The following is a 72,089-nucleotide window of genomic DNA, read 5'->3' on the forward strand; positions in this document are numbered from 1 at the left end:
TGACGTCGTCCACGGGTTTCTGAGTCGTCCTGAAGCCTCTTCTTCTCCTACGGCATACCACCGTGTTGTAAACGGTCGGATCCAACAGATCTGGACCAGACTCACCTCTCGTCAACGTTATCCGTTAGTCCGGTTTGTTTCGGCCGGTTGGATGAACCACGATTATTATGATCCTTTTTATATTATATATTATAATAATTGGCGAGCCAGCCAGGAGTTAAAACTGCAGCATAGACTGTTTAACTGATGATCAGCTGACCCTGTTACTCTAAAATAAACCACCAATTAGACTTGAATGAATGAATGAATGAATGAATGACTGAATGAATGAATGAATGAATGAATGAATGAATGAATGAATGAATGAATGAATGAATGAATGAATGAATGAATGAATGAATGAATGAATGAATGAATATTTAATCGAAAGGGTGTAGGTAGAAGCAAGGCTTACATAAACATCCCCCTTTTACTGGTACCTTACATCGGTTACAGCAAATACAAAAGAGCAAAGCTCAAGACATTGAAATGAATAATCAGTAAACTCAAATGTCCTATCATAGCAAAATAAAGACAGGCACAGAGCTCAAAAACCCCAAATAAACTTAAATTTCCCATCATAGCAAAAATAAAAAGTAGTGCATTGCTCAAAACACAAAATATAACAGTACAGAAGTTGGCAAACTTAATTTTCCATACCATAACGAGAAATGACGTACTTAAGTTGCTGGTTAAAGTGGAAATGTCAATAATAATAATAATAATAATAATAATACATTTTATTTATAACGCACTTTATATTTGAATCAATCTTAAAGTGCTACAAAAGAAACAAGTTAAAAAAAGCAGTTAAACAACAATATATATATATCCAAACACATTCACCCCTCCACAAATACATCAACATACGGACATTACAAGAACTTTCATCAACATACAATAATGTTTTTGTTATTGCACATTAGCTCCTGTTTTTGTTGAGAGTGGTTGTTGCTGTTGGATAAAAGCTGTGTTTGATTCTGTTTGTCGTGGTTTTCATGAGTCTGTATCGTGTATCGGCCGGTTGGAGGAACCACGATAAAATAATTGGCGAGCCAGCCAGGAGCTCGTGTTGAAGCTGCAGCATAGACGGTTTAACTGATGATCAGCTGACCCTGTTACTCTAAAATAACTCACCACTTGGACTTAAGTTGCTGGTTAAAGGGGAAATGTCCTGCTCTAGGTGTTTAAATACTGTCCCATGTGACCTGCAGGATGACTTTTTGATGGAGACTCAGACGAGGCTTCAGGCAGAGATCACTCAGCGCTGCCTGGACAACGCCCGACTCTTCGACAACGCCCGACTCCTCGACAACGCCCGACGCCTCGACAACGCCACACCCCTCGATGTGGAAACATCAGAGAACTGAACCAATAGCTTTACAGTGAGCACACATGAACAGAAAAATGGTGACACTTGTTCAGATTGGTTAAAACAGACCCAGATAATCACCGTAGAGCAAACACTGATGAAACTCCCGGTCTGGTAAATAAACCGGAGCCAGGCTCCTGCCGAGCAGCGTCTGCCCTGCTGCTCTCAGACCGACGCTCCTGCCGAGCGGCTCCATGCCGTCCATCAAGCAGTTCTGCAGGAGTGAAGACGGGAATCACCTGGAAGTGAAGAGACACCTGGAAATGCACCGCCCCCCATCAACCCCCCACTGGACCCCCCACCCCCAAGAAGAAAACAAAGAATCCAAATCAAATATTACATTCAAAAGAACAATTAAAGCCAGTATGTTAAGGAAATATAATGAAATAAGTTAAGTTTGATTGAAATACCCAGTGTCATGAAAGGTATAGACATTGTTTGTTGTTGTTGAATGGTATTAACTGAATTAGCGTCTTTTTATATTGTCTCACCCAGTTTTTGTCTTTTAGCCCTTTTCTTTTCTTATGCAGCATCTGAAAAACGTCCCTTTTTATGTCTTCACTTTTAGCATTTAAGCACTTTCTGTGAAGCACTTTGGTTGCGGCTCAGCCGTTTGTATATGTGCTATACCAGGGGTCGGCAACCCGCAGAGTTTAGCGCCGCCCTAGTGGCTCCTGGAGCTTTTTCAAAAATGTTTGACCTTTTTTTAATTCTTTTTTTTCTCTTTTTTTCCTTTTTTTCTCTTCTTTTTTCTTTTTTTAATTCTTTTTTTCCTTTTTTTCTCTTTTTTCTTTTCCTTTTTAATCTCGACATTTCGACTTTTTTCTCGAAATTTTGACTTTTTTCTCGAAATTTTGACTTTTTTCTGAACATTTCGACATTTTTTTCGACATTTCGACTTTTTCCTCGAGATTGTACTTTAACATTAATCTCGACATTTCGACTTTTTTCTCGACATTTCGACTTTTTTCTCGACATTTCTACTTTTTTCTTGAAATTTTGACTTTTTTCTCGACATTTTGACTTTCGCCATTTGCCTATATTCTAAGGCTGATGCAAGACTTTTCATTTTTTGAGGCTCCAGACATATTTGTTTTTTGTGTTTTTGGTCCAATATGGCTCTAAAACATTTTGGGTTGCCGACCCCGGTGCTATACAAATAACATTTGACTTGACTTGAAATGTAACTTGGGAACTAAAAGGGAATGTTTGTGTCTGTGTCGGCCGGCAGATATTTCATTTTAGTTTTTAGTTTACTTTGTTGTTGCTTTTTAATTTACATTCTTTGTAAATAATACTGGTGCATTCTGGGCCGTGGCAGGACTTCAGTTTGAACCAGAGTTCAGAGTTATTGATTACTGGTGATTTCTGGTTGTTGTTTGTGAACTGATGAAAGTATATCGTACTTTCAGGAATGTTCTTTTCCTCACTTTAATTACGTCACAGAGTCACATGACCCTGTAACTGACATTAATAAAGATATCTCTGCAGCTGTTTCATATCGTCTTATTTGGCTGAAAACGTGCAACTGTTGGGGTTTCTGGACCGATCAGATAGATAGATAGATAGATAGATAGATAAATAGATAGATAGATAGATAGATAGATAGATAGATAGATAGATAGATAGATAGATAGATAGATAGATAGATAGATAGATAGATAGATAGATAGATAGATAGATAGATAGATAGATCTTTATTGTCATTATCACTATGTACAACAAAATTAAAAGTGCTCTCCAGTCAGCGCATCATATAAAAATAAAATAACTGAAAAATAAATCAATAAAATGAAATAAAAACAAATAAAATAAATATATATATCCAAACACATTCACCCCTCCACACATTAGCTCCTGTTTTTGTTGAGAGTGGTTTTTGCTGTTGGATAAAAGCTGTTTGAGTCTGTTTGTCGTGGTTTTCATGAGTCTGTATCGGCCAGTTGGACGAACCACGATAAAATAATTGGCGAGCCAGCCAGGAGCTAATGTTGAAACTGCAGCATGGACGGTTTAACTGATGATCCGCTGACCCTGTTACTCTAAAATAACTCACCACTTGGACTTAAGTTGCTGGTTAAAGGGGAAATGTCCTGCTTTAGGTGTTTAAATACTGTCCCATGAGTTTTTGATGGAGACTCAGGCCCCGTTTCCACATAGCCGGGTATTTACAAAAACGGATATTTCCCCCTCTACGTTTTGAAAAATTCCATCGTTTACACGAGATCGTTTTCAAAATCTCTTCGTTTACACGAATCCGCATAAATAAGCTGTTAACGTCATGCTAGCCAATCAGAATCCTGGAAAAAACATCAACAAATGACACGTGTAACTTCCAGTTAAGGCTGATTTATAGTTCCGCGTTACACCAACGCAGCTACGGCGTAGGGTACGCGGCGATTTAACGCGGGACCATAATTCAGGCTTTACTTCCAAGACGGAACGAGAGTCTTTGGTTTGGACTGACAGAGAAGTTGAGTTACTTTTAAGTGTGACGTTAGAATATAAAACAGGTAAAATACAAGAAAATATTGACGGTTACAAACTAATTGTAAACACAGGTCGCACTCATGACGCTGGTGACGTTTCTGTCTCATAATGTGACGTTCTGAAGCCTAAATGTCCGTTTTCCTCTGTTTAGACGCAAACGTGAAAACTGAGTTTTTGAAAATCTACACTTTGGCCGGAGTTTTCAGAAATTATGGTTTTTGGAGACTTTGAGCTTCGTTTTCGTGTAAACGAACGGCAAAAACGCATGAAAACACCAGCGTTTCTGCTCCGTGTAAACGAGGCCTCAGACGAGGCTTCAGTCAGTCACTCAGCGCTGCCTCACCAACGCCAGACGCCTCCTGGACCTGACTGCAGCTCCAGAGGGGATGATGGGAAGTTTGTTCTGGTCGTCCCTCATCCCACCGGACAGGCTGGTTGTTCAACAGAAACTAACCTCCACCCGGGATCCATCCATCTCTCTCCCAGCTGGAGGATGAGCTGCTGCTGGGCCGGTGGAGGAGTTCCCAGCTCTGACTGGATCCTGGCCGCCTCCCTGGACCTCCTGCTGGATGAAGCAGCTCCTTCTCCTCCTCCTCCTTCCTCCCTGTCAACTCCATCCCTCCATCCATCCGTCGTGAGGCTCCGCCCCCTCGCTGCGTCCTCTGGGTGCTCTCTGAAACCTCTGATTGATCACTGCCCTCCTCTAAACTCTGCTGGGAACTTTGTTCTCCCTCAAAACTTCAGCTGAAGTGTCGGAAAGTCGTTACCGCCTCGGTGGAAACGACTTTCATCACCGGTGGAGCCGAGACATGAATGTCCTGAGACACGATGAACGTCCTGAGACACGATGAACATCCTGAGACACGATGAACATCCTGAGACACGATGAACATCCTGAGACACGATGAACGTCCTGAGACACGATGAACGTCCTGAGACACGATGAACGTCCTGAGACACGATGAACGTCCTGAGACACGATGAACGTCCTGAGACACGATGAACATCCTGAGACACGATGGACGTCCTGAGACACGAGGCCTCGAGGGGACGAACGTCCTGAGACACAATGAACGTCCTGAGACACGATGAACGTCCTGAGACACGATGAACGTCCTGAGACACGATGAACGTCCTCAGGCCCGGTTCTACGAGGGTGCATAAGCATTGCACCCTCAGTTTATGTGTTTGCATGCTCAGTTGAAAAGACGAAAAGAACTGACGAATGCGCGCGCGTCAGCCTGATTTATAGTTCCGCGTTAAATCGACAGCGTAGGATACACTGCGACGCGCACCGTACGTTCGTGTCCCCGCGTATTCTACGCCGTAAGCTCTGCGTTGGTGCAACGCGGAACCATAAATCAGCCAGAGTCCGTCATTGATCTGCGTCCAGAGGTTTCCTGCACCAGCAAGACGCTGCTCTCTGCTGCTCCGTTAACACAAAGTAACGATGGATATTCAGAAGTGGTTCAAGCACAACCACGCCAGCAAGTTTACAGGACTGTCTCAGAAAATTAGAATATTGTGATAAAGTCCTTTATTTTTCTGTAATGCTATTAAAAAAAATGTTGTACATTCTGGATTCATTACAAATCAACTGAAATATTACAAGCCTTTTATTATTTTAATATTGCTGATTATGGTTTACAGTTTAAGATTAAGATTCCCAGATTATTCAAATTTTTTGAGATAGAATATTTGAGTTTTCTTAAACTGTAAACCATGATCAGCAATATTAAAATAATAAAAGGCTTGTAATATTTCAGTTGATTTGTAATGAATCCAGAATGTATGACATTTTTGCATTACAGAAAATAAAGGACTTTATCACAATATTCAAATTTTCTGAGACAGTCCTGTATATTTATGGTTACATTTATTTTTGTTGCTATGTTTTATTTTCTGTTGCTAGATTGTCTGATGGGTGAGGTAGCCCAGACTAAATGTAGCATTTTCTTTGTTCTGCAGCAAATATTGCTGCAATAAAGCATTTGAAATACACTTTAAATATTCTTGTTTTGCTATTATCATTCCGCTTGAAATTATTTGAAAATGCATAATTTAGTGTTGAATAACGTGCCAGGTAATGTGCACCCCCTCTGATCTGAAATGCACCGTAGTCATCACTTTATAGAACCGGCCCTGAAGGTCCTGAGACACGATTAAATTCAATTCAATTCAACTTTATTTATATAGCGTCAAATACAACAAAAGTAGTCTCTAGACGCTTTCCAGAGACCCAGAACATGAACATAAACCCCCGAGCAGTTATTACATAAACAATGGCAGGTAAAAACTCCCCTAGTGGGAGAAAAACCTTAAGCCAAACAGTGGCAAGAAAAACTCCCCTTTAGGAGGAAGAAACCTGGACCAGGACCTGGATCATAAGGGGGGACCCTCCTGCCGAGGGCCAGACTGGTGGGTCAGGGACGGCAACAGCACAGCAGGCAGGTGGAAGCAGCAACGGGATGACCAGGGGTGGGGACAGCAGGCCAGCACACAGCTCCCGAAGCTCCGGCCCAATCATCAAGCCCCAGGTTGGGGTGCAGGGTCGGGGAAAGGTTGAGAAGGGGCAGGGCCAAGGAGAGGAGTCTTGACGGACACTACCTAGAGATTTACCAACACCAGCTAGAGGTTTACTAAACACTAACTATAGGCTTTACTAAACAGAAAGGTTTTAAGTTTAGTTTTAAAGGTGGAGGTGGTGTCAGCCTCCTTAACCCAGATTGGAAGTTGGTTCCATAGTAATGGTGCCTGATAGCAGAACGCCCGCCCTCCAAATCTACATTTGGATACTCTAGGAACTACGAGTAAACCTGCACTCTGAGAACGGAGAGCTCTGCCAGGAACATAAGGCACTATCAGGTCTTGTAAATAATGCAGAGCTAAGACATTTTGGGCTTTATATGCAAGTAATAAAATTTTAAATTGGATTCTGAATTTTAGGGGTGACCAATGGAGCGACGCTAACACTGGAGAGACGTGGTCTCTCCTGCTGATTCCTGTCAGTACTCACGATGAACGTCCTGAGACACGAGGCCTCGAGGGGACGAACGTCCTGAGGGACGATCATCTGCAGATCTCTAAAAGACGATGTTCTGTCAGTCAACGCCAACAGGGAAAGACGTCAGCGATGGTCTTACTGAAGAACAACTAGAAAAGGTTATAAAACCATTTCCAAACTTCTGGGTTTCAATAGAGGGAATGTGCATGACGTCGAGAGTCTTTGGTTTGGAGTGACAGAGAAGTGGAGTTACTTTTAAGTGTGACGTTAGAATATAAAACAGGTAAAATACAAGAAAATATTGACGGTTACAAACTAATTGTAACCACAGGTGTCACTCATGAAGCTGGTGACGTTTCTGTCTCATAATGTGACGTTCTGAAGCCTAAATGTCAGTTTCTCTCCGTTTACAAGCAAACGTGAAGACGGAGGTTTGAAAAATCTACACTTTGGCCGTTTTTTTGGCCGGTTTTCAGGAATGATGGTTTTTGGAGACTTTGAGCTTCGTTTTCGTGTAAACGAACGGCCAAAACGCATGAAAACACCAGCGTTTTTTATACGTGGAAACGGGGCCTGAGTGGCAGAAAGAATGATTATCAGCGTAAACTTTCAGTTTGAGCAACTGGAAAACATCTAAAATGGGAAAGAGCTGTTGTGCGATCGACTGTACTCATAGATTTAGCAAGAAATCAGAGTTATCGTTTTACAGACTGATGAAAAATAAGCTTAAGAGACAAATGGATCGCTGCAATTCTCAGAAACAACTGGATTCCAGCGAAACGTGGATTTGCAGTTACAGACCAGTTACAGACCAGTTAATCTTCTCTGACTGAGTGAGGGTTTCAGATGGTCTGAGGGCGACACCTGCTGGTGGAACATTAACCTGCTGAAACTGGTTCATCACAAACTGTTTCCACGTTCACCTGAGTCTCCACACTGCAAAAACTCAAAATCTTAACAACAATATTGGTCTTATTTCTAGTTAAAATGTCTCATTTTTAGTCTAAAATCTCATTACACTTAAAACAAGACACATCACTGGAAAAAACAACAATTTTCACCTGTTTCAAGTAGATTTTCACTTAAATAAGTAGAAAAATCTGCCAGTGGAACAAGATTTTTTTGCCTGTAATGAGTAAAGATAAATCTGGCAGATTTTTCTACTTATTTCAAGTGAAGATTTACTCGAAACAGGTGAACATTTGGCAAATAACAAGTTATTTTTCTGGTAATGACTCTTGTTTTAAGTGTAATGAGATTTTCTGAGTGTTGGTAAATCTCTAGGTAGTGTAAACTCTAGTGTGTTAGCGTCAGTAGTCATAGTTGCAGCTATAGAACAAGACTATAATAGTTAGTGTTTAGTAAAGCCTATAGTTAGTGTTTAGTAAACCTCTAGCTGGTGTTGGTAAATCTCACAAGAAGACCTGATAGTGCCTTATGTTCCTGGCAGAGCTCTCCGCTCCCAGAGTGCAGGTTTACTCGTAGTTCCTAGAGTATCTAAATGTAGATTTGGAGGGCGGGCGTTCTGCTATCAGGCACCATTACTATGGAACCAACTTCCAATCTGGGTTAAGGAGGCTGACACCACCTCCACCTTTAAAACTAAACTTAAAACCTTTCTGTTTAGTAAAGCCTATAGTTAGTGTTTAGTAAACCTCTAGCTGGTGTTGGTAAATCTCTAGGTAGTGTAAACTCTAGTCTGTTAGAGTCAGTAGTCATAGTTGCAGCTATAGAACAAGACTATAATAGTTAGTCTCAAATATAGCTTGGTGGTAGATATGCTGCTATAGGCTTATGCTGCAGGGGGGCACCAACATGATCCGCTGGGCGGTGCCTCTCACCCTTCTTCTCCTCTCCTCTTCCCTTCCTCTCTTCTCCATTTCCATTTTTATTTATTATAAATATCTCATAGCTATCATTTTTGTCCATTGTTCCTGTAGTTTCTTGTGCCGGTGTCGGTGCTTTTTTTCCCCACCTGCTTTTTTTTACCGGCTCCCCGTACGTGATGACGTTCTGTCTTGTTGTAATATGTTGTAAATGTAATAAAGCAAATCGATAATTTAAAATGTCTATTAAGATCAAAATATTTAACTGCTTACTGCTATGCAGCAAGCAAAAGATTGTTTCCCCTATACTGTATACAGTAGGCTATTATTGTTCCAGCTCACTGATGAATCTCCAATTGTCTAATGAAAATAGTCCCTAATAAATATTTTAACTAATATATTTTTTAGCCTATGTCAGTAAGATCACTGATAATTCTGATACTTCCTTGTACATGTTTCTTCTCCCTTTTACCTCCACTATGATCTGCTGCTTCTGACTTTACAGAAGTGTATGTCTCTATATGTTCTCATTGTTGAATCTGTAAATGTCTAAGCAAAATAGTCATAATACATTATATAAATATAATTAAAAAAATGTAACGTCAACTACAAAAAAATACCATTGCGGGGAAAAAATGCACACTTCCGGGGAAAATATTGCAGCCCGATACAATCTGGTACCCACACCGGCCCCCCTTTTTTCTCTTTTGTGCATGTTTGCAGGCCGGAGCCTCGGGAGCTGCGTTCTGGCCTGTGTCTCCGGTCCCCCCCCCCTCTGGTCATCCCGCTGCTGCTTCCACCTGCCTGCTGTGCTGCTGACGTCCCTGACTCCCCCAGTCTGGCCCTCGGCAGGAGGGTCCCCCCTTATGATCCTGGTCCTGCTCAAGGTTTCTTCCCTCCTAAAGGGGAGTTTTTCTTGCCACTGTTTGGCTTAAGGTTTTTCTCCCACTAGGGGAGTTTTTACCTGCCATTGTTTATATAATAATTGCTCGGGAGTTTATGTTTATGTTCATGTTCTGGAAACATCCTGGAGACAACTATGTTGTATTAGACGCTATAGAAATAAAATTGAATTGAATTGAATTGAAGTTGGTACGAGTTGAAAAACTGTTGAAATCACAACGGAAAGCAATGGAACCCCGACTGATGCTCCGAAGCCGAGGATGCAGGAACTGAGCAGCTAACACCGCTAATGCTAACATGGAGACCACTAATACTAATATGGACACTGCTAACGCTAACATGACACAGCTAACGCTAAAATGGACACCGCTAACGCTAACGCAGGGGAAGCTCCATCACAGCTAAATAACCACCCAACATTTATTTATTTAGTTATTTATTTCATGAAATTGTTTTAAATACAATACAGTTTTATTGAGACAAAAACAAACTAATGTGAGATATAATGTTGACCAAAATATAACTTTTAATGATTTAACTTTATAACTTTATAACTTCGGTCCAGGATCCAGGTGAGCGTGTGGAGCAGGGGGCGGGGCCACCTCGGGGGCGTGGTCTCATCAGGGGGCGTGGTCTCATCAGGGGGCGTGGTCACCTCAGGGGGTGTGGTCACACCAGGGGGCGTGGTCTCATCAGGGGGCGTGGCTCCGAGGGTGGAGGAGCTCGTCCTGCAGCAGGAACTCCGCCTGAAACAGGAAGTGGTCGTGAACCTCCAGCAGAACCTGGACCTGGACCAGGACCTGGACTAGGACCAGGACCTGGACCTGGACCAGGACTCACCAGGAAGTCCACGGGGTCGGCGGGCCGGGTCCTGCAGACCTCCAGCAGACCCCGGACCAGGACCAGGACCAGGACCAGGACCTGGACCTGGACCAGGACTCACCAGGAAGTGGACCGGGTCGGGGGGCCGGGTCCTGCAGACCTCCAGCAGACCCCGGACCAGCGGGGGGACGACCTGCTCCATCAGGTACTTCCTGGTCTGGGACGACTGGACCTGCAGGAGCTGGTCCTCCTGATGCCGGACCTGGTCCAGAACCCAAGTCTGGTGAGCAGACACGTGGAACCAGGTTTAAATGGGTTTAATGTTCATAAACCAGGTTTAACAGGTTTAACATTCATAAACCAGGTTTAAACACTCATAAACCAGGTTTAACATTCATAAACCAGGTTTAAACCAGGATTAAACCTGGTATAACGTTTCCTTAACCCGGCTCCACACCAGCAGGGTTTATCCAGGTTTTCGGGGGTAAACATCACCTCCACCTACCCAGTCTTCCCAGCGCGCCGCCCGGCTCCTCTCGTCCTCCTCCTCCTGTTCCTGCTCTTCCTCCCTCTCCCTCTCCTCCCTCTCCCTCTCCTCCCTCCTCCTGGTCTCCTCAGCCTTCCTCCTCTCCTCCTCCTCCTCCTCCTCCTCCTCCCTGGGGGGTCTGAGGGTCCTGGGGGGTCCCAGGGCCTCCCAGACCTGCTGCATCAGCTGATCGTTGTCCTGGGAGACGTCTGGAGGGAGAACAAGCAACGTTAGCCTCGATTCACACTGGAATCGTCACGGCTGACATTCATTCTCTATGTGTAGAGAGGTGTAGAGAGGTGTAGAGAGACGTAGAGAGGTGTAGAGAGGTGTAGAGAGACGTAGAGAGGTGTAGTGAGACGTAGAGAGACGTAGAGAGGTGTAGAGAGACGTAGAGAGGTGTAGAGAGGTGTAGAGAGGTGTAGAGAGGTGTAGAGAGATGTAGAGAGACGTAGAGAGGTGTAGAGAGGTGTAGAGAGGTGTAGAGAGACGTAGAGAGGTGTAGAGAGGTGTAGAGAGGTGTAGAGAGACGTAGAGAAGTGTAGAGAGGTGTAGAGAGGTGTAGAGAGACATATAGAGGTGTAGAGAGATGCAGAGAGGTGTAGAGAGACGTAGAGAAGTGTAGAGAGGTGTAGAGAGACGTAGAGAAGTGTAGAGAGGTGTAGAGAGGTGTAGAGAGGTGTAGAGAGACGTAGAGAAGTGTAGAGAGGTGTAGAGAGGTGTAGAGAGGTGTAGAGAGGTGTAGAGAGACGTAGAGAGGTGCAGAGAGGTGTAGAGAGATGTAGAGAGGTGTAGAGAGGTGTAGAGAGACCTAGAGAGGTGTAGAGAGGTGTAGAGAGACGTAGAGAGGTGTAGAGAGATGTAGAGAGACCTAGAGAGATGTAGAGAGGTGTAGAGAGGTGTAGAGAGGTGTAGAGAGACGTAGAGAGGTGTAGAGAGGTGTAGAGAGACCTAGAGAGGTGTAGAGAGGTGTAGAGAGGCGTAGAGAGGTGTAGAGAGGTGTAGAGAGACGTAGAGAGGAGTAGAGAGGTGTAGAGAGGAGTAGAGAGGTGTAGAGAGGAGTAGAGAGGAGTAGAGAGGTGTAGAGAGGTGTAGAGAGGAGTAGAGAGATGTAGAGAGACGTAGAGAAGTGTAGAGAGGTGTAGAGAGACGTAGAGAGGTGTAGAGAGGTGTAGAGAGACATAGAGAGGTGTAGAGAGATGTAGAGAGACGTAGAGAGGTGTAGAGAGGTGTAGAGAGGTGTAGAGAGATGTAGAGAGACGTAGAGAGGTGTAGAGAGGTGTAGAGAGGTGTAGAGAGACGTAGAGAGGTGTAGAGAGACGTAGAGAGACGTAGAGAGGTGTAGAGAGGTGTAGAGAGGTGTAGAGAGATGTAGAGAGACGTAGAGAGGTGTAGAGAGGTGTAGAGAGGTGTAGAGAGACGTAGAGAGGTGTAGAGAGGTGTAGAGAGACGTAGAGAGGTGTAGAGAGGTGTAGAGAGATGTAGAGAGGTGTAGAGAGGTGTAGAGAGACGTAGAGAGGAGTAGAGAGGTGTAGAGAGATGTAGAGAGGAGTAGAGAAGTGTAGAGAGGTGTAGAGAGGTGTAGAGAGGTGTAGAGAGATGTAGAGAGGTGTAGAGAGCTGTAGAGAGGTGTAGAGAGGTGTAGAGATGAGTAGAGAGGTGTAGAGAGGTGTAGAGAGGTGTAGAGAGGTGTAGAGAGGTGTAGAGAGGAGTAGAGAGGTGTAGAGAGGTGTAGAGAGGAGTAGAGAAGTGTAGAGAGGTGTAGAGAGATGTAGAGAGGTGTAGAGAGCTGTAGAGAGGTGTAGAGAGGTGTAGAGATGAGTAGAGAGGTGTAGAGAGAAGTAGAGAGGAGTAGAGAGACGTAGAGAGGAGTAGAGAAGTGTAGAGAGGTGTAGAGAGAGGTAGAGAGGTGTAGAGAGCTGTAGAGAGGTGTAGAGAGGTGTAGAGATGAGTAGAGAGGTGTAGAGAGGTGTAGAGAGGTGTAGAGAGGTGTAGAGAGGAGTAGAGAGGTGTAGAGAGGTGTAGAGAGGTGTAGAGAGGAGTAGAGAGGAGTAGAGAGGTGTAGAGAGGTGTAGAGAGACGTAGAGAGGAGTAGAGAGGTGTAGAGAGGTGTAGAGAGACGTAGAGAAGTGTAGAGAGGTGTAGAGAGGTGTAGAGAGAAGTAGAGAGGAGTAGAGAGACGTAGAGAGGAGTAGAGAAGTGTAGAGAGGTGTAGAGAGAGGTAGAGAGGTGTAGAGAGGTGTAGAGAGACATAGAGAGGAGTAGAGAAGTGTAGAGAGGTGTAGAGAGGTGTAGAGAGGTGTAGAGAGGAGTAGAGAGGAGTAGAGAGGAGTAGAGAAGTGTAGAGAGGTGTAGAGAGGTGTAGAGAGGTGTAGAGAGGAGTAGAGAGGAGTAGAGAGGTGTAGAGAGGTGTAGAGAGGTGTAGAGAGACGTAGAGAAGTGTAGAGAGGTGTAGAGAGGTGTAGAGAGAAGTAGAGAGGAGTAGAGAGACGTAGAGAGGAGTAGAGAAGTGTAGAGAAGTGTAGAGAGATGTAGAGAGGTGTAGAGAGACGTAGAGAGGTGTAGAGAGACGTAGAGAGACGTAGAGAGGTGTAGAGAGGTGCAGAGAGGTGTAGAGAGACGTAGAGAGGTGTAGAGAGGTGTAGAGAGATGTAGAGAGGTGTAGAGAGGTGTAGAGAGACGTAGAGAGGAGTAGAGAGGTGTAGAGAGATGTAGAGAGGAGTAGAGAAGTGTAGAGAGGTGTAGAGAGGTGTAGAGAGGTGTAGAGAGGTGTAGAGAGGAGTAGAGAGGTGTAGAGAGGTGTAGAGAGGAGTAGAGAAGTGTAGAGAGGTGTAGAGAGATGTAGAGAGGTGTAGAGAGCTGTAGAGAGGTGTAGAGAGGTGTAGAGAGGTGTAGAGAGGAGTAGAGAGGTGTAGAGAGGTGTAGAGAGGTGTAGAGAGGAGTAGAGAGGTGTAGAGAGGTGTAGAGAGGAGTAGAGAGGTGTAGAGAGGAGTAGAGCGGTGTAGAGAGGTGTAGAGAGGAGTAGAGAGGTGTAGAGAGGTGTAGAGAGGTGTAGAGAGGTGTAGAGAGGTGTAGAGAGATGTAGAGAGGAGTATAGAGGTGTAGAGAGATGTAGAGAGGCGTAGAGAGACGTAGAGAGGTGTAGAGAGGAGTAGAGAGGTGTAGAGAGATGTAGAGAGATGTAGAGAGGAGTAGAGAGGTGTAGAGAGGTGTAGAGAGGTGTAGAGAGGTGTAGAGAGATGTAGAGAGGTGTAGAGAGGTGTAGAGAGGAGTAGAGAGGTGTAGAGAGGTGTAGAGAGGAGTAGAGAGGTGTAGAGAGGTGTAGAGAGGTGTAGAGAGGTGTAGAGAGGAGTAGAGAGGTGTAGAGAGGAGTAGAGCGGTGTAGAGAGGTGTAGAGAGGAGTAGAGAGGTGTAGAGAGGTGTAGAGAGATGTAGAGAGGTGTAAAGAGGTGTAGAGAGGTGTAGAGAGACGTAGAGAGGTGTAGAGAGGCGTAGAGAGGAGTAGAGAGATGTAGAGAGGTGTAGAGAGGAGTAGAGACGAGTAGAGAGGTGTAGAGAGACGTAGAGAGGTGTAGAGAGGTGTAGAGAGGTGTAGAGAGACGTAGAGAGGTGTAGAGAGGAGTAGAGAGGTGTAGAGAGGTCTAGAGAGGAGTAGAGAGGTGTAGAGAGGTCTAGAGAGGAGTAGAGAGGTGTAGAGAGGTGTAGAGAGATGTAGAGAGGTGTAGAGAGGTGTAGAGAGACGTAGAGAGGTGTAGAGAGGTGTAGAGAGATGTTGAGAGGTGTAGAGAGGTGTAGTGAGACGTAGAGAGACGTAGAGAGGTGTAGAGAGGTGTAGAGAGACGTAGAGAGGTGTAGAGAGGTGTAGAGAGACGTAGAGAGGTGTAGAGAGATGTAGAGAGGTGTAGAGAGGTGTAGAGAGACGTAGAGAGGTGTAGAGAGGTGTAGAGAGACGTAGAGAGGTGTAGAGAGATGTAGAGAGGTGTAGAGAGACGTAGAGAGGTGTAGAGAGATGTAGAGAGACGTAGAGAGGTGTAGAGAGGTGTAGAGAGGTGTAGAGAGGAGTAGAGAGGTGTAGAGAGACGTAGAGAGGTGTAGAGAGATGTAGAGAGGTGTAGAGAGATGTAGAGAGACGTAGAGAGGTGTAGAGAGGTGTAGAGAGGTGTAGAGAGGAGTAGAGAGGTGTAGAGAGAAGTAGAGAGGTGTAGAGAGGTGTAGAGAGACGTAGAGAGACGTAGAGAGACCCCTGGTACCCCCCCCCCCCCAGATTACCCAGGTTCAGGGTCTTTACGTCCTTCTCCAGGAAGAACCCGGCGGCCCCTCCATCGTCCTGGTTCTTGGTTCTGAAGGTTTCCAGTTCCTCCTGGAAACTCTCGGGGTCGTAGTTCAATTCCTCCATCTGCTGCTCCGGCAGGTCCAGGACTCGCTCCAGCAGGAACTCGTCTGGGGCGTCCAGCAGAACCAGCAACCCTGCAGACACACGGACCCATGAGCAACCAGCAGAACCAGCAACCCTGCAGAGACACGGACCCATGAGCAACCAGGAGAACCAGCAACCCTGCAGAGACACGGACCCATGAGCAACCAGGAGAACCAGCAACCCTGCAGAGACATGGACCCATGAGCAACCAGGAGAACCAGCAACCCTGACATGAACCCATGAGCAACCAGGAGAACCAGCAACCCTGCAGAGACACTGACCCATGAGCAACCAGGAGAACCAGCAACCCTGCAGAGACACGGACCCATGAGCAACCAGGAGAACCAGCAACCCTGCAGAGACACGGACCCATGAGCAACCAGGAGAACCAGCAACCCTGCAGAGACATGAACCCATGAGCAACCAGGAGAACCAGCAACCCTGCAGACACACGAGCCCATGAGCAACCAGGAGAACCAGCAACCCTGCAGAAACATGGACCCATGAGCAACCAGCAGAACCAGCAACCCTGCAGAGACACGGACCCATGAGCAACCAGGAGAACCAGCAACCCTGCAGAGACACGGACCCATGAGCAACCAGGAGAACCAGCAACCCTGACATGAACCCATGAGCAACCAGCAGAACCAGCAACCCTGACATGAACCCATGAGCAACCAGGAGAACCAGCAACCCTGCAGAGACACGGACCCATGAGCAACCAGGAGAACCAGCAACCCTGCAGAGACATGAACCCATGAGCAACCAGGAGAACCAGCAACCCTGCAGAGACATGAACCCATGAGCAACCAGGAGAACCAGCAACCCTGACATGAACCCATGAGCAACCAGGAGAACCAGCAACCCTGCAGAGACATGAACCCATGAGCAACCAGGAGAACCAGCAACCCTGCAGAGACATGAACCCATGAGCAACCAGGAGAACCAGCAACCCTGCAGAAACATGGACCCATGAGCAACCAGCAGAACCAGCAACCCTGCAGAGACACGGACCCATGAGCAACCAGGAGAACCAGCAACCCTGCAGAAACATGGACCCATGAGCAACCAGCAGAACCAGCAACCCTGCAGAGACACGGACCCATGAGCAACCAGGAGAACCATCAACCCTGACATGAACCCATGAGCAACCAGGAGAACCAGCAACCCTGCAGAGACACGGACCCATGAGCAACCAGCAGAACCAGCAACCCTGACATGAACCCATGAGCAACCAGGAGAACCAGCAACCCTGCAGAGACACGGACCCATGAGCAACCAGGAGAACCAGCAACCCTGCAGAGACACGGACCCATGAGCAACCAGGAGAACCAGCAACCCTGCAGAGACATGAAACTTTCAGTTGGTTCCTCACCAGTAGCGGAGCGCATCAAACAACATTTATTCTCACTTTTATTTAGCCAAGTCTATAGGCCTATGTGTCAATCGATACTTGGCCCTCCCTCCTCCCTGTTTTTATGGCATTAATCACATGCACTCAACACAAGGGGCGGGAGGGGGTCCCACATCACCCGCGTTCCCTCACCGGCCTGGGCCTCGGACGGGTGGGTCGGGATACCCGGGCCTGGCGGGGCCCGCCGTGCAGCCTGGGGTGCCTTCTGGCGGTGCTGGACCCCCCCGGGGAGGGGGAAACGGTGCGTGATTGTATGTCTGTGTCGGTGAGAATGCGGTATGGAAGGGTCCTGCCATGGAGGATTTGAGCCTCCATTGGCAGGACATCAAAAACTTAATAATTTATCAATATTATATTATACAAAGATGGTTATTATTATTAATATTATTATTATTAGTATTATTATTATTATTATTATTATTATGTATAGTATATTATATTATTATTAGTATAGGTATCGGATAGGTGAATGGATGAATGAATGGGATGCCTGGGTCTGGGGCCCTCCGTTGTCGGGCCTGCGCGGGTGTCGCCTTGTTGGGGGGTTCCCTCTCTCCGGGCCCGTCTCCGGTCCCCCCCCGCTGCCTCTACGGCGGGGCGCCCCTCTGGTCTTGGAGGGCCACTTTCGTGGGGGACGGGTGCGCCTGCCCGCGTCGGCGGCCGGGGCGGCTCTGTCTCTCCGGGCAGGCTGGCCCTCTGCCGGGTGGGGGTCGTTGGCCTGAAGGGTGAGGGCCTCCTGGCCGCGTGTCCGGCCCGGACCGGGTGGCCGGGGATTGCCTGGGTCGCGGTCCGCCGCCGCGGGATCCCTGGCTGCTTCTTCCCGTGCCGTGGGGGCCCCGCCCGCGGGCCCCCTCGGCCGCCGCCGGGCGGGGGGGGGGCCTCGCAGGCGGTGGGTTGCCTCCCTCCTACTTCTCCCCTCTGTGGGGTTTGCCGGTGGCCTGGGTTCCGGGCTCTTCCTGGTCGGCCTCTGGTCTCGCGGGTGGCGGGGTCGCTCCCCCCCTCCCCCACTATAGATACACTTCAGGTGGAGCTTTGTTTGGTTTATTACACACACACACACACACACACACACACACACACACACACACACACACACACACACACACACACACACACACACACACACATACACACATATAGTCATTTAGTCACATGCACATACACACACACACACACACACACACACGCATGATCATATACATACACACACACACACATAGACATACACACTGGCTTGTTCACCTGCATGCTGGCTCTCTAGTTTTTGGGTTTAGGTAGCGGTAGCGATAGCTTAGCTCAGACTGCGATCAGATCTCAAGATTTAGGTCGATTGCTGTTCGTGTTTTGGTTGGCTCCGTGCCGGTTTCGTGCTTTGTTTGTGGTTTTTTGTTGCAGATTTCCAGTGCTTGACGTGTGTCTCCGTGTGTTCCTGCTTCCTGGATTGGCAGTGGATGTCGTCACCCCCCCCCCCACCCCCTCCCCCCCCAAAAAAAAAAAAAAAAAAAAAAAAAAAAAAAAAAAACACTGTGTATAATGTGTATATTTATGTATGTGTACGCATATGTGTGCGTATATATATGTATATATTACATATAGTAATAATGCACATATATACACTTTTGGTTTCTACCGTCATGGTATCAATCAATAATATGTGTGCAGACAAGGTAAAAAAAAAAAAAAAAAAAAAGTCTATAGGCCTATGCTTCTACCTCTCCTGGTCTAAAATTACACAATCTATTTAGATAGATATACTGTAGACACAGCGGTCTATAACATAATTTTTGAGCTCTATAATAGAGAATAGACTCTAGTCTAGTTGACAACAACACAAAGCTCATTCAGTAGGCAGGTGGTCAAGGCTACACAACATTCTGATAAAGACATTATTTAAGAAGGTTACACTGACTCACCAACGGCAGTCGACTCTTCCATAACCCAAAATGATCCAGGTAACGTGGAAAACAGGGTAACATTCAAAACTTTGTACATGCTTAGTCCTCTTTAAAGTTTAGCGCTCGTTTCCTTCACGGTAGCAAACTTGCCGAGTCTGCAAATTGGCTGAAACTGTTAAGGCTGATTTATGGTTCCGCGTTACACCAACGCAGAGCCTACCGCGTAGGATACGCGGCGACGCGCGTGTACGGTGCGCGTCGCCGCGTATCCTACCGCGTAGGCTCTGCGTCGATTTAATGCAGAACCATAAATCAGCCTTTACAGCCAATCAGCGTTGGCTCACAGCCCTGATGCGTTCAGGACAGTTGTAAAGTAAGAATTAGCTACACTGGCCGCACAATGCACATTTTTATCGTAATTATAGCCTACAATTTACGATTATAGATGAACGTATCACACAAAACGGGGCCCTATCATTGGACCCTATGAGCTTGTGGGCCCCGGGGCGACCGCCCCCTCGCCCCCTCGCCCCCTCGCCCCCTCGCCCCCTCGCCCCCTCGCCCCCTCGCCCCCTCTGGCTCCACTACTGTTCCTCACTGTTCCACTTACAGATGGAAACAGGACAGATCTGAGAACCTGCTGGCTTCCACCGGAAACTACCAGCAACTGGTTCTGTTTCAGAACTGAACTTTTTCTGAACTAAAATCTTTCTGAACTACAATTTTTCAAACTTAATATTTTCAAAAGTAACTTTGAAATAAGTGTTGGTTGGTGATCTGGGTGAGAATGTTTTTCTAGAGTTTGATCTTTCACTTTTTTTAAAATAAGAGTAGAAGGGACTTTTATAAGGTGGCCGTTGCCACTCTGGCGGCCCGTCCGCGGGCTATCAGTCCATAATTTACAAAACTAGGTCATTTACAGCTCATATGTTACGTGAGGTTCTCATGCGACGTATCTTTGGAAAGCTAAGATTCTTGTGATTCCACCAATATAAACCATTTCAGGATATAATCATAGCAGCTGGTACAAATCAATACCACAAACAAACACACAAAGATTTGAGCAGATGACGCAACTCACCGATGAAGCCTCATAGAACTCGTTCGGTCAAAAATATTCCCACAAAAATGGTCTGGTTACAGTCAGAAAGGTCCAGTCCATCCAATCCAGTAAAGTATTTAGTCCAAAATACATTATTATACCAGTAAATATCCACAAATACATTATTATACCAGTAAATATCCACAAACAGCCGCTGCTTCATTGGAAAAAAGCTAGATGTTCAACTGTTGTTGGCTGTAACTGCGCTGTGCACGTCTCCACACCAGAGATCTTTACTCAAAATAGAGTCTGCACCCCTTCCTTTTGATTGACAGCTCATCTGACCAATCAGGAGCTTCCCTGTCCTTTTGATTGACAGCTCATCTGACCAATCAGGAGCTTCCCTGTCCTTTTGATTGACAGCTCATCCGGCCATACAGGAGCTTCCCTGTCCCCTTCACCAACTACAATAGCCAATGAGCCTGTATGCAAATGTCCTGCTTTTGCCAATTGGAGCAATCGCGCTGATGACTGGCACATTTATAGCCAATGAAATGCTGAAAACAACAATGTGCCGCTTCAGGGGGTCGGGATAAATCCCACAGCTGGGAAGTCCATGCAATCCATGAAATCACTGCAGCGAATCAAACGTGCGTCCATATTTTGACTCTTTATATGTATTCATATATATTTCAGCAATATTGATAGTGAATCTGGATATAGGATAGAATACTTCTAAGTGTCAGCTTCCATTAGAGGCTAAAATTATGACTGTACGTTGAAAGGTTCAAGAGTTATGTCCATGGTGGGCCGCTCGGTGGTGCAGTGGGTTAAGCAGCGGCTCATATACTGAGGCTACAGTCCTCCTCCTGCAGCGGTCGCGGGTTCGAATCCAGCCCGCGCACCTTTGCTGCGTGTCTCCCCCGTTCTCTCTCTCTACCCCTTTCCAATCTGCATCTCAATAAAGGGCCACTAGAGCCCAAAAAAATCTTAAAAAAAAAAAAAAAAAAAAAAAAAAGAGTTATGTCCATGGTTATCCAAGTGTCTTTTTGGCGAAAGGTTTTGACATAATTTTACATAAACATGTGTAAAATACTCATTTTTTGTGGTATTGTTATCAAATTTGAACTTGCACTAGATAAGGCTTCAGGCTGTGTCTCATTGTGTTTTCCAGCTAATAAGTCACAGATTCATCTGTAGACATCTGGTTACAAAACAAATAAAAACCTTCTATTTCAGTGTGTTCAAACTTAGATTACTGAATTCAAGTAGCAGTTACAGATTCTGACAGTTGGGGGAAAACTCCAGAGTGTTACCTTTCAAAAGAGACCAGAACCATCCATGAACTTGAAACGGTTCAAGAACAGCTTTACATTTACTTTGGTAGAACTTGGACAGGCGTTTTAGGCGACTTTTACAGGAGTGGTAACTATGTTTGATGTCGGTCCTGCAGCGACGGCGGGTTGCAGATACCTGGCATGATGGAACTCTGGGACGATTCCTCCTCGTCTTCTGCAGATAAATGACAGAACAGTGTGAGTATCAGCTGCAGTACCGCCTCACGGCTGCTAGGGGGCAGCAGAGCGGCGTCTCACCGGTGAACAGCTCCGAGCCGTCCTCGTACGTGAGGGGGAATCCATCGAGGACGAAGCCCTGGTCCCTGCACGGCTGGGACTTCAGCTTGGTCTTCAACACCTGCAGATGCTGCTCCAGAACACCTGAGAGGAACCACAGTAGCACAGGCAGCACATGCATGAAGGGGAAAGGTCCGTTTCTCGTGTTCCTTCTTTAAATGTTCCAGACCAGATATAAGAACCACTCAAGGTGACCAAACTTGCTTATAATGTTTGAAAATATCCGTGTCTGTAGATGATATCCTGGTATAAAACCTTCCTGAGTGGCAGCTGATCAGAGTTATCAGCTCAGAAGTTCAGAAAATTACATTTTAGATGCTGCTGCATATCCTGGTTTAGACTCATGTTCAGGAAATCTGTCAATGTTTCACTATATTGTCTTTGGTATCATTTAAAGCATTCATTCAAGCTAAGATGTGAATCTTTCTGACCAACATCGAGGTCACTGCAGCTCTTTAAACTACAAACAACACACACAATTTTCACCTAAATGATATAGTATATTTTATCCCTGTGTCATCTAGGAACAATAGAGACACACAATACAAAAACTGGAATACTCACAGGACCATAAGGATTCAGGAAATGTATCACATCTTAGCTTGAATGAATGCTTTAAAGGTCTCCAATGATTCCAAAGACAATTAGACCCTCCAGGAATCCGCGATTCCGTGATCGCGGATTTCACGGCTGTCCGTGGATTTACAGACCTTCCGTGGATTTCAATGTCTGGTGCAGAAAAATCACTTTTACTGGGGTTAATATTGCATATGTCCGCTCTGAATATGCAAATTATGCGGGGCTCGCTTGATTTCACCGCATCATCGCCGACATTTTCGCATAAAGTTTGGAAAAAGGGGGGAGTGTTGTGAGGGACATGTCGGGACGCCCGGTCGCGACGTGCGGGACCCGCCCGGGGTGGAGAGGAGAGAGGTGGCCGGCCCCCGGGCCGGTCGCGTCTCTCCTCTCCACCCGCGCTCTCCTTTTTTTTTCTCTTACGACCTCAGATCAGACGATCTGAATTTATATAGGGAAGAGCTCAGCGCCGAATCCGCAACTTCCTGCATATTTCGCATATTTTGCAACTTTCCGCATATTCCGCAACTTACAGCATATTCCGCAATTTCACCGCATAAAAGCACATAAAAAACCCGCACATTTAATCTCATAATCAATGATTTTAGCCCGCAAAATCAAGGATTTTAGCCCGCGGAATCAAGGATTTTAGTCCGCGGAATCAAGGATTTTTGCCCGCGTTTTTCTGGAGGGTCTAGACAATATATTGAAACATTGACAGATTTCCTGAACATGAGTCTAAACCAGGATATGCAGCAGCATCTAAAATGTAATTTTCTGAACTTCATGAGCTGATAACTCTGATCCAGCTGCCACTCAGGAAGGTTTTATACCAGGATATCATCTACAGATAGGATCTTTTCAAAAATTATAAGCAAGTTTGGTCACCTTGAGTGGAACTGACCAGTGACATGTTGGGCTCTGGCCCCTGGACTAAAAGGTCCAAACGTCTGATCTGAAAGATTTTCTTCTTGCCATCGTCGACATTTTATTGTTGTTTGGTCGCGTTGCAGCCACCGTCCACAAAACGCCAATCATAAGAAAATGTAGCCCACAGCGCCCCCTCTGGCCAGGAGGGGAATCATTCAGAGACTTTGCTTGATCCATATTGAATTAGGACGGGGAGAATTGCGATGCATCAATTTTTTGATATTTTTACCCCCCCCCTAGTGGATAAAAACATGTTTTGGGTTACAGGAGTCATGTGACTCTCCCAGAGGTCATGTGACTCTCCAGAGGTCATGTGACTCTCCAGAGGTCATGTGACTCTCCAGAGCTCATGTGACTCTCCCAGAGGTCATGTGACTCTCCAGAGGTCATGTGACTCTCCCAGAGGTCATGTGACTCTCCAGAGGTCATGTGACTCTCCAGAGGTCATGTGACTCTCCAGAGGTCATGTGACAGTCCCAGAGGTCATGTGACTCTCCCAGAGGTCATGTGACTCTCCAGAGGTCATGTGACAGTCCCAGAGGTCATGTGACTCTCCCAGAGGTCATGTGACTCTCCAGAGGTCATGTGACTCTCCCAGAGGTCATGTGACTCTCCCAGAGGTCATGTGACTCTCCGGAGGTCATGTGACTCTCCAGAGGTCATGTGACTCTCCCAGAGGTCATGTGACTCTCCAGAGGTCATGTGACTCTCCCAGAGGTCATGTGACTCTCCCAGAGGTCATGTGACTCTCCCAGAGGTCATGTGACTCTCCCAGAGGTCACGTGACTCTCCAGAGGTCATGTGACTCTCCAGAGGTCATGTGACTCTCCAGAGGTCATGTGACTCTCCAGAGGTCATGTGACTCTCCCAGAGGTCATGTGACTCTCCCAGAGGTCATGTGACACTCCCAGAGGTCATGTGACTCTCCAGAGGTCATGTGACACTCCCAGAGGTCATGTGACACTCCCAGAGGTCATGTGACTCTCCCAGAGGTCATGTGACTCTCCAGAGGTCATGTGACTCTCCAGAGGTCATGTGACACTCCCAGAGGTCATGTGACTCTCCAGAGGTCATGTGACTCTCCCAGAGGTCATGTGACTCTCCCAGAGGTCATGTGACTCTCCAGAGGTCATGTGACTCTCCCAGAGGTCATGTGACTCTCCAGAGGTCATGTGACTCTCCCAGAGGTCATGTGACACTCCCAGAGGTCATGTGACTCTCCCAGAGGTCATGTGACTCTCCAGAGGTCATGTGACTCTCCCAGAGGTCATGTGACACTCCCAGAGGTCATGTGACTCTCCAGAGGTCATGTGACTCTCCCAGAGGTCATGTGACTCTCCCAGAGGTCATGTGACACTCCCAGAGGTCATGTGACTCTCCAGAGGTCATGTGACTCTCCGGAGGTCATGTGACTCTCAGACCTGACTGGCCCCCGTCGTCCTTCAGACCCCTGAGCAGCTCCTGCAGTTCTGCTGGGGAGACCCCAGATCCTGGAGTCTGCATCGCCGCTTCCTGCCAACGAGAAGGAGGACTGGTGAGGAGTGACATCATCATGATGGACGTGAGGACGGACGTCATCACGTCCATCGTGAGGACGGACGTCATCACGATGGACGTGAGGACGGACGTCATCACGATCGGCGTGAGGACGGACGTCATCACGTCCATCGTGAGGACGGACGTCATCACGATCGGCGTGAGGACGGACGTCATCACGTCCATCGTGAGGACGGACGTCATCACGATCGGCGTGAGGACGGACGTCATCACGATGGACGTGAGGACGGACGTCATCACGATGGACGTGAGGACAGACGTCCTCACGATGGGCGTGAGGACAGACGTCATCACGATGGACGTGAGGACGAACGTCATCACGATGGACGTGAGGACGAACGTCATCACGATGGACGTGAGGACGGACGTCATCACGATGGACGTGAGGACGGACGTCATCACGATGGACGTGAGGACGGACGTCATTACGATGGACGTGAGGACGGACGTCATCACGATGGACGTGAGGACGGACGTCATCACGATGGACGTGAGGACGGACGTCATCACGATGGACGTGAGGACGGACGTCATCACGATGGACGTGAGGACGAACGTCATCACGATGGACGTGAGGACGGACGTCATCACGATGGACCCGCGTCCTCACCAGCTGGTCCACGGCCTCGGCCACGGCCGTCTCCATGGTGACATGGTGCAGCTGGTAGCGCTCACAGATCTGCAGGGACACGGTGGTCTTTCCCACGGCGGGGGGGCCGAGGACACACACCCTGATGGGCTGCAGGGAGACAGAACCAGAACCAGAACCAGAACCAGAATCAGAACCAGCAGGGAGACACAGTCAGGGACCAGAACTGTATGGAGCTAGAACAGTCTCATAATTCGCAAATGCACAGGACAAAATTCACAAATGCACACACCGATTCGCAAATGCACAGAACAATTCACACGTGCGTAGGACAAATACCCAAGTGTATTTTTGATGCACACACAAATATAACCTGATTTACAAACGTTTTTTTGTCTGTGAGCTGCGCTGGATTTGCGTGTGACCTAAGACTCCCCTGACGTGATTCGATCCACAAGTACGTTTTTTTAACACGGAAGAATCTGCAACCAATCAGATGTCTTCCTTTGTTCCAGCCAATCATAACAGCGCACCCACGTGGGGGACGATTTATTCTAAACCAATCAGATTAAAGGGGCGGATACACCTGCTGTTTAAGCTGCGTTAGCGCCGTTCGCTAGAAAAGTGATTAATATTTGGAGTTGGTGGAATAAAGATACATAAACAGCAACACGGGATGGAGAGGAGATCACTGCTCTGCTTTTCTAGTGATCTCGGTGAAGAAAACAGCGCGATCGGAGATGGTTTGTCAGGCCGTTCAACCAGAGCCGTCGGGCCTGGTGACTCTTAGTCCTGCAGATGCAGAAACTGATGCTGAGAAACAGTCCTGTCCTGTGTCCTGTGCATTTGTGAAACGGTGTGTGCATTTGAAAATTATGAGACTGTTCTAGCTCAATATAGAACTGGACCAGAACCAGAACCAGGGGGGGGAACTAGACCCACCAGCAGGCCGCAGGTTCTCCGGAACTCCTCCACCACCAGATGGATGTTCTCCACCAGACCGGACCGACACCGCCAGCTGAAGGAGAACAGCTGGTTGATGAACACGGCTTCTATCTGCAGGTGGAGCAGCAGGGAGTCCACCTCTGTCACCTGAGAGGATGAACAGATGGAGGAGAGAGATGGATTAACCCCAACCCCAACCCCCAACCCCAACCCCTAACCCCTAACCCCTAACGCATCTGCAGGTGGAGCAGCAGGGAGTCCACCTCTGTCACCTGAGAGGATGAACAGATGGAGGAGAGAGATGGATTAACCCCAACCCCAACCCCCAACCCCAACCCCTAACCCCTAACCCCTAACGCATCTGCAGGTGGAGCAGCAGGGAGTCCACCTCTGTCACCTGAGAGGAACAGATGGAGGAGGGAGATGGATTAACCCCAACCCCCAACCCCAACCCCCAACCCCAACCCCAACCCCTAATCCCCATCCCTAACCCTAACCCCTAACCCCAGTTAGGGGTTAGGGTAAAGTTTGGTGTCATTTGGAGTCCTTCGGAAGATATTAGGGGTTTTGTGCGAGCCTCTTCTCCATATAACGGTAGCGGATGGGGCACAGCGGGACACAGACGATGCAGCGTCTAAATAACACATGATTGCCGCAAAACTCTTCATTTCTTTTATGAATCACTAGATCTGCTTCCAGGACCTGTTGTCTACATCCGGGGCTGTGTGTGTAACAAATAAATCAGTTTGTAAACAAGACCTCTGACCTGCATGACGTCATCTCTGTGCGTGCACTCTGTCCTCCGTTCAGTGAGCTCTTCAGCCGTATACTCTGGCTCAAAACGGTAAGGACGTCCATCATATTCAAAGTCGTCGTCCACAACCGCAGAATTTGACAAATATTCAGACATGTTTCAAATAACTAACAGTAAACTAACAGTAGGAACTCCAGCTGTACACAGAGCTGTGTCTGAGTTTCGTGGCAATAACGTGTTATTTAGACACTACATCGTCTGTGTCCCGCTGTGCCCCGTTCACTACCGTTATATGGAGAAGCGGCTCGCACAAAACTCCTAATATCTTCCGAAGGACTCCAAATGACACCAAACACCTCTGGGTGAGTATACGACCATAAAAAATGCCAGAAATAAGGTCCAGGTTGTAAAAAAATGAACTTTCCCTTTCACCCCCAAACTTAACCCCCAACCTTAACCCCCAACCTTAACCCCTAAACCCAACTTTAACCCTCAAACACAACCCCAACCCCAACCCAGCTCTGAAACTCAGAGGTACCACACCATACCCCACTGACAACGTACTTTAGTGCATACGGATCTCAAACAGGATGTACGATGGAGAGTGCAACACTACCTTCAGCAATCTCTGAAATCGCTAACGAGCGTAGGAGGCAGAAGCGTATTGGTTCCCCTCAGGGGGGCCGTAATCACCCACCCAACCCCTAACCCCAACCTTAACCCCCAACCCCAACCTTAACCCCAACCTTAACCCCAACCTTAACCCCAACCTTAACCCCCAACCCCAACATTAACCCCCAACCCCAACCTTAACCCCCAACCCCAACCTTAACCCCAACCTTAACCCCAACCTTAACCCCAACCTTAACCCCAACCTTAACCCCCAACCCTATCCCCAACCTTAACCCCAACCCCAACCTTAACCCCAACCTTAACCCCAACCTTAACCCCCAACCCCAACATTAACCCCCAACCCCAACCTTAACCCCCAACCCCAACCTTAACCCCAACCTTAACCCCAACCTTAACCCCAACCTTAACCCCAACCTTAACCCCAACCTTAACCCCAACCTTAACCCCAACCTTAACCCCCAACCCTATCCCCAACCTTAACCCCAACCCCAACCTTAACCCCAACCTTAACCCCAACCTTAACCCCCAACCCCAACCCCAACCTTAACCTTAACCCCAACCTTAACCCCAACCTTAACCCCAACCTTAACCCCCAACCCCAACCCCAACCTTAACCTTAACCCCCAACCTTAACCCCAACCTTAACCTTAACCCCAACCTTAACCCCCAACCCCAACCTTAACCCCAACCTTAACCCCCAACCTTAACCCCAACCCCAACCTTAACCCCCAACCCCAACCTTAACCCCAACCTTAACCCCAACCTTAACCCCAACCTTAACCTTAACCCCAACCTTAACCCCCAACCTTAACCCCAACCCCAACCTTAACCCCCAACCCCAACCTTAACCCCAACCTTAACCCCCAACCTTAACCCCAACCCCAACCTTAACCCCCAACCCCAACCTTAACCTTAACCCCAACCTTAACCCCCAACCCCAACCTTAACCCCAACCTTAACCCCAACCCAACCCCCAACCCCAACCTTAACCTTAACCCCAACCTTAACCCCCAACCCCAACCTTAACCCCAACCTTAACCCCAACCTTAACCCCCAACCCCAACCTTAACCTTAACCCCAACCTTAACCCCCAACCTTAACCCCCAACCTTAACCCCAACCCAACCCCCAACCCCAACCTTAACCCCCAACCTTAACCCCAATCTTAACCCCCAACCCCAACCTTAACCACAACCCAACCCCCAACCTTAACCCCCAACCCCAACCTTAACCCCAACCTTAACCCCAACCTTAACCCCAACCTTAACCCCAACCTTAACCCCAACCTTAACCCCCAACCCCAACCTTAACCCCCAACCTTAACCCCAACCTTAACCCCAACCCAACCCCCAACCCCAACCTTAACCACAACCCAACCCCCAACCTTAACCCCCAACCCCAACCTTAACCCCAACCTTAACCCCAACCTTAACCCCAACCTTAACCCCAACCTTAACCCCAACCTTAACCCCCAACCCCAACCTTAACCCCCAACCTTAACCCCAACCCCAACCCCAACCTTAACCCCCAACCCCAACCCCAACCTTAACCCCCAACCTTAACCCCAACCCCAACCCCAACCTTAACCCCCAACCTTAACCCCAACCTTAACCCCCAACCTTAACCCCCAACCCCAACCTTTACCCCCAACCCCAACCTTAACCCCCAACCTTAACCCCCAACCCCAACCTTAACCCCCAACCCCAACCTTAACCCCCAACCTTAACCCCAACCTTAACCCCAACCTTAACCCCAACCTTAACCCCCAACCTTAACCCCCAACCCCAACCTTAACCCCCAACCCCAACCTTAACCCCCAACCCCAACCTTAACCCCCAACCTTAACCCCAACCTTAACCCCAACCTTAACCCCAACCTTAACCCCCAACCCCAACCCCAACCCCAACCCCAACCCCAACCTTAACCCCCAACCCCAACCCCAACCTTAACCCCTAACCCCAACCTTAACCTTAACCCCAAACCCAACCCCCAACCTTAACCCCCAACCTTAACCCCTAAACCCAACTTTAACCCTCAAACACAACCCCAACCCCAACCCAGCTCTGAAACTCAGAGGTACCACACCATACCCCACTGACAAAATACTTTAGTGCATACGGATCTCAAACTGGATGTACGATGGAGAGTGCAACACTACCTTCAGCAATCTCTGAAATCGCTAACGAGCGTAGGAGGCAGAAGCGTATTGGTTCCCCTCAGGGGGGCCGTAATCACCCACCCAACCCCTAACCCCAACCTTAACCCCCAACCACAACCTTAACCCCTAACCCCAACCTTAACCCCAACCTTAACCCCCAACCCCAACCTTAACCCCTAACCCCAACCTTAACCCCAACCTTAACCCCAACCTTAACCCCCAACCCCAACCTTAACCCCTAACCCCAACCTTAACCCCGACCCAACCCCCAACCTTAACCCCGACCCAACCCCCAACCCCAACCTTAACCCCAACCTTAACCCCCAACCTTAACCCCAACCCAACCCCCAACCCCAACCTTAACCCCAACCTTAACCCCCAACCCCAACCTTAACCCCAACCTTAATCCCCAACCCCAACCTTAACCCCCAACCTTAACCCCAACCTTAACCCCAACCTTAACCCCCAACCCCAACCTTAACCCCCAACCCCAACCTTAACCCCAACCCCAACCTTAACCCCCAACCTTAACCCCTAACCCCAACCTTAACCCCCAACCCCAACCTTAACCCCAACCTTAACCCCCAACCCCAACCCCAACCTTAACCCCCAACCCCAACCCCAACCCCAACCTTAACCCCCAACCCCAACCCCAACCTTAACCCCTAACCCCAACCTTAACCTTAACCCCAAACCCAACCCCCAACCCCAACCCCAACCTTAACCCCCAACCTTAACCCCCAACCCCAACCTTAACCCCAACCTTAACCCCCAACCCCAACCCCAACCTTAACCCCCAACCCCAACCCCAACCCCAACCTTAACCCCCAACCCCAACCCCAACCTTAACCCCAACCTTAACCCCCAACCCCAACCCCAACCTTAACCCCCAACCTTAACCCCAACCTTAACCCCTAACCCCAACCTTAACCTTAACCCCAAACCCAACCCCCAACCCCAACCCCAACCTTAACCCCCAACCCCAACCCCAACCTTAACCCCCAACCCCAACCTTAACCCCAACCTTAACCCCCAACCCCAACCCCAACCTTAACCCCCAACCCCAACCTTAACCTTAACCCCAAACCCAACCCCCAACCCCAACCTTAACCCCAACCCCAACCTTAACCCCCAACCCCAACCTTAACCCCAACCTTAACCCCAACCCCAACCTTAACCCCCAACCCCAACCTTAACCCCAACCTTAACCTTAACCTTAACTTTAACCCCCAAACCCAACCCCCAACCCCCATCCCAAACCCTCACAACCATCAAAGAGCAAAAGTGTTGGTTGGGGGGAATCAGGTCCCGCCAACATGGCGACCACCAGAGCCCCCGCTCGTCAGAGACCTGCCGGTGACATCACAGGTGACACCACAGGTGACATCACAGGTGACACCACAGGTGACATCACAGGTGACACCAAAGGAGGCGTGTCTGTGGACCAGCAGCAAGGACCTACACTCATGTCCTGCAGCAGCAGAGCTTCCTCCCAGGGTCGTTTCTGGATCTTCCCCGGTCCCAGCGCATCAGCAACCGCCTGCAGGACACGCGTCATGTGACATCAGCAGATACCGGTACGATGTTTCTGCCGGGGCGGCGTCTCGGTGCTCACCATGACGATCTCATCCATGCGGTTGTGGGACTGGTCCACGGCCAGCAGGTAGGAGGGTTTGGGAGGATTCTGGATCAGCTTCTGGACCACGCTGGAACACAACAGAACTGTTCCTGGATCTGTTTACGGTGAAGGAACTCGTAGCACGACCTCCTACCTGGCCAGGTCCCGGATGTGGATCGTGGGAACGATGTTCGAGCCGTCTCCAAAGACGGGAATGTCCGGTTCCTGTCCCAGCCACGATTCCTACAGACACACATCATCTCCGTTAACAACTCGTATGACGATACTCGATACACGAGTACACTCAGGATCAGCCACGATGGTTGCACCTCCAACCGTGACGGTTGCACCTCCAACCGTGACGGTTGCACCTCCAACCGTGACGGTTGCACCTCCAACCATCACGGGTGCACCTCCAACCATCACGGTTGCACCTCCAACCGTCACGGTTGCACCTCCAACCGTGACGGTTGCACCTCCAACCACGATGGTTGCACCATTGACCAGAAGAGACCAGGTGTTCCAGGTGTTCCAGGTGTTCCAGGTGTTCCAGGTGTTCCAGGTGTTCCAGGTGTTCCATGTGTTGGTGTTCCAGGTGTTCCAGGTGTTCCTGGTGTTGGTGTTCCAGGTGTTCCTGGTGTTCCAGGTGTTCCAGGTGTTCCAGGTGTTCCAGGTGTTCCAGGTGTTCCAGGTGTTCCAGGTTCCAGGTCTCACCTTGAAGAAGTACTGCAGGATCTGCTCTCCCATCCCGAACTGCAGTCCAGACGCCACCACGTACGTGGAGAACCGGGCCGGGTCCTGCAGGAACAGACCGGGTCAGTCCACAGAGGTACTAGTACTACTGATTCCAGGTACCTGAGGTACTAGTACTACTGATTCCAGGTATCTGAGGTACTAGTACTACTGATTCCAGGTACTTGTACTACTGATTCCAGGTTCTTGAGGTACTAGTACTACTGATTCCAGGTACTTGTACTACTGATTCCAGGTACCTGAGGTACTAGTACTACTGATTCCAGGTACTAGTACTACAGATTCCAGGTACCTGAGGTACTAGTACTACTGATTCCAGGTATCTGAGGTACTAGTACTACTGATTCCAGGTTTTTGTGGTACTAGTACTACTGATTCCAGGTTTTTGAGGTACTAGTACTACTGATTCCAGGTATCTGAGGTACTAGTACTACTGATTCCAGGTATCTGAGGTACTAGTACTACTGATTCCAGGTATCTGAGGTACTAGTACTACTGATTCCAGGTTTTTGAGGTACTAGTACTACTGATTCCAGGTTTTTAAGGTACTAGTACTACTGATTCCAGGTTTTTGAGGTACTAGTACTACTGATTCCAGGTTTTTGAGGTACTAGTACTACTGATTCCAGGTATCTGAGGTACTAGTACTACTGATTCCAGGTTTTTGAGGTACTAGTACTACTGATTCCAGGTTTTTGAGGTACTAGTACTACTGATTCCAGGTTTTTAAGGTACTAGTACTACTGATTCCAGGTTTTTGAGGTACTAGTACTACTGATTCCAGGTTTTTGAGGTACTAGTACTACTGATTCCAGGTACTAGTACTACTGATTCCAGGTTTTTGAGGTACTAGTACTACTGATTCCAGGTACCTGAGGTACTAGTACTACTGATTCCAGGTACCTCAGGTACTAGTACTACTGATTCCAGGTACCTGAGGTACTAGTACTACTGATTCCAGGTACCTGAGGTACTAGTACTACTGATTCCAGGTACTAGTACTACTGATTCCAGGTATCTCAGGTACTAGTACTACTGATTCCAGGTATCTGAGGTACTAGTACTACTGATTCCAGGTATCTGAGGTACTTGTACTACTGATTCCAGGTGTTTGAGGTACTAGTACTACTGATTCCAGGTACTAGTACTACTGATTCCAGGTACCTGAGGTACTAGTACTACTGATTCCAGGTACTAGTACCACTGATTCCAGGTACCTGAGGTACTAGTACTACTGATTCCAGGTACTAGTACCACTGATTCCAGGTACCTGAGGTACTAGTACTACTGATTCCAGGTATCTGAGGTACTTGTACTACTGATTCCAGGTATTTGAGGTACTAGTACTACTGATTCCAGGTACCTGAGGTACTAGTACTACTGATTCCAGGTATCTGAGGTACTTGTACTACTGATTCCAGGTACCTGAGGTACTAGTACTACTGATTACAGGTACCTGAGGTACTAGTACTACTGATTCCAGGTACCTGAGGTACTAGTACTACTGATTCCAGGTACTAGTACTACTGATTCCAGGTACCTGAGGTACTAGTACTACTGATTCCAGGTACCTGAGGTACTAGTACTACTGATTCCAGGTACTAGTACTACTGATTCCAGGTACTAGTACTACTGATTCCAGGTGTTTGAGGTACTAGTACTACTGATTCCAGGTACCTGAGGTACTAGTACTACTGATTCCAGGTGTTTGAGGTACTAGTACTACTGATTCCAGGTACCTGAGGTACTAGTACTACTGATTCCAGGTTTTTGAGGTACTAGTACTACTGATTCCAGGTACCTGAGGTACTAGTACTACTGATTCCAGGTACCTGAGGTACTAGTACTACTGATTCCAGGTACCTGAGGTACTAGTACTACTGATTCCAGGTACCTGAGGTACTAGTACTACTGATTCCAGGTACCTGAGGTACTAGTACTACTGATTCCAGGTACTAGTACTACTGATTCCAGGTACTAGTACTACTGATTCCAGGTGTTTGAGGTACTAGTACTACTGATTCCAGGTACCTGAGGTACTAGTACTACTGATTCCAGGTGTTTGAGGTACTAGTACTACTGATTCCAGGTACCTGAGGTACTAGTACTACTGATTCCAGGTTTTTGAGGTACTAGTACTACTGATTCCAGGTACCTGAGGTACTAGTACTACTGATTCCAGGTACCTGAGGTACTAGTACTACTGATTCCAGGTTTTTGAGGTACTAGTACTACAGATTCCAGGTGTTTGAGGTACTAGTACTACAGATTCCAGGTACCTGAGGTACTAGTACTACTGATTCCAGGTTTTTGAGGTACCAGTACTACTGATTCCAGGTACCTGAGGTACTAGTACTACTGATTCCAGGTACCTGAGGTACTAGTACTACAGATTCCAGGTACCTGAGGTACTAGTACTACTGATTCCAGGTTTTTGAGGTACTAGTACTACTGATTCCAGGTACCTGAGGTACTAGTACTACTGATTCCAGGTACCTGAGGTACTAGTACTACTGATTCCAGGTTTCTGAGGTACTAGTACTACTGATTTCAGGTACCTGAGGTACTAGTACTACTGATTCCAGGTACTAGTACTACTGATTCCAGGTATATGAGGTACTAGTACTACTGATTCCAGGTACCTGAGGTACTAGTACTACTGATTCCAGGTACCTGAGGTACTTGTACTACTGATTCCAGGTACCTGAGGTACTAGTACTACTGATTCCAGGTTTTTGAGGTACTAGTACTACTGATTCCAGGTACTAGTACTACTGATTCCAGGTATCTGAGGTACTAGTACTACTGATTCCAGGTATCTGAGGTACTAGTACTACTGATTCCAGGTACTAGTACTACTGATTCCAGGTATCTGAGGTACTAGTACTACTGATTCCAAGTACTAGTACTACTGATTCCAGGTACCTGAGGTACTAGTACTACTGATTCCAGGTTTTTGAGGTACTACTACTACTGATTCCAGGTACTAGTACTACTGATTCCAGGTACCTGTGGTACTAGTACTACTGATTCCAGGTTTTTGAGGTACTAGTACTACTGATTCCAGGTACATGAGGTACTAGTACTACTGATTCCAGGTATCTCAGGTACTAGTACTACTGATTCCAGGTTTTTGAGGTACTAGTACTACTGATTCCAGGTGTTTGAGGTACTAGTACTACTGATTCCAGGTATCTGAGGTACTAGTACTACTGATTCCAGGTACCTGAGGTACTAGTACTACTGATTCCAGGTACCTGAGGTACTAGTACTACTGATTCCAGGTACCTGAGGTACTAGTACTACTGATTCCAGGTACTAGTACTACTGATTCCAGGTACTAGTACTACTGATTCCAGGTGTTTGAGGTACTAGTACTACTGATTCCAGGTACCTGAGGTACTAGTACTACTGATTCCAGGTGTTTGAGGTACTAGTACTACTGATTCCAGGTACCTGAGGTACTAGTACTACTGATTCCAGGTACCTGAGGTACTAGTACTACTGATTCCAGGTACCTGAGGTACTAGTACTACTGATTCCAGGTACCTGAGGTACTAGTACTACTGATTCCAGGTACCTGAGGTACTAGTACTACTGATTCCAGGTTTTTGAGGTACTAGTACTACTGATTCCAGGTACTAGTACTACTGATTCCAGGTATCTGAGGTACTAGTACTACTGATTCCAGGTACTAGTACTACTGATTCCAGGTACTAGTACTACTGATTCCAGGTATCTGAGGTACTAGTACTACTGATTCCAGGTACTAGTACTACTGATTCCAGGTACATGAGGTACTAGTACTACTGATTCCAGGTATCTGAGGTACTAGTACTACTGATTCCAGGTACTAGTACTACTGATTCCAGGTTTTTGAGGTACTAGTACTACTGATTCCAGGTACTAGTACTACTGATTCCAGGTACCTGAGGTACTAGTACTACTGATTCCAGGTACTAGTACTACTGATTCCAGGTTTTTGAGGTACTAGTACTACTGATTCCAGGTACTAGTACTACTGATTCCAGGTTTTTGAGGTACTAGTACTACTGATTCCAGGTTTTTGAGGTACTAGTACTACTGATTCCAGGTTCTTGAGGTACTAGTACTACTGATTCCAGGTACCTGAGGTACTAGTACTACTGATTCCAGGTACCTGAGGTACTAGTACTACTGATTCCAGGTATATGAGGTACTAGTACTACTGATTCCAGGTTTTTGAGGTACTAGTACTACTGATTCCAGGTTCTTGAGGTACTAGTACTACTGATTCCAGGTACCTGAGGTACTAGTACTACTGATTCCAGGTATATGAGGTACTAGTACTACTGATTCCAGGTACCTGAGGTACTAGTACTACTGATTCCAGGTTCTTGAGGTACTAGTACTACTGATTCCAGGTACCTGAGGTACTAGTACTACTGATTCCAGGTATATGAGGTACTAGTACTACTGATTCCAGGTTTTTGAGGTACTTGTACTACTGATTCCAGGTACCTGAGGTACTAGTACTACTGATTCCAGGTTCTTGAGGTACTAGTACTACTGATTCCAGGTATCTGAGGTACTAGTACTACTGATTCCAGGTACCTGAGGTACTAGTACTACTGATTCCAGGTTTTTGAGGTACTTGTACTACTGATTCCAGGTACCTGAGGTACTAGTACTACTGATTCCAGGTTCTTGAGGTACTAGTACTACTGATTCCAGGTACATGAGGTACTTGTACTACTGATTCCAGGTTTTTGAGGTACTTGTACTACTGATTCCAGGTTCTTGAGGTACTAGTACTACTGATTCCAGGTACTAGTACTACTGATTCCAGGTATCTGAGGTACTAGTACTACTGATTCCAGGTATCTGAGGTACTAGTACTACTGATTCCAGGTATCTGAGGTACTAGTACTACTGATTCCAGGTATCTGAGGTACTAGTACTACTGATTCCAGGTACTAGTACTACTGATTCCAGGTATCTGAGGTACTAGTACTACTGATTCCAGGTACTAGTACTACTGATTCCAGGTATCTGAGGTACTAGTACTACTGATTCCAGGTATCTGAGGTACTAGTACTACTGATTCCAGGTACCTGAGGTACTAGTACTACTGATTCCAGGTACTAGTACTACTGATTCCAGGTATCTGAGGTACTAGTACTACTGATTCCAGGTATCTGAGGTACTAGTACTACTGATTCCAGGTATCTGAGGTACTAGTACTACTGATTCCAGGTATCTGAGGTACTAGTACTACTGATTCCAGGTATCTGAGGTACTAGTACTACTGATTCCAGGTACTAGTACTACTGATTCCAGGTGTTTGAGGTACTAGTACTACTGATTCAAGGTACTTGTACTACTGATTCCAGGTACCTGAGGTACTAGTACTACTGATTCCAGGTATTTGAGGTACTTGTACTACTGATTCCAGGTACTAGTACTACTGATTCCAGGTATTTGAGGTACTAGTACTACTGATTCCAGGTACCTGAGGTACTTGTACTACTGATTCCAGGTATCTCAGGTACTAGTACTACAGATTCCAGGTATATGAGGTACTAGTACTACTGATTCCAGGTACCTGAGGTACTAGTACTACTGATTCCAGGTACCTGAGGTACTTGTACTACTGATTCCAGGTATCTCAGGTACTAGTACTACAGATTCCAGGTATATGAGGTACTAGTACTACTGATTCCAGGTATCTGAGGTACTAGTACTACTGATTCCAGGTACCTGAGGTACTAGTACTACTGATTCCAGGTATATGAGGTACTAGTACTACTGATTCCAGGTATATGAGGTACTTGTACTACTGATTCCAGGTTTTTGAGGTACTAGTACTACTGATTCCAGGTATATGAGGTACTAGTACTACTGATTCCAGGTATTTGAGGTACTAGTACTACTGATTCCAGGTATATGAGGTACTAGTACTACTGATTCCAGGTACCTGAGGTACTTGTACTACTGATTCCAGGTTTTTGAGGTACTAGTACTACTGATTCCAGGTACCTGAGGTACTAGTACTACTGATTCCAGGTATCTGAGGTACTAGTACTACTGATTCCAGGTACTAGTACTACTGATTCCAGGTACCTGAGGTACTAGTACTACTGATTCCAGGTTTTTGAGGTACTAGTACTACTGATTCCAGGTACCTGAGGTACTAGTACTACTGATTCCAGGTACCTGAGGTACTAGTACTACTGATTCCAGGTACCTGAGGTACTAGTACTACTGATTCCAGGTACCTGAGGTACTAGTACTACTGATTCCAGGTACTAGTACTACTGATTCCAGGTACCTGAGGTACTAGTACTACTGATTCCAGGTATCTGAGGTACTAGTACTACTGATTCCAGGTACCTGAGGTACTAGTACTACTGATTCCAGGTATATGAGGTACTAGTACTACTGATTCCAGGTATTTGAGGTACTAGTACTACTGATTCCAGGTATATGAGGTACTAGTACTACTGATTCCAGGTACCTGAGGTACTAGTACTACTGATTCCAGGTATCTGAGGTACTAGTACTACTGATTCCAGGTTTCTGAGGTACTAGTACTACTGATTCCAGGTACTAGTACTACTGATTCCAGGTACCTGAGGTACTAGTACTACTGATTCCAGGTTTTTGAGGTACTAGTACTACTGATTCCAGGTACCTGAGGTACTAGTACTACTGATTCCAGGTATCTGAGGTACTAGTACTACTGATTCCAGGTTTCTGAGGTACTAGTACTACTGATTCCAGGTACTAGTACTACTGATTCCAGGTACCTGAGGTACTAGTACTACTGATTCCAGGTTTTTGAGGTACTAGTACTACTGATTCCAGGTACTAGTACTACTGATTCCAGGTACCTGAGGTACTAGTACTACTGATTCCAGGTGTCTGAGGTACTAGTACTACTGATTCCAGGTACCTGAGGTACTAGTACTACTGATTCCAGGTGTCTGAGGTACTAGTACTACTGATTCCAGGTACCTGAGGTACTAGTACTACTGATTCCAGGTACTTGTACTCACCTCCTTCCCCATCTTCAGCACCGTCTCTTCCAGGTCCAGGTGTTTCCTGAAGTTGGGGTGGGGTCTTCGTCTCCAGAACAGCTCGTCGGTCAGAGGACGATCCGGTTCCTCCTGAAAACAAACAGCAGCTGAAGCAGAGTCTGACTGGTCGGAGGCTAACGACCGGAGCTCCGGTCAAACTCACGGGATCAGCCGGGTCACTGCAGGCCCAGGTCATCACCGTGGAAACCAGGATGAACAGCTTCGGTCCAGAAAAGCTGCTGCTGGAACGATGGAGAGCTGAAACACAGGAGAGAGGAGAGGTCAGAAGTTAGAGTTAGAGTTAGAGGTCAGAGGTCATTTACAGCACGTAATTGTAGAAGGACAGTTTGTACCTTTCAATACACTTATTGTTCAATACGGAGTTAGCAGTAATACATTTTTAGAGTATCAACAACTTAAGGCCATAATAAATAAAACATATAAAATTAGCCAATTAGACTTACAACTTCCCGCTAGGATAATAGATTTATTGAATCTAAGCACTCTAAAGTTGTTATCAAAACTCTACAGGTTAGTGTCTAAACTGGACAATTCAGTCTCTCTTCCGATTTCCAAGTGGGAGGCGGATCTCTCTCTGAATACTGACCAGTTATGCTTAAATACGTTTACTATGACTAAAAACCCAAACTTACAACTTATACAGTACAAAGTTCTTCATAGAATACATTATACTGGACAAAGGATGTTCCAGATGGGCTTTGTCACCTCTAATATCTGTTCACAGTGCACAGAGAACACCCCAGATAATTATATGCATGCTTTATGGTTCTGTACACCGGTACAGAGGTTCTGGAAGGAGATTTGTGAGGATTTATCCACATGGATCAACCACAGAATCCCAGTGTGCCCCACGGTATGTATATTAGGTCACCTGGGAGACACTCAAATAGAACCTAATTGGACACACCGGGTTCTCACTGCTTTATGTATCGCAAAGAAAACCATTCTAGTAAATTGGAAACAAAAATCCAGTTTATGTATTAACCATTTTAGGAATCTTTTATCAGATCATATTAGTAGTGAGATAATGTCTGCCTCCACTGAACAACATTCGGCTGAATTGCACTCTCTGTGGTCCCCGTTTATTGGCTTCGTTACCTAGTGGGGGCGGGGGGGTGGTGATCTCGTAGCCCTTGGGGTTGGGGGTCGGCTTGGGGGGTCTGGGGTGCGGGCCTTTGGTGGCCCCTGGGGGGCGGTGGGGGGGGCCGTGGGGCCCTGTCCCTGGCCGGTGGGGGCCTTGGGGGCCTGTGGGGGGGGGTGCCTCATGGCGATGGGGGGGTGGCTGGGGGGGCTCGGGCGGGGGGCTGTGGCTTGGGCTTCTCCGGGTTTCCCGGGAGGGGGCGTGGGCGTGGCGGTCCCGCTCGGAGAGCCCGGCCCTGCCTGGGTGGGGGGTGGCTGTCTGCGCTGGGGGGGCATTGCTGCCTTGGTCCTCCGTCGCTGGGCGGGGGCCGAGTGCCCCTGCGTCTGTGGGGACTCCGTGACCCTCGGGGTGTCCGCCGGGGTGGCTCCGGGGGGGGGTGGGGCCGGTTCCGGGGATCGGGCCTCCCCTGACCGGGGGGTGCACGGGCGGGCGCGGCGGCAGGGTGGCACCATTCCCAGGTGTCTATGTCTTATGTTGTCAGTATGAATGGGAGGATGTTGGACCGTTTCCCCCTCCGTCTGGGGGCTCCGGCGGCGCCGGGGGCGCCCGTGGAGGTACGGTGGGGCCCTGGCCCGGCTCGGAGGGCCGGCCCCCGTCTACTGGATGGCCGGTGGGGGAACGCGGGTGTCTTACCAGGGCCGGCTTTGCTGGTCCTGCCTCCTGGCTTCGGCCTCCGCTCCCCCTCCTTCCCCCCCTACACGATTCATACACACATAGGCGAAGGGCGGGGGGTCCGGGTCGTGGGGGGCATTGTCCCGCGTGGCCCGGCACTCCCCGCCTCACGGTTTTAACAGCAAAGTAGACACTGAACATTCAACATTTAATAAAGACATTTGACAAGGACACGTAGTTCGGGAGGGGGGGGGGGTCGGTGTCAAATCGATACTTGGCCCTCCCCCTCCCTGTTTTTATGGCATTAATCACATGCAGTCAACACCAGGGGCGGGAGGGGGTCCCACATCTCCCGCGTTCCCTCGCCGGCCTGGGATAGGTGGGTCGGGGTACCCGGGCCCGGCGGGGCTCGCCGTGCAGCCTGGGGTGCCTTCTGGCGGTGCTGGACCCCCCCGGGGAGGGGGAAACAGTGCGTGATTGTGTGTCTGTGTCGGTGAGAATGTGGTATGGAAGGGTCCTGCCATGGAGGATTTGGGCCTCCATTGGCAGGACAACAAAATGTAATAATTTATTAATATTATGTCATACAAAGATGGTTATTAATAATATTATTATTATTATTATTATTGTGATAGTATATCATATTATTATTAGTATAGGTATCGGATAGGTGAATGGATGAATGAATGGGATGCCTGGGTCTGGGGCCCTCCGTTGTCGGGCCTGCGCGGGTGTCGCCCTGTTGGGGGGTTCCCTCTCTCCGGGCCCGTCTCCGGTCCCCCCCGCTGCCTCCGCGGCGGGGCGCCCCTCTGGTCTTGGAGGGCCACTTTCGTGGGGGCGTTTGCACCTGCCCGCGTCAGCGGCCGAGGATATTCAATTGGCGGCCCGCGGGCCACATGCGGCCCGCCAGGAGCTTTTATGTGGACCCTGGTCATATTTCAAAAAAGGGCTTGTTTGTTGAAAAACAAAAAAAAAAAAAAAAGTTTTATTTCAGATTTTTTGCCAGTGTTGCACAGTGTTAATGTTTGTCACATTATTATTAACCTCCATTGTACAGAGGACTTGTTGACATAGGCTTCTAGGATTGGCCTGACATTTTTTTCATTTGAATAAGTGAGGACTTTGCATTTCAGATGAACTTCTACTTAGGGATGGGAATTGATAAGATTTTTTCGATTCCGATTCTCTTATCGATTCTGCTTATCGATTCGATTCTTTATCGATTCTCTTATCGATTCTCATTTGGAAAAAAGAAGAAGAAACAATTTTAGTATCAACTTTGTTTTAATAAAACAAAGTTGATACTAAAATTGTTTCTTTGTTTCAATTTCTTTGTTTCTCCAATCTTTTTTGTTCAAAGATATAAAACTTTTATATCTTTGAACAAAAAAAATATAATGAGGTCTTAAGATGCTCCCAGCCTTGGGCTCCTCGATGGTGCCAGGGGGTCCCACAAAATGATTTGTAATATACAGTAAAATATGTATTTAATATAAAATAATAATAATAAAATAAATATTCTTCTGTAGAAATTAACTAAAAACAACACATTATTTTGTAGCAATTACACAAGAATGTCCAGTAACATGTTCAACCCCACAAACTTAGTCACTGCTGGTGACATTCATCTATTCTGGCCTGATACTCTTCCCTGCCTTGATGAAAGGAGAATCTAGCGGTAGATGCTCTTTAACTTCTCCATAGATGAGCTGATCAGCTGCAGCTGTGTCTGGAGCTCCGCTGTCCGCCGGAGCGCCCGGCTCGTCCGCGTGGTGCAGCTCTTCTAAAGCATGAATTATGGTTCCGCGTTAAATCGACGCAGAGCCCTCGGCGTAGGGTACGCGGTGACGCGCGCCGTACGGTGCGTGTTGCCGCGTACCCTACGCCGTAGCTCTGCGTTGGTGTAACGTGGAACCATAAATCAGCCTTACCGCACGCCGGCTGACTCCACGCTCCCAGCGCATCAGCCGGCCGAGTCCTAACAGTTTCCCCCCTTTGTTGAAATGTCCACATTGCAAGAATTGTCGCCCTGTTGTCATCCTTTTTGGTAAAATGTAACCAAACTTTCCAGCGTTTGTGCCGCTTTGTCCCCGTGTTTTCCTGCTGGGCGCGAATGCGCACGGTGCGCCACATGCTTGGTGACGTCATTCGTGCCGACTGGAATCGATAAGGGAATCGTTTGGGAAAAAGGCAAACGATTCCAAGGAATTGAAACACTGGGAACCGGTTCTCAACAAGAACCGGTTCTCGATTCCCATCCCTACTTCTACTACTACTACTACTAGGTCGTCCTCAGACGAGCCGTCCATCGTTGTCTCCAGTCATCCCGATTCTCCATACAACTTTCCAGTTCGCTGGTACTCTGGGCCCCTGAACTTCTAAGCCTACTATAATTTCATGTGATTGTTTTGTTTTGCTGATATAATGCACAGATGTGTCATAAATAAAGGAGCTTATGGTTAATATTTCGGTTGCTTATTTATAACATCAAACTGGCTACTATGGACTAAAATGCTTGTGCCCAATGCTTAATATAATATTCAAATAAGGAAATCTTGGTGGAAAGTGGTGCTTTGTCATTATGGCGTGTTTCATTAAAAGTAGGTCAATATCAACTTCATTAAGTTTGCACAATGCATGGTTTCAAAATGAACTTGCATTTAAAATAATATTTCTTTATTTGAATATTATATTTAACATTCACAATGACTAAATCTGGAGACAATTAATACATAATTCATATGTAAACTAGATATATTCAAATGTATAATACAAATGTATTTTATTTACATAAGTCTTCGTCTTTGAGTGCAAAATACATTTTGAAAACCCCCAAATTTTCAAATTGTGCGGCCCTCTCCATAAAATCCTTTTGCAGATGTGGCCCCCGGCCGAATATAGTTGAATACCCCTGCCCTACATAGTGTACACTACATAGTGCACTACATAGTGCACTACATAGTGCACTATGTAGTGCACTATGTAGGGGATGACCAGAGGAGATTTCGGACACTACAACGTACATTTTTTTAACGTGTTTGCGTCAGTAAATGCGCCGGATGTTCCTGTGGCGTAGCGGACGTGACATGCAACATGTAAACACTCCGAACAGCTCCGGGACCTGATACTTCTGTGTCAATAAATTGTTGAAAATGAATGGTGTAGAAGTGTGCTTTTGTCAACTACTGTTGTGTGTTCCAATCCTCAGCTATAACTGCTCACGACATTGCACGAGCTAAAACGAGCTAAAACGGGGGGGGAGCGCTCCCCCGCCTCCTGTTCAGCTGCCATTTTTTCTTCTTCTTTTTTCTTCTTCTCCTTCTTCTCCTCAGACAAAACATGACCGCATTGCATTGTGGTATACGGGAGTAAAAAGTAGGGTACACTAACTTTTGCGGTGCATTGTGGGTATTTTATAGTGAACGAGTAGTGGACGAAATGTAGTGTAGAGAATTCGAACAGCACTACAAAATGGCGTGCACACTATGTAGTGCACTATATAGGTGATAGGGGGCGATTTCCAACACAGCTTTAGAGGATAGAGATCAGAGGTCAGAGTTAGAGGACCCCGGATCTCTGGACCCCGGATCTCTGGACCCCGGATCTCTGGACCCCGGATCTCTGGACCCTGGATCTCTGGACCCCGGATCTCTGGACCCTGGATCTCTGGACCCCGGATCTCTGGACCCCGGATCTCTGGACCCCGGATCTCTGGACCCTGGATCTCTGGACCCCGGATCTCCGGACCCTGGATCTCCGGACCCTGGATCTCTGGATCTCTGGATCTCTGGACCCCGGATCTCTGGACCCTGGATCTCTGGACCCTGGATCTCTGGATCTCTGGATCTCTGGACCCTGGATCTCTGGATCTCTGGACCCTGGATCTCTGGATCTCTGGACCCTGGATCTCTGGATCTCTGGATCTCTGGACCCTGGATCTCTGGATCTCTGGACCCTGGATCTCTGGATCTCTGGACCCTGGATCTCTGGACCCTGGATCTCTGGATCTCTGGATCTCTGGACCCTGGATCTCTGGATCTCTGGACCCTGGATCTCTGGATCTCTGGATCTCTGGAACCTGGATCTCTGGATCTCTGGACCCTGGATCTCTGGACCCTGGATCTCTGGATCTCTGGATCTCTGGACCCTGGATCTCTGGATCTCTGGATCTCTGGAACCTGGATCTCTGGATCTCTGGACCCTGGATCTCTGGAACCTGGATCTCTGGATCTCTGGACCCTGGATCTCTGGATCTCTGGATCTCTGGAACCTGGATCTCTGGATCTCTGGACCCTGGATCTCTGGAACCTGGATCTCTGGATCTCTGGACCCTGGATCTCTGGATCTGTGTACCCTGGAGCTCTTAAACCTGGATCCTGGACCCGGAGCTAGCGCTGACGTCAGCAGCTGAACACCAACAGGAAGTGGTTCCGGTTCTCACCTGTAACGGCCCAGGCAGCCTCGTCCACCTGCTCCACCTCCTGGCTGACGTTGTAAATCACCACGTCACATTCCAGCAGCTTCTGCAGCAGCTGCTCCCTGCTGGGAATCTGGAGGAGACACAAGGACACAAACCAAGATACTGGTTAGTTCACCCTCTCACCACGTATTCATCCTCTCACCACGTATTCATCCTCTCACCTGGTATTCATCCTCTCACCACGTATTCATCCTCTCACCTGGTATTCATCCTCTCACCTGGTATTCATCCTCTCACCTGGTATTCATCCTCTCACCTGGTATTCATCCTCTCACCACGTATTCATCCTCTCACCACGTATTCATCCTCTCACCTGGTATTCATCCTCTCACCACGTATTCATCCTCTCACCACGTATTCATCCTCTCACCTGGTATTCATCCTCTCACCTGGTATTCATCCTCTCACCACATATTCATCCTCTCACCACGTATTCATCCTCTCACCTGGTATTCATCCTCTCACCTGGTATTCATCCTCTCACCTGGTATTCATCCTCTCACCTGGTATTCATCCTCTCACCTGGTATTCATCCTCTCACCTGGTATTCATCCTCTCACCTCATATTCATCCTCTCACCTGGTATTCATCCTCTCACCACATATTCATCCTCTCACCACGTATTCATCCTCTCACCTGGTATTCATCCTCTCACCTGGTATTCATCCTCTCACCTGGTATTCATCCTCTCACCTGGTATTCATCCTCTCACCTGGTATTCATCCTCTCACCACGTATTCATCCTCTCACCTGGTATTCATCCTCTCACCACGTATTCATCCTCTCACCACGTATTCATCCTCTCACCTGGTATTCATCCTCTCACCTGGTATTCATCCTCTCACCTGGTATTCATCCTCTCACCTGGTATTCATCCTCTCACCTGGTATTCATCCTCTCACCACGTATTCATCCTCTCACCTGGTATTCATCCTCTCACCACGTATTCATCCTCTCACCACGTATTCATCCTCTCACCTGGTATTCATCCTCTCACCACGTATTCATCCTCTCACCTGGTATTCATCCTCTCACCTGGTATTCATCCTCTCACCTGGTATTCATCCTCTCACCTGGTATTCATCCTCTCACCACGTATTCATCCTCTCACCACGTATTCATCCTCTCACCTGGTATTCATCCTCTCACCACGTATTCATCCTCTCACCACGTATTCATCCTCTCACCTGGTATTCATCCTCTCACCTGGTATTCATCCTCTCACCACATATTCATCCTCTCACCACGTATTCATCCTCTCACCTGGTATTCATCCTCTCACCTGGTATTCATCCTCTCACCTGGTATTCATCCTCTCACCTGGTATTCATCCTCTCACCTGGTATTCATCCTCTCACCTGGTATTCATCCTCTCACCTGGTATTCATCCTCTCACCACGTATTCATCCTCTCACCTGGTATTCATCCTCTCACCACGTATTCATCCTCTCACCTGGTATTCATCCTCTCACCTGGTATTCATCCTCTCACCACGTATTCATCCTCTCACCTGGTATTCATCCTCTCACCACGTATTCATCCTCTCACCACGTATTCATCCTCTCACCTGGTATTCATCCTCTCACCTGGTATTCATCCTCTCACCTGGTATTCATCCTCTCACCACGTATTCATCCTCTCACCTGGTATTCATCCTCTCACCTGGTATTCATCCTCTCACCACGTATTCATCCTCTCACCTGGTATTCATCCTCTCACCTGGTATTCATCCTCTCACCTGGTATTCATCCTCTCACCACGTATTCATCCTCTCACCTGGTATTCATCCTCTCACCACGTATTCATCCTCTCACCTGGTATTCATCCTCTCACCTGGTATTCATCCTCTCACCTGGTATTCATCCTCTCACCACGTATTCATCCTCTCACCTGGTATTCATCCTCTCACCTGGTATTCATCCTCTCACCACGTATTCATCCTCTCACCTGGTATTCATCCTCTCACCTGGTATTCATCCTCTCACCTGGTATTCATCCTCTCACCTGGTATTCATCCTCTCACCTGGTATTCATCCTCTCACCTGGTATTCATCCTCTCACCACGTATTCATCCTCTCACCACGTATTCATCCTCTCATCACGTATTCATCCTCTCACCTCGTATTCATCCTCTCACCTGGTATTCATCCTCTCACCACGTATTCATCCTCTCACCACGTATTCATCCTCTCACCTCGTATTCATCCTCTCACCTGGTATTCATCCTCTCACCTGGTATTCATCCTCTCACCTGGTATTCATCCTCTCACCACGTATTCATCCTCTCACCTGGTATTCATCCTCTCACCTGGTATTCATCCTCTCACCTGGTATTCATCCTCTCACCTGGTATTCATCCTCTCACCTGGTATTCATCCTCTCACCTGGTATTCATCCTCTCACCACGTATTCATCCTCTCACCACGTATTCATCCTCTCATCACGTATTCATCCTCTCACCTCGTATTCATCCTCTCACCTGGTATTCATCCTCTCACCACATATTCATCCTCTCACCACGTATTCATCCTCTCACCTGGTATTCATCCTCTCACCTGGTATTCATCCTCTCACCTGGTATTCATCCTCTCACCTGGTATTCATCCTCTCACCTGGTATTCATCCTCTCACCACGTATTCATCCTCTCACCTGGTATTCATCCTCTCACCACGTATTCATCCTCTCACCTGGTATTCATCCTCTCACCTGGTATTCATCCTCTCACCACATATTCATCCTCTCACCACGTATTCATCCTCTCACCTGGTATTCATCCTCTCACCTGGTATTCATCCTCTCACCACGTATTCATCCTCTCACCTGGTATTCATCCTCTCACCTGGTATTCATCCTCTCACCTGGTATTCATCCTCTCACCACGTATTCATCCTCTCACCTGGTATTCATCCTCTCACCTGGTATTCATCCTCTCACCTGGTATTCATCCTCTCACCTGGTATTCATCCTCTCACCTGGTATTCATCTTCTCACCACGTATTCATCCTCTCACCTGGTATTCATCCTCTCACCACGTATTCATCCTCTCACCTGGTATTCATCCTCTCACCTGGTATTCATCCTCTCACCTGGTATTCATCCTCTCACCTGGTATTCATCCTCTCACCACGTATTCATCCTCTCACCTGGTATTCATCCTCTCACCTGGTATTCATCCTCTCACCTGGTATTCATCCTCTCACCACGTATTCACCCTCTCACCACGTATTCATCCTCTCACCTGGTATTCATCCTCTCACCACGTATTCATCCTCTCACCTGGTATTCATCCTCTCACCTGGTATTCATCCTCTCACCTGGTATTCATTCTCTCACCACGTATTCATCCTCTCACCTGGTATTCATCCTCTCACCACGTATTCATCCTCTCACCACGTATTCACCCTCTCACCACGTATTCATCCTCTCACCTGGTATTCATCCTCTCACCACGTATTCATCCTCTCACCACGTATTCATCCTCTCACCACGTATTCATCCTCTCACCTGGTATTCATCCTCTCACCTGGTATTCATCCTCTCACCTGGTATTCATCCTCTCACCACGTATTCACCCTCTCACCACGTATTCATCCTCTCACCTGGTATTCATCCTCTCACCACGTATTCATCCTCTCACCATGTATTCATCCTCTCACCTGGTATTCATCCTCTCACCTGGTATTCATCCTCTCACCTGGTATTCATCCTCTCACCTGGTATTCATCCTCTCACCATGTATTCACCCTCTCACCACGTATTCATCCTCTCACCTGGTATTCATCCTCTCACCTGGTATTCATCCTCTCACCATGTATTCACCCTCTCACCACGTATTCATCCTCTCACCTGGTATTCATCCTCTCACCTGGTATTCATCCTCTCACCTGGTATTCATCCTCTCACCTGGTATTCATCCTCTCACCATGTATTCATCCTCTCACCTGGTATTCATCCTCTCACCTGGTATTCATCCTCTCACCTGGTATTCATCCTCTCACCACGTATTCATCCTCTCACCTGGTATTCATCCTCTCACCTGGTATTCATCCTCTCACCTGGTATTCATCCTCTCACCTGGTATTCATCCTCTCACCTGGTATTCATCCTCTCACCTGGTATTCATCCTCTCACCTGGTATTCATCCTCTCACCACGTATTCATCCTCTCACCTGGTATTCATCCTCTCACCACGTATTCATCCTCTCACCTGGTATTCATCCTCTCACCTGGTATTCATCCTCTCACCTGGTATTCATCCTCTCACCTGGTATTCATCCTCTCACCACGTATTCATCCTCTCACCACGTATTCATCCTCTCACCTGGTATTCATCCTCTCACCACGTATTCATCCTCTCACCTGGTATTCATCCTCTCACCTGGTATTCATCCTCTCACCTGGTATTCATCCTCTCACCACGTATTCACCCTCTCACCACGTATTCATCCTCTCACCTGGTATTCATCCTCTCACCACGTATTCATCCTCTCACCTGGTATTCATCCTCTCACCTGGTATTCATCCTCTCACCTGGTATTCATTCTCTCACCACGTATTCATCCTCTCACCTGGTATTCATCCTCTCACCACGTATTCATCCTCTCACCACGTATTCACCCTCTCACCACGTATTCATCCTCTCACCTGGTATTCATCCTCTCACCACGTATTCATCCTCTCACCTGGTATTCATCCTCTCACCTGGTATTCATCCTCTCACCAGGTATTCATCCTCTCACCTGGTATTCATCCTCTCACCACGTATTCATCCTCTCACCTGGTATTCATCCTCTCACCACGTATTCATCCTCTCACCTGGTATTCATCCTCTCACCACGTATTCATCCTCTCACCACGTATTCACCCTCTCACCACGTATTCATCCTCTCACCTGGTATTCATCCTCTCACCACGTATTCATCCTCTCACCTGGTATTCATCCTCTCACCTGGTATTCATCCTCTCACCTGGTATTCATCCTCTCACCTGGTATTCATCCTCTCACCTGGTATTCATCCTCTCACCACGTATTCATCCTCTCACCACGTATTCATCCTCTCACCACGTATTCATCCTCTCACCTGGTATTCATCCTCTCACCTGGTATTCATCCTCTCACCTGGTATTCATCCTCTCACCACGTATTCATCCTCTCACCACGTATTCACCCTCTCACCACGTATTCATCCTCTCACCTGGTATTCATCCTCTCACCTGGTATTCATCCTCTCACCTGGTATTCATCCTCTCACCTGGTATTCATCCTCTCACCTGGTATTCATCCTCTCACCACGTATTCATCCTCTCACCACGTATTCATCCTCTCACCACGTATTCATCCTCTCACCTGGTATTCATCCTCTCACCTGGTATTCATCCTCTCACCTGGTATTCATCCTCTCACCTGGTATTCATCCTCTCACCACGTATTCACCCTCTCACCACGTATTCATCCTCTCACCTGGTATTCATCCTCTCACCACGTATTCATCCTCTCACCACGTATTCATCCTCTCACCATGTATTCATCCTCTCACCTGGTATTCATCCTCTCACCTGGTATTCATCCTCTCACCACATATTCATCCTCTCACCACGTATTCATCCTCTCACCTGGTATTCATCCTCTCACCTGGTATTCATCCTCTCACCTGGTATTCATCCTCTCACCACGTATTCATCCTCTCACCACATATTCATCCTCTCACCTGGTATTCATCCTCTCACCTGGTATTCATCCTCTCACCTGGTATTCATCCTCTCACCTGGTATTCATCCTCTCACCATGTATTCATCCTCTCACCTGGTATTCATCCTCTCACCTGGTATTCATCCTCTCACCTGGTATTCATCCTCTCACCTGGTATTCATCCTCTCACCACGTATTCATCCTCTCACCACGTATTCATCCTCTCACCTGGTATTCATCCTCTCACCTGGTATTCATCCTCTCACCACATATTCATCCTCTCACCACGTATTCATCCTCTCACCTGGTATTCATCCTCTCACCTGGTATTCATCCTCTCACCTGGTATTCATCCTCTCACCACGTATTCATCCTCTCACCTGGTATTCATCCTCTCACCTGGTATTCATCCTCTCACCTGGTATTCATCCTCTCACCTGGTATTCATCCTCTCACCTGGTATTCATCCTCTCACCACATATTCATCCTCTCACCTGGTATTCATCCTCTCACCACATATTCATCCTCTCACCTGGTATTCATCCTCTCACCACGTATTCATCCTCTCACCACGTATTCATCCTCTCACCTGGTATTCATCCTCTCACCTGGTATTCATCCTCTCACCACGTATTCATCCTCTCACCTGGTATTCATCCTCTCACCACGTATTCATCCTCTCACCACGTATTCATCCTCTCACCTGGTATTCATCCTCTCACCTGGTATTCATCCTCTCACCTGGTATTCATCCTCTCACCTGGTATTCATCCTCTCACCTGGTATTCATCCTCTCACCACGTATTCATCCTCTCACCACGTATTCATCCTCTCACCTGGTATTCATCCTCTCACCACGTATTCATCCTCTCACCACGTATTCATCCTCTCACCTGGTATTCATCCTCTCACCTGGTATTCATCCTCTCACCACGTATTCATCCTCTCACCTGGTATTCATCCTCTCACCATGTATTCATCCTCTCACCTGGTATTCATCCTCTCACCTGGTATTCATCCTCTCACCTGGTATTCATCCTCTCACCTGGTATTCATCCTCTCACCACGTATTCATCCTCTCACCACGTATTCATCCTCTCACCACGTATTCATCCTCTCACCTGGTATTCATCCTCTCACCACGTATTCATCCTCTCACCTGGTATTCATCCTCTCACCTGGTATTCATCCTCTCACCTGGTATTCATCCTCTCACCTGGTATTCATCCTCTCACCACGTATTCATCCTCTCACCACGTATTCACCCTCTCACCACGTATTCATCCTCTCACCTGGTATTCATCCTCTCACCACGTATTCATCCTCTCACCTGGTATTCATCCTCTCACCTGGTATTCATCCTCTCACCTGGTATTCATCCTCTCACCTGGTATTCATCCTCTCACCTGGTATTCATCCTCTCACCACGTATTCATCCTCTCACCACGTATTCATCCTCTCACCACGTATTCATCCTCTCACCTGGTATTCATCCTCTCACCTGGTATTCATCCTCTCACCTGGTATTCATCCTCTCACCACGTATTCATCCTCTCACCACGTATTCATCCTCTCACCACGTATTCATCCTCTCACCACGTATTCATCCTCTCACCTGGTATTCATCCTCTCACCTGGTATTCATCCTCTCACCACGTATTCATCCTCTCACCTGGTATTCATCCTCTCACCACGTATTCATCCTCTCACCACGTATTCATCCTCTCACCACGTATTCATCCTCTCACCTGGTATTCATCCTCTCACCACGTATTCATCCTCTCACCACGTATTCATCCTCTCACCACGTATTCATCCTCTCACCTGGTATTCATCCTCTCACCTGGTATTCATCCTCTCACCTGGTATTCATCCTCTCACCTGGTATTCATCCTCTCACCACGTATTCATCCTCTCACCACGTATTCATCCTCTCACCTGGTATTCATCCTCTCACCTGGTATTCATCCTCTCACCTGGTATTCATCCTCTCACCACGTATTCATCCTCTCACCACGTATTCATCCTCTCACCACGTATTCATCCTCTCACCACGTATTCATCCTCTCACCACGTATTCATCCTCTCACCACGTATTCATCCTCTCACCACGTATTCATCCTCTCACCTGGTATTCATCCTCTCACCTGGTATTCATCCTCTCACCTGGTATTCATCCTCTCACCTGGTATTCATCCTCTCACCTGGTATTCATCCTCTCACCTGGTATTCATCCTCTCACCACGTATTCATCCTCTCACCACGTATTCATCCTCTCACCACGTATTCATCCTCTCACCACGTATTCATCCTCTCACCTGGTATTCATCCTCTCACCTGGTATTCATCCTCTCACCACGTATTCATCCTCTCACCTGGTATTCATCCTCTCACCACGTATTCATCCTCTCACCTGGTATTCATCCTCTCACCATGTATTCATCCTCTCACCTGGTATTCATCCTCTCACCACGTATTCATCCTCTCACCTGGTATTCATCCTCTCACCTGGTATTCATCCTCTCACCTGGTATTCATCCTCTCACCTGGTATTCATCCTCTCACCACGTATTCATCCTCTCACCTGGTATTCATCCTCTCACCTCGTATTCATCCTCTCACCACGTATTCATCCTCTCACCTGGTATTCATCCTCTCACCACGTATTCATCCTCTCACCTCGTATTCATCCTCTCACCACGTATTCATCCTCTCACCTGGTATTCATCCTCTCACCTGGTATTCATCCTCTCACCACGTATTCATCCTCTCACCTGGTATTCCTCCTCTCACCTGGTATTCATCCTCTCACCTGGTATTCATCCTCTCACCTGGTATTCATCCTCTCACCTGGTATTCATCCTCTCACCACGTATTCATCCTCTCACCACGTATTCATCCTCTCACCTGGTATTCATCCTCTCACCACGTATTCATCCTCTCACCTGGTATTCATCCTCTCACCTGGTATTCATCCTCTCACCTGGTATTCATCCTCTCACCTGGTATTCATCCTCTCACCACGTATTCATCCTCTCACCTGGTATTCCTCCTCTCACCACGTATTCATCCTCTCACCACGTATTCATCCTCTCACCTGGTATTCCTCCTCTCACCTGGTATTCATCCTCTCACCTGGTATTCATCCTCTCACCACGTATTCATCCTCTCACCTGGTATTCATCCTCTCACCTGGTATTCCTCCTCTCACCACGTATTCATCCTCTCACCACGTATTCATCCTCTCACCTGGTATTCCTCCTCTCACCACGTATTCATCCTCTCACCACGTATTCATCCTCTCACCTGGTATTCATCCTCTCACCTGGTATTCATCCTCTCACCTGGTATTCATCCTCTCACCTGGTATTCATCCTCTCACCACGTATTCATCCTCTCACCACGTATTCATCCTCTCACCTGGTATTCCTCCTCTCACCACGTATTCATCCTCTCACCACGTATTCATCCTCTCACCTGGTATTCCTCCTCTCACCTGGTATTCATCCTCTCACCTGGTATTCATCCTCTCACCACGTATTCATCCTCTCACCTGGTATTCATCCTCTCACCTGGTATTCCTCCTCTCACCACGTATTCATCCTCTCACCACGTATTCATCCTCTCACCACGTATTCATCCTCTCACCTGGTATTCATCCTCTCACCTGGTATTCATCCTCTCACCACATATTCATCCTCTCACCACGTATTCATCCTCTCACCTGGTATTCATCCTCTCACCTGGTATTCATCCTCTCACCTGGTATTCATCCTCTCACCACGTATTCATCCTCTCACCTGGTATTCATCCTCTCACCTGGTATTCATCCTCTCACCTGGTATTCATCCTCTCACCTGGTATTCATCCTCTCACCTGGTATTCATCCTCTCACCACATATTCATCCTCTCACCTGGTATTCATCCTCTCACCACATATTCATCCTCTCACCTGGTATTCATCCTCTCACCACGTATTCATCCTCTCACCACGTATTCATCCTCTCACCTGGTATTCATCCTCTCACCTGGTATTCATCCTCTCACCACGTATTCATCCTCTCACCTGGTATTCATCCTCTCACCACGTATTCATCCTCTCACCACGTATTCATCCTCTCACCTGGTATTCATCCTCTCACCTGGTATTCATCCTCTCACCACGTATTCATCCTCTCACCTGGTATTCATCCTCTCACCTGGTATTCATCCTCTCACCTGGTATTCATCCTCTCACCTGGTATTCATCCTCTCACCACGTATTCATCCTCTCACCACGTATTCACCCTCTCACCACGTATTCATCCTCTCACCTGGTATTCATCCTCTCACCACGTATTCATCCTCTCACCTGGTATTCATCCTCTCACCTGGTATTCATCCTCTCACCTGGTATTCATCCTCTCACCTGGTATTCATCCTCTCACCTGGTATTCATCCTCTCACCACGTATTCATCCTCTCACCACGTATTCATCCTCTCACCACGTATTCATCCTCTCACCTGGTATTCATCCTCTCACCTGGTATTCATCCTCTCACCTGGTATTCATCCTCTCACCACGTATTCATCCTCTCACCACGTATTCATCCTCTCACCACGTATTCATCCTCTCACCACGTATTCATCCTCTCACCTGGTATTCATCCTCTCACCTGGTATTCATCCTCTCACCACGTATTCATCCTCTCACCTGGTATTCATCCTCTCACCACGTATTCATCCTCTCACCACGTATTCATCCTCTCACCACGTATTCATCCTCTCACCTGGTATTCATCCTCTCACCACGTATTCATCCTCTCACCACGTATTCATCCTCTCACCACGTATTCATCCTCTCACCTGGTATTCATCCTCTCACCTGGTATTCATCCTCTCACCTGGTATTCATCCTCTCACCTGGTATTCATCCTCTCACCACGTATTCATCCTCTCACCACGTATTCATCCTCTCACCTGGTATTCATCCTCTCACCTGGTATTCATCCTCTCACCTGGTATTCATCCTCTCACCACGTATTCATCCTCTCACCACGTATTCATCCTCTCACCACGTATTCATCCTCTCACCACGTATTCATCCTCTCACCACGTATTCATCCTCTCACCACGTATTCATCCTCTCACCACGTATTCATCCTCTCACCTGGTATTCATCCTCTCACCTGGTATTCATCCTCTCACCTGGTATTCATCCTCTCACCTGGTATTCATCCTCTCACCTGGTATTCATCCTCTCACCTGGTATTCATCCTCTCACCACGTATTCATCCTCTCACCACGTATTCATCCTCTCACCACGTATTCATCCTCTCACCACGTATTCATCCTCTCACCTGGTATTCATCCTCTCACCTGGTATTCATCCTCTCACCACGTATTCATCCTCTCACCTGGTATTCATCCTCTCACCACGTATTCATCCTCTCACCTGGTATTCATCCTCTCACCATGTATTCATCCTCTCACCTGGTATTCATCCTCTCACCACGTATTCATCCTCTCACCTGGTATTCATCCTCTCACCTGGTATTCATCCTCTCACCTGGTATTCATCCTCTCACCTGGTATTCATCCTCTCACCACGTATTCATCCTCTCACCTGGTATTCATCCTCTCACCACGTATTCATCCTCTCACCTGGTATTCATCCTCTCACCTGGTATTCATCCTCTCACCACGTATTCATCCTCTCACCTGGTATTCATCCTCTCACCTGGTATTCATCCTCTCACCTGGTATTCATCCTCTCACCTGGTATTCATCCTCTCACCACGTATTCATCCTCTCACCTGGTATTCCTCCTCTCACCACGTATTCATCCTCTCACCACGTATTCATCCTCTCACCTGGTATTCATCCTCTCACCTGGTATTCATCCTCTCACCTGGTATTCATCCTCTCACCTGGTATTCATCCTCTCACCACGTATTCATCCTCTCACCACGTATTCATCCTCTCACCTGGTATTCATCCTCTCACCACGTATTCATCCTCTCACCTGGTATTCATCCTCTCACCTGGTATTCATCCTCTCACCTGGTATTCATCCTCTCACCTGGTATTCATCCTCTCACCACGTATTCATCCTCTCACCTGGTATTCCTCCTCTCACCACGTATTCATCCTCTCACCACGTATTCATCCTCTCACCTGGTATTCCTCCTCTCACCTGGTATTCATCCTCTCACCTGGTATTCATCCTCTCACCACGTATTCATCCTCTCACCTGGTATTCATCCTCTCACCTGGTATTCCTCCTCTCACCACGTATTCATCCTCTCACCACGTATTCATCCTCTCACCTGGTATTCATCCTCTCACCTGGTATTCATCCTCTCACCTGGTATTCATCCTCTCACCTGGTATTCATCCTCTCACCACGTATTCATCCTCTCACCACGTATTCATCCTCTCACCTGGTATTCATCCAGGATGAAGCTCTTCCCTTCAGAACCAACAGAAACCGTCCCGACCAATCGGAAGCTTCCTCTCAGGTTTGGCTCCGCCCCCTGCTCTTCATCATCCTCCTCTTCCTGCTCCTCATCTTCATCTTCATCATCATCAGGCTCTCTCACCCGGCTTAGGAACTAAACACGACACCAATGAATGAATGAATGAATGAATGAATGAATGAATGAATGAATGAATGAATGAATGAATGAATGAATGAATGAATGAATGAATGAATGAATCAATGAATGAATCAATGAATGAAGCTCTAGCGCCTTGTTGAGCCACATTTTTTAATAAATGTCCAAAATGTAAGAACTTTTTCATCTCATTTTGTAATAAACTGCCCCATTATGTCATAAGTTATTACATTTTTAGAAGATTATTACAAAATGCACTTGCAACTTTTTTTTTTAGGAAACGTAATAACATGGTTAAAGTATTTATCTGGGAAAATTAAAATAAAAAATTATAAGAATTATTTAAATTAAAAAAACTCAAGAAATATTTTAAAAAGAAAAAAAAAACAAGAAAAACATATTTTTTGTATATTTATAATTCCCAAAAAAGAAAAGAGCTAAAAAAAAGTCTATTTGGAAAATTGAGAAAAAACTTTCAAATAAAAATGAATACAAATATTAATTTAGAAAACAGATATTTTAAGTGATGCATCTACTTGTGTCAGAAACACAAAAATAGAAAAATCTAAAGAAAATCTATATTTATATTTCTAAAAAATTAAATTAAATTAAATTAAAAATATAAAAAAATAAAATAATAAATTAAATTAAAAAATCTATATTTATCTGGGAAAATTAAAATAAAAAATTATAAGAATTATGTTAATTCCAAAAACAGAAAAAATATTTTACGCGATAATTTTATCTGTTAATTTTGTTATAATCTGGTTTTATTTTGAAAAACTCAACTAAAGTCAGGAGCAACTAAACAGAACAAATGAACTTCCGGTGGACTGAAAAAATAAATCTAAGCGCATGTAAATATAACATATTTAAATCTGTGATGTTAACAATTAAAAATGAAGTTTGTTGCTTTACAAACATCTAGTTTTTAACTTAATCTGCATTTGTTCAAAAGAAAAGACATTGTGTATTTTTTCCTGAACCAGCAGTTTTTCTGTAATTAATCCCAGTAATCTTTACATTTACACACAAACTACATATTTACTTTTCTTTAACAATTTGAATCTATTGGGCAAATTGACCAACGTTTAGATGAAACATGTTTTATTTGTTTAAGTAGAAACCACAGTAAAAAATATCTTGCTTGATCTACTTTAAAAAATTTAAGGCAACTTTTTCACATGAGATTTTTATGTAGATCCAGAAAGACTAGTCTTTGTATAAACTACTTCATTTTTAGTATGTACAACATTCATTTACAAGTAAAGTCAACTTAAATGTGTTAAGTTTACTTTATTTATCACAATTAAGTTGACTTTAAAAAGAAAAATGAAGAAAAAAAATAAGAAAAAATAAGAGAAAAAGAGAAAAAAAGTAAAAAAAGGAAGAAAAAAAGAGAAAAAAAAGTGTATTGTGTTTTCCTTTTTTTCTCTTTTTTCTTTCTTTTTTCCCTTTTTTCTTCCTTTTTTTCTTTTTTCCTTTTTTTCCTTCTTTTTTCTTCTTTTCTTTACTTTTTTTCTTTTTAAAATCAAATTAATTTTGATAAGTAAAGTAAATTTAACACAATTAAGTTGACTGTACTTGCTAAATGTATTATTTCATACAAAAAATTAAGTAGTTTATACAAAGACTAGTCTTTCTTGATCTACATAATAATCTCATGCAAAAAGTTGACTTATTTTTAAGTAGATCAAGCACAATATTTGTATCAGTGTCATAAGTATAATGGTGACGTCATCAGTGACGTCATCAGTGTCATAAGTATAATAAAATTATTATATAATATTAATATTCGTATATAATAATATTATATATTCGTTACTGCAGACTAACTGGATAACATGTATGGAGTCGTGATGGAAACATAATTTACGGACTAACACAATCCTCATAATGGCACAAATGGAAATTGATGAAAAACCCACCGATCTTTAATGCCTTTTATAACGAATTTAAGTTGTTCTGTAAATCCCTCAAGTATATGAACTTCAAATCTGCAAAAACAAAGTGCTGAATTACATTCAGAGTTATAAATGAATAGATTCTGATTGAAATATTTTATAATCTACCAGAAGGAAACTATAACTGCAAATTTCTTTTATCATTGTTTTCTTTTAAGCTATATTTATTTATTTTATTTGTCATTATTTTGTCATGACATTTATGATGTTTATAAAATGTATTTATTTAATTTAATGTGAGTTTTCTTCTGTTCCTTATTTTCTATTTCCTATTTCATTAACGTTAACTCAGTCCAGGCTTTAATGAGCTCCCTGGCAGATCAATGTGCCTGCTTCGTTTGTAAATAAGTATTTTCAATCAAAAATAAATACATTAATGCATAAATACTACTGATATTTACTCAAACGTTTTGAGTTTGTACTGTTTAGTTTTGCATTTCGGACTCAACTAAAGTCGGGAGCAACTAAACAGAACAGACCCGTCCAGAACCGTTAAACCTCCCGGACCCGGACCCGTCCAGAACCGTTAAACCTCCGCTCCGGGTCGACCCGGACCCGTCCAGAACCGTTAATAACCCCCGGGTTCGGGTCCAGAACCGTTACCCCCCGGGTTCGGGTCTGGGGTCCGGGTTCGGGTCCAGAACTGGTCCAGAACTGGTCCAGAACTGGTCCAGAACCGTTCATCTCCCCTATAATTACCTTAGCGAGGTATTTGGAGGAGAAAGTGTCGACTTTGTTGAGGAAAACTCTCTGCGGCGGCATCTTCTCCTCCCGTGTCTCAGTGCAGCGGCGTGGCGTTGCCATGGAGACCAGCGGCGCGGTGACGTCATGGAGACCAGCGGCGCGGTGACGTCATCCAGCGGCAGTTAAAAAACGGTGTAAAACAACCAAGAGACTTATCGATCTTAGGAAGAATCTTTTAACTAAAGATTTGTGTATCCAGCACTTTCTCTTAACGTTCATGATTGTACATGTAAAAATATTAACAATATGTTTGTCAACTTTGTATGGAAGAATAAACAGCATCATCTGAAAAAAGCCCTGCTTTCTGGATCTAAAGCCAAAGGTGGTTTAGATCTATTTAACTGGACTTTAGGGATTTGAATTACACATTTAAGGGGAAATGGCTAAAAGAAATGCTTAAAAGCTCCAGATTCATTATGGTATTTCATTCCACACAACATATTCAGGAATGTTGGAGTCTTTAGTTCTTATTCTCATGTAATTACGTAATTACACAATCTCAAGGTTTACCAGTTAAGATGTGAGAATTTCACGACTTGATTGTCAGAATTGTCAGGACTTAATTATTTACTTTATTATTCATTTGCTCCAGTATTGTTATGCATATGTGAAAAGAAGCTAATTGAAGAAGCTAATAGATTTAGAATGATGTAATGTATTGATTATATGAGGGAGGGAAGAGGAGAGGGCTGTTGTTGGATTTATTCATATATATTTATTTTTTCTTTCTTTCTTTCTTTCTTTCTTTCTTTCTTTCTTTCTTTCTTTCTTTCTTTCTTTCTTTCTTTCTTTCTTTCTTTCTTTCTTTCTTTCTTTCTTTCTTTCTTTCTTTCTTTCTTTCTCTCTTCTCATTATTTATTTATTTTTGTTTTTGGCAGCACAGTGTCTTAGTGGTTAGCACTGTTGTCTCACAGCAAGAAGGTTCCGGGTTCAACTCCCAGGCCCAGCAGGGTCTTTCTGTGACCCCTTTCACACCAAACTGGTTCCAGGGCTGGTGCTAGTGCTGGTGCTAGTGCTGGTGCTAGTGCTGGTGCTAGAGCTGGTGCTAGTGCTGGTGCTAGTGCTGGTGCTAGAGCTGGTTCCAGGGCTGGTGCTAGTGCTGGTGCTAGTGCTAGTGCTGGTGCTAGTGCTAGTGCTGGTGCTAGTGCTGGTGCTAGTGCTGGTGCTAGTGCTGGTGCTAGTGCTGGTGCTAGTGCTGGTGCTAGAGCTGGTGCTAGTGCTGGTGCTAGTGCTGGTGCTAGAGCTGGTTCCAGGGCTGGTGCTAGTGCTGGTGCTAGTGCTAGTGCTGGTGCTAGTGCTAGTGCTGGTGCTAGTGCTGGTGCTAGTGCTGGTGCTAGTGCTAGTGCTGGTGCTAGTGCTAGTGCTGGTGCTAGTGCTGGTGCTAGTGCTGGTGCTAGTGCTAGAGCTGGTGCTAGTGCTGGTGCTAGTGCTGGTGCTAGTGCTGGTGCTAGTGCTAGTGCTGGTGCTAGTGCTAGTGCTGGTGCTAGTGCTGGTGCTAGTGCTGGTGCTAGTGCTGGTGCTAGTGCTGGTGCTAGTGCTGGTGCTAGTGCTGGTGCTGGTGCTAGAGCTGGTGCTAGTGCTGGTGCTAGTGCTGGTGCTAGTGCTGGTGCTAGTGCTGGTGCTAGTGCTAGTGCTGGTGCTAGTGCTGGTGCTAGTGCTGGTGCTAGTGCTGGTGCTAGTGCTGGTGCTAGTGCTGGTGCTAGTGCTGGTGCTGGTGCTAGTGCCGGTGCTAGAGCTGGAGCTGGTGCTGGTGCTGGTGCTAGTGCTAGTGCTGGTGCTAGGGCTGGTGCTAGAGCTGGTGCTAGTGCTGGTGCTAGTGCTGGTGCTAGTGCTGGTGCTAGTGCTGGTGCTAGAGCTGGTGCTGGTGCTAGTGCTAGAGCTGGTGCTAGAGCTGGTGCTAGTGCTGGTGCTAGTGCTGATGCTAGTGCTAGTGCTAGAGCTGGTGCTAGTGCTGGTGCTGGTGCTAGTGCCGGTGCTAGAGCTGGAGCTGGTGCTAGTGCTGGTGCTAGTGCTGGTGCTAGTGCTGGTGCTAGTGCTGGTGCTAGAGCTGGTGCTGGTGCTAGTGCTAGAGCTGGTGCTAGAGCTGGTGCTAGTGCTGGTGCTAGTGCTGATGCTAGTGCTAGTGCTAGAGCTGGTGCTAGTGCTGGTGCTGGTGCTGGAACCGTTAATAACCCCCCGGGTTCGGGTCGGGGGTCCGGGTTCGGGTCCAGAACTGGTCCAGAACCGTTCATCCCCCCTATAATTACCTTAGCGAGGTATTTGGAGGAGAAAGTGTCGACTTTGTTGAGGAAAACTCTCTTCGGCGGCATCTTCTCTTCTCCTCCCGTGTCTCAGTGCAGCGGCGTGGCGTTGCCATGGAGACCAGCGGCGCGGTGACGTCATGGAGACCAGCGGCGCGGTGACGTCATCCAACGGCAGTTAAAAAACGGTGTAAAACAACCAAAGTTATATAATAGATCCATGAAAACAACCAAGAGACTTATCGATCTTAGGAAGAATCTTTTAACTAAAGATTTGTGTATCCAGCACTTTCTCTTAACGTTCATGATTGTACATGTAAAAATATTAACAATATGTTTGTCAACTTTGTATGGAAGAATAAACAGCATCATCTGAAAAAAGCCCTGCTTTCTGGATCTAAAGCCAAAGGTGGTTTAGATCTATTTAACTGGACTTTAGGGATTTGAATTACACATTTAAGGGGAAATGGCTAAAAGAAATGCTTAAAAGCTCCAGATTCATTATGGTATTTCATTCCACACAACATATTCAGGAATGTTGGAGTCTTTAGTTCTTATTCTCATGTAATTACGTAATTACACAATCTCAAGGTTTACCAGTTAAGATGTGAGAATTTCACGACTTGATTGTCAGAATTGTCAGGACTTAATTATTTACTTTATTATTCATTTGCTCCAGTATTGTTATGCATATGTGAAAAGAAGCTAATTGAAGAAGCTAATAGATTTAGAATGATGTAATGTATTGATTATATGAGGGAGGGAAGAGGAGAGGGCTGTTGTTGGATTTATTCATATATATTTATTTTTTCTTTCTTTCTTTCTTTCTTTCTTTCTTTCTTTCTTTCTTTCTTTCTTTCTTTCTTTCTTTCTTTCTTTCTTTCTTTCTTTCTTTCTTTCTTTCTTTCTTTCTTTCTCTCTTCTCATTATTTATTTATTTTTGTTTTTGGCAGCACAGTGTCTTAGTGGTTAGCACTGTTGTCTCACAGCAAGAAGGTTCCGGGTTCAACTCCCAGGCCCAGCAGGGTCTTTCTGTGACCCCTTTCACACCAAACTGGTTCCAGGGCTGGTGCTAGTGCTGGTGCTAGTGCTGGTGCTAGTGCTGGTGCTAGTGCTGGTGCTAGAGCTGGTGCTAGGGCTGGTGCTAGTGCTGGTGCTAGTGCTGGTGCTAGTGCTGGTGCTAGAGCTGGTGCTAGTGCTGGTGCTAGTGCTGGTGCTAGTGCTGGTGCTAGAGCTGGTGCTAGTGCTGGTGCTAGTGCTGGTGCTAGAGCTGGTTCCAGGGCTGGTGCTAGTGCTGGTGCTAGTGCTAGTGCTGGTGCTAGTGCTAGTGCTGGTGCTAGTGCTGGTGCTAGTGCTGGTGCTAGTGCTGGTGCTAGTGCTGGTGCTAGTGCTGGTGCTAGAGCTGGTGCTAGTGCTGGTGCTAGTGCTGGTGCTAGAGCTGGTTCCAGGGCTGGTGCTAGTGCTGGTGCTAGTGCTAGTGCTGGTGCTAGTGCTGGTGCTGGTGCTAGTGCCGGTGCTAGAGCTGGAGCTGGTGCTGGTGCTGGTGCTAGTGCTAGTGCTGGTGCTAGGGCTGGTGCTAGAGCTGGTGCTAGTGCTGGTGCTAGTGCTGATGCTAGTGCTGGTGCTAGGGCTGGTGCTAGAGCTGGTGCTAGTGCTGGTGCTAGTGCTGATGCTAGTGCTAGTGCTAGAGCTGGTGCTAGTGCTGGTGCTGGTGCTGGAACCGTTAATAACCCCCCGGGTTCGGGTCGGGGGTCCGGGTTCGGGTCCAGAACTGGTCCAGAACCGTTCATCCCCCCTATAATTACCTTAGCGAGGTATTTGGAGGAGAAAGTGTCGACTTTGTTGAGGAAAACTCTCTTCGGCGGCATCTTCTCTTCTCCTCCCGTGTCTCAGTGCAGCGGCGTGGCGTTGCCATGGAGACCAGCGGCGCGGGTGACGTCATGGAGACCAGCGGCGCGGTGACGTCATCCAACGGCAGTTAAAAAACGGTGTAAAACAACCAAAGTTATATAATAGATCCATGAAAACAACCAAGAGACTTATCGATCTTAGGAAGAATCTTTTAACTAAAGATTTGTGTATCCAGCACTTTCTCTTAACGTTCATGATTGTACATGTAAAAATATTAACAATATGTTTGTCAACTTTGTATGGAAGAATAAACAGCATCATCTGAAAAAAGCCCTGCTTTCTGGATCTAAAGCCAAAGGTGGTTTAGATCTATTTAACTGGACTTTAGGGATTTGAATTACACATTTAAGGGGAAATGGCTAAAAGAAATGCTTAAAAGCTCCAGATTCATTATGGTATTTCATTCCACACAACATATTCAGGAATGTTGGAGTCTTTAGTTCTTATTCTCATGTAATTACGTAATTACACAATCTCAAGGTTTACCAGTTAAGATGTGAGAATTTCACGACTTGATTGTCAGAATTGTCAGGACTTAATTATTTACTTTATTATTCATTTGCTCCAGTATTGTTATGCATATGTGAAAAGAAGCTAATTGAAGAAGCTAATAGATTTAGAATGATGTAATGTATTGATTATATGAGGGAGGGAAGAGGAGAGGGCTGTTGTTGGATTTATTCATATATATTTATTTTTTCTTTCTTTCTTTCTTTCTTTCTTTCTTTCTTTCTTTCTTTCTTTCTTTCTTTCTTTCTTTCTTTCTTTCTTTCTTTCTTTCTTTCTTTCTTTCTTTCTTTCTTTCTTTCTCTCTTCTCATTATTTATTTATTTTTGTTTTTGGCAGCACAGTGTCTTAGTGGTTAGCACTGTTGTCTCACAGCAAGAAGGTTCCGGGTTCAACTCCCAGGCCCAGCAGGGTCTTTCTGTGACCCCTTTCACACCAAACTGGTTCCAGGGCTGGTGCTAGTGCTGGTGCTAGTGCTAGTGCTGGTGCTAGTGCTGGTGCTAGTGCTGGTGCTAGAGCTGGTGCTAGTGCTGGTGCTAGTGCTGGTGCTAGAGCTGGTTCCAGGGCTGGTGCTAGTGCTGGTGCTAGTGCTAGTGCTGGTGCTAGTGCTAGTGCTGGTGCTAGTGCTGGTGCTAGTGCTGGTGCTAGTGCTGGTGCTAGTGCTGGTGCTAGTGCTGGTGCTAGAGCTGGTGCTAGTGCTGGTGCTAGTGCTGGTGCTAGAGCTGGTTCCAGGGCTGGTGCTAGTGCTGGTGCTAGTGCTAGTGCTGGTGCTAGTGCTAGTGCTGGTGCTAGTGCTGGTGCTAGTGCTGGTGCTAGTGCTAGTGCTGGTGCTAGTGCTAGTGCTGGTGCTAGTGCTGGTGCTAGTGCTGGTGCTAGTGCTAGAGCTGGTGCTAGTGCTGGTGCTAGTGCTGGTGCTAGTGCTGGTGCTAGTGCTAGTGCTGGTGCTAGTGCTAGTGCTGGTGCTAGTGCTGGTGCTAGTGCTGGTGCTAGTGCTGGTGCTAGTGCTGGTGCTAGTGCTGGTGCTGGTGCTAGTGCCGGTGCTAGAGCTGGAGCTGGTGCTGGTGCTGGTGCTAGTGCTAGTGCTGGTGCTAGGGCTGGTGCTAGAGCTGGTGCTAGTGCTGGTGCTAGTGCTGATGCTAGTGCTGGTGCTAGTGCTGGTGCTGGTGCTAGTGCCGGTGCTAGAGCTGGAGCTGGTGCTGGTGCTGGTGCTAGTGCTGGTGCTAGTGCTGGTGCTAGGGCTGGTGCTAGAGCTGGTGCTAGTGCTGGTGCTAGTGCTGGTGCTAGTGCTGGTGCTAGTGCTGGTGCTAGAGCTGGTGCTGGTGCTAGTGCTAGAGCTGGTGCTAGTGCTGGTGCTGGTGCTGGAACCGTTAATAACCCCCCGGGTTCGGGTCGGGGGTCCGGGTTCGGGTCCAGAACTGGTCCAGAACCGTTCATCCCCCCTATAATTACCTTAGCGAGGTATTTGGAGGAGAAAGTGTCGACTTTGTTGAGGAAAACTCTCTTCGGCGGCATCTTCTCTTCTCCTCCCGTGTCTCAGTGCAGCGGCGTGGCGTTGCCATGGAGACCAGCGGCGCGGTGACGTCATGGAGACCAGCGGCGCGGTGACGTCATCCAACGGCAGTTAAAAAACGGTGTAAAACAACCAAAGTTATATAATAGATCCATGAAAACAACCAAGAGACTTATCGATCTTAGGAAGAATCTTTTAACTAAAGATTTGTGTATCCAGCACTTTCTCTTAACGTTCATGATTGTACATGTAAAAATATTAACAATATGTTTGTCAACTTTGTATGGAAGAATAAACAGCATCATCTGAAAAAAGCCCTGCTTTCTGGATCTAAATAAGGTGGTTTAGATCTATTTAACTGGACTTTAGGGATTTGAATTACACATTTAAGGGGAAATGGCTAAAAGAAATGCTTAAAAGCTCCAGATTCATTATGGTATTTCATTCCACACAACATATTCAGGAATGTTGGAGTCTTTAGTTCTTATTCTCATGTAATTACGTAATTACACAATCTCAAGGTTTACCAGTTAAGATGTGAGAATTTCACGACTTGATTGTCAGAATTGTCAGGACTTAATTATTTACTTTATTATTCATTTGCTCCAGTATTGTTATGCATATGTGAAAAGAAGCTAATTGAAGAAGCTAATAGATTTAGAATGATGTAATGTATTGATTATATGAGGGAGGGAAGAGGAGAGGGCTGTTGTTGGATTTATTCATATATATTTATTTTTTCTTTCTTTCTTTCTTTCTTTCTTTCTTTCTTTCTTTCTTTCTTTCTTTCTTTCTTTCTTTCTTTCTTTCTTTCTTTCTTTCTTTCTTTCTTTCTTTCTTTCTCTCTTCTCATTATTTATTTATTTTTGTTTTTGGCAGCACAGTGTCTTAGTGGTTAGCACTGTTGTCTCACAGCAAGAAGGTTCCGGGTTCAACTCCCAGGCCCAGCAGGGTCTTTCTGTGACCCCTTTCACACCAAACTGGTTCCAGGGCTGGTGCTAGTGCTGGTGCTAGTGCTGGTGCTAGTGCTGGTGCTAGTGCTGGTGCTAGTGCTGGTGCTAGTGCTGGTGCTAGAGCTGGTGCTAGGGCTGGTGCTAGTGCTGGTGCTAGTGCTGGTGCTAGTGCTGGTGCTAGAGCTGGTGCTAGTGCTGGTGCTAGTGCTGGTGCTAGTGCTGGTGCTAGAGCTGGTGCTAGTGCTGGTGCTAGTGCTGGTGCTAGAGCTGGTTCCAGGGCTGGTGCTAGTGCTGGTGCTAGTGCTAGTGCTGGTGCTAGTGCTAGTGCTGGTGCTAGTGCTGGTGCTAGTGCTGGTGCTAGTGCTGGTGCTAGTGCTGGTGCTAGTGCTGGTTCCAGGGCTGGTGCTAGTGCTGGTGCTAGTGCTGGTGCTAGTGCTGGTTCCAGGGCTGGTGCTAGTGCTGGTGCTAGTGCTAGAGCTGGTGCTAGTGCTGGTTCCAGGGCTGGTGCTAGTGCTGGTGCTAGTGCTAGAGCTGGTGCTAGTGCTGGTGCTAGAGCTGGTGCTAGTGCTGGTGCTAGTGCTGGTTCCAGGGCTGGTGCTAGTGCTGGTGCTAGTGCTAGTGCTGGTGCTAGTGCTAGTGCTGGTGCTAGTGCTGGTGCTAGTGCTAGTGCTAGTGCTGGTGCTAGTGCTAGAGCTGGTGCTAGTGCTGGTGCTGGTGCTAGTGCTGGTGCTAGTGCTGGTGCTAGTGCTGGTTCCAGGGCTGGTGCTAGTGCTGGTGCTAGTGCTAGTGCTGGTGCTAGTGCTAGTGCTGGTGCTAGTGCTGGTGCTAGTGCTGGTGCTAGTGCTGGTGCTAGTGCTGGTGCTAGTGCTGGTGCTAGTGCTGGTTCCAGGGCTGGTGCTAGTGCTGGTGCTAGTGCTAGAGCTGGTGCTAGTGCTGGTGCTAGTGCTGGTGCTAGAGCTGGTGCTAGTGCTGGTGCTAGTGCTGGTTCCAGGGCTGGTGCTAGTGCTGGTGCTAGTGCTAGTGCTGGTGCTAGTGCTAGTGCTGGTGCTAGTGCTGGTGCTAGTGCTGGTGCTAGTGCTGGTTCCAGGGCTGGTGCTAGTGCTGGTGCTAGTGCTGGTGCTAGTGCTGGTTCCAGGGCTGGTGCTAGTGCTGGTGCTAGTGCTAGAGCTGGTGCTAGTGCTGGTGCTAGAGCTGGTGCTAGTGCTGGTGCTAGTGCTGGTTCCAGGGCTGGTGCTAGTGCTGGTGCTAGTGCTAGTGCTGGTGCTAGTGCTAGTGCTGGTGCTAGTGCTGGTGCTAGTGCTAGTGCTAGTGCTGGTGCTAGTGCTAGAGCTGGTGCTAGTGCTGGTGCTAGAGCTGGTGCTAGTGCTGGTGCTAGTGCTGGTTCCAGGGCTGGTGCTAGTGCTGGTGCTAGTGCTGGTGCTAGTGCTGGTGCTAGTGCTGGTTCCAGGGCTGGTGCTAGTGCTGGTGCTAGTGCTAGAGCTGGTGCTAGTGCTGGTGCTAGTGCTGGTGCTAGAGCTGGTGCTAGTGCTGGTGCTAGTGCTGGTTCCAGGGCTGGTGCTAGTGCTGGTGCTAGTGCTAGTGCTGGTGCTAGTGCTAGTGCTGGTGCTAGTGCTGGTGCTAGTGCTGGTGCTAGTGCTGGTGCTAGTGCTGGTTCCAGGGCTGGTGCTAGTGCTGGTGCTAGTGCTAGAGCTGGTGCTAGTGCTGGTGCTAGTGCTGGTGCTAGAGCTGGTGCTAGTGCTGGTGCTAGTGCTGGTTCCAGGGCTGGTGCTAGTGCTGGTGCTAGTGCTAGTGCTGGTGCTAGTGCTAGTGCTGGTGCTAGTGCTGGTGCTAGTGCTGGTGCTAGTGCTGGTGCTAGTGCTGGTTCCAGGGCTGGTGCTAGTGCTGGTGCTAGTGCTAGAGCTGGTGCTAGTGCTGGTGCTGGTGCTGGTGCTAGTGCTGGTGCTAGTGCTGGTGCTAGTGCTGGTGCTGGAGCTGGTGCTGGTGCTAGTGCTAGTGCTAGTGCTGGTGCTAGTGCTGGAGCTAGTGCTGGTGCTAGTGCTGGTGCTAGTGCTGGTGCTAGTGCTAGTGCTAGTGCTGGTGCTAGGGCTGGTGCTAGTGCTGGTGCTAGTGCTGGTGCTAGTGCTGGTGCTAGAGCTGGTGCTAGTGCTGGTGCTAGTGCTGGTGCTAGTGCTGGTGCTGGTGCTGGTGCTAGTGCTGGTGCTAGTGCTGGTGCTAGTGCTGGTGCTAGTGCTGGTGCTAGTGCTGGTGCTAGTGCTGGTGCTAGTGCTGGAGCTAGTGCTGGTGCTAGAGCTGGTTCCAGGGCTGGTGCTAGTGCTGGTGCTAGTGCTGGTGTTAGTGCTGGTGCTAGTGCTGGTGCTAGTGCTGGTGCTAGTGCTGGTGCTAGTGCTGGTGCTAGTGCTGGTGCTAGAGCTGGTGCTAGTGCTGGTGCTAGTGCTGGTGCTAGTGCTGGTGCTAGTGCTGGTGTTAGTGCTGGTGCTAGAGCTGGTGCTAGTGCTGGTGCTAGTGCTGGTGCTAGTGCTGGTGCTAGTGCTGGTGCTAGTGCTAGTGCTAGTGCTGGTGCTAGTGCTGGTGCTAGTGCTGGTGCTAGTGCTGGTGCTAGTGCTGGTGCTAGTGCTGGTGCTAGTGCTAGTGCTAGTGCTGGTGCTAGTGCTGGTGCTAGTGCTGGTGCTAGAGCTAGTGCTGGTGCTAGTGCTGGTGCTAGTGCTGGTGCTAGTGCTGGTGCTAGTGCTGGTGCTAGTGCTGGTTCCAGGGCTGGTGCTAGAGCCGGTTCACGGTTGGTTCTAAGTAAGAACCGGTTGCTTTTACACAGCTGGTGCTAGCCTGCAGCTGGCCAGAGAGCCACGTCATCACGTCACCACGCCCCCTCGTTTTCATCCCCACCCTGATCAGGAAGCTGAGAGCCAAAAGCTGTTTTAATTCCTGCTGTAGCGCTGTTAATATGGCACTTTATTAAGTTTTAATATTTTTTCAGGCTTAAAAGTAACCGTTAAGATCCCCAACCTGGGCTCAGTTTATCCAAATAACGCCTGTTGAGAAATTTGCTCTGAAAATTTCAGAATTTCTGGCTGACTGCCGGCTCCGGAGCTGATTTATTAGAACCGCGGGCTGGGAGGCGTCCCCGCGGGCCAGGAATTTTTATTAAATAATGACAAGTTTAAGACAAACTGGTACAAAAACACGAGTGGCAAATGCAGTGTAGCTAGACACTGGCTGGTGTATTCCCCTCTAGCTGGCAAGATGTTTTGTCATTGTTGTTGGCTTTTTGCCAAAAAAACAGAAAGATCTACTTGGTCTGACCCTGACAAGGGGTTTGATGGTTTCCACAAAGGCATGGATAGAATAAAGCTACATGAAATGTCACCAGCACACCAAGAGGCAGAGAGGAAACTATTCATCACTAAATATCGCATTACAGAGGACAAAACTGTAATCGCAGGACTCATTCAGGCAGAAAGACTAGCTATTGAGAAAAACAGGAAAGTAGTTAAAAGGCTGATGGATATGACTCTCTATTTAGCCAAGCAAGGTATCGCCTTTAAGAATAAGAATAAGAAATCCTTTAATAGTCCCCCAGAGGGGGAAATTTCCAGATTACAGCAGCAAAGTGGATAGTGCAAAACACAAGAGGCATCAATATCACACAATAATAATAATAATAGAAAAACACTATAAACAGTATATACAATAATAATAATAATAATAGAAAAACACTATAAACAGTATATACAATAATAATAATAAGAAGAAGAAGGAGAATAAAAATAGTAATAAATAAAAAATACTAGTATACAAAAAGAAAAACAGATGGGTATTTACAGATGATATTACAGAGAATATTTACAATACCAGAGAAAGGGCACACAGGGAGTATGCTGGCCTAGGAGCCCCATCTGTTAATGAGGGCAACTTCCTTGAACTTTTAAAACTAATGGCAAGATATGACAATATCCTTGAGAATCACTTAAATGAAAAAAATAAGGTTTACAAATACATACATCCGGACTCTCAAAACGAGATGATCACATGCCTTGCCCGAGAGACACTGCAAATGATTCTTAAAGAAATGAAGGATGCTGTTTTTTACTCTGTCATTGTTGATTCAACAATTGATATTTCAAGGGTGGATCAATTTTCATTGTCCATAATGTATGTCAATAAGAGTGGTAAAAGTGTTGAGCGATTTATTACATTTGATGAGCTGTCCAGTGGCAATGCAGAAGCATTCCATGAATTACTAATTAAAGCGCTCCAGGACCTGGGACTTAATGTTACCAAAATGCGAGGGCAGGCATACGATGGAGCTAGCATAGGCGCCGGAAGTGGGGGTGCGGCAGGGGCTGCAGCACCCCCTGGAAAAATTGAAATGACAATAAAAGATTATAAATATATAAATATTTGTGGTTGCTGTTTCTGTTCCACAACATTGTAAGCCACACTTGAGATGAAGGCTGAATATAGGGGTAATTTTAATTAAAAAAAAGAAAAGTAGCCAGTCACACCCCCCTGGTCTGCGGACGCTCAGGTGATCAGAACCGCAAATGTTGTTGTAAACATCCGCATTTTTACCGACCAATTACAAATGCACAGCCAGCAGCGCTCCTTTCAAAACAACACAAAGCTCCAAGTCAAGACCAAGATGGATATATGTTCATTTTCTAAACCAAAAGAGAAACAGACACAAAACATTGCCGAAGCTGCTGCCAATGTGACAGTGAGTGGGAGGAGAGCGACTGCTCTGCAGCCACCGCGTCAACGACCCCCCCAGT

At 46.9% G+C, this 72,089-nt stretch overlaps 1 protein-coding gene across 1 annotated transcript; it reads right to left on the reverse strand.

The window, feature by feature from the left end:
* Positions 1-10,314: 10,314 nt before the first annotated feature.
* On the reverse strand, positions 10,315-60,262 carry ak7b (adenylate kinase 7b). The gene is made up of 18 exons (XM_061743353.1): positions 59,957-60,262; positions 57,321-57,491; positions 45,170-45,278; positions 39,118-39,212; positions 38,934-39,044; positions 31,858-31,941; positions 31,298-31,386; positions 31,141-31,231; positions 30,988-31,065; positions 25,979-26,128; positions 25,058-25,186; positions 24,312-24,402; positions 21,346-21,468; positions 21,224-21,262; positions 15,252-15,449; positions 11,043-11,191; positions 10,578-10,736; positions 10,315-10,380 (listed from the first exon to the last, which is right to left on the reverse strand). The coding sequence occupies exons 1-18, from the start codon at positions 60,260-60,262 to the stop codon at positions 10,327-10,329; spliced, it is 2,226 nt and encodes a 741-aa protein (XP_061599337.1). The 3' UTR covers positions 10,315-10,326.
* Between the last annotated feature and the right edge of the window lie 11,827 nt (positions 60,263-72,089).

The sequence above is a fragment of the Cololabis saira genome, chromosome 16 (assembly GCF_033807715.1).
Source record: "Cololabis saira isolate AMF1-May2022 chromosome 16, fColSai1.1, whole genome shotgun sequence".
NCBI lineage: Eukaryota > Metazoa > Chordata > Actinopteri > Beloniformes > Belonidae > Cololabis > Cololabis saira.

Bases quoted from the DNA above. Each gene is read 5' to 3' on its own strand.
- ak7b (XM_061743353.1), bottom strand. From the start codon at position 60,262: ATGGCAACGCCACGCCGCTGCACTGAGACACGGGAGGAGAAGATGCCG. The intron at 31,942-38,933 runs GTGAGTACAAGT...CTGTTCCTGCAG, and splicing joins TGCTGAAGATGGGGAAGGAG to GACCCGGCCCGGTTCTCCAC. The intron at 31,387-31,857 runs GTGAGACCTGGA...GTGTGTCTGTAG, and splicing joins TCCTGCAGTACTTCTTCAAG to GAATCGTGGCTGGGACAGGA.